Here is a 72,089-nt window from a genome sequence, read left to right on the forward strand (position 1 = left end):
TTACTTCCCGTGATCCAAAACAGCTTTCAGAGTAAAATCACTTTACTTTTGTATCACGCTACTTTCGGCCCACATAACTTTTTTATCACGTTACTTTCGGCTCCTGTTTCTTTCATACCAGCAGTATGCAGTACATATTCAATTAGTTTGTATAATGCAGTATGTTAGCATGCCATTTTGAACACAGCCTGCCTCTTTGGGAGCGTTAAGATGATTATTAAACGTGTTTACGCATACTTGGCATATTGTACAGGGTGTTTGCGGTCTTCAAAATGTTTCAGTATGAGGTTTTGCAGTTGCGTCACAATATGGCTGTCATCAGGCTGATCCGTTGGACAACTGGCTGTGCTCAAAACCAAAAACTGGGCTGTATGTAAGCTAGTGCACAAGACAAAGACAGCGATGGCTTGCTAACCACATAGCTACATTGGTTTGTTAGCTAACAAGCTGACAACATCTACTACCTAAAAAGATGGCTGCATTTTGTAATTTGGGGAACCTCCAATATGGCCACCAGAGGGCGTGTAACATCACCTGATTTCCACCCCCACATGTCATGCGTGTAGCAGCTCTATGTAAATCTTCAGAGTGTTTCTGTGCACACCTTTATGGTGTGTTCAGTGTCACCAGCAGGGTGGAGTCCTACATGCACAAATGTCACACCGGCATACAGTAAGTGTGCACCTCTTGACTGGTCAGGCAGCCAGACTCAAGCAAGCAAGTGCATCAAGACGCTATATTAATGTTGTAAACTGATACCGTTTCCCATCATGCATCAGCAAAGCCTCAGCTCCCGCTATTACACCAAAAAATGTCCAGTCTGATTTCCACCAGTCATGGCTGAAACGCATGCTATATGCATCGCAATGCATCGAACAAACAACTTCTTCTCCAATTTCATGTCCCTTTATACAATAACATTTTTTTTTTTTTTTTTTTTTTTAGAAACATACCATATAGTATTAAACAGGCATTTAAACTTCCTATAAAAAGTGGTGTGGCGACAATAGAAACTGTATCATATTATTTATCTCCTTTTAGAAAGACTAGTTTTGATTTGTTTGGTTTTTTTTAGAAAAAAAGACACTTGTTGAGGTTCCTGGGACTGACGTGGGAGCAGTAAGGTGAACGACCAATCGCCGTTCAAGGAAGGAGCACGACACAAGGACACACACGGTCAGTGTAAAGGCCAGTCAGTAGCCGCACGCTTCATTCTTATCACTTAAATGATGTGTTTGCCTTTTATACAACTGTCCCTGAAGGTAGAATCATGAATAAAAAGAATCATTCTTACATTTGGGCTTAAATAAAAGGAGGGTGTGTAAATTGGCTACATAAAACGATTCACTGTAAATAAACCCCCTGTGGGTTCAGTTCAGCGGGGAATGTCGGAGGAGAAGAGTGGAGAGGCTGGGCAATATTCAACAGTCTAAATGTAGATTGATTGTGTGTCAGTATCTTTCTGGCTTTCTAAACTGAATACCCCTGCTTATCTCTCCCCTCCAGAGTCTTCCTCTTCCATATCACTCCTCTGCTGCCTCCCTCCTCTACCTTCTGTATATCCGTTCATCCGCTGATTCATCCATCAGCTTCGCCCTCCCTTCAATCCTCTCGCAGAATTTTGTCTCTCTCTTTGTGTCTCAGATCTGTAAACTTGTCATCTTCTCTTCTCTTCCTCAATGTCTCTCTCTCCTCCATGGCAGTATTATAATCTTTTTTTCTTTAAAGCTCAAATGGTCAATCTAGGGCTCCTCCTCCCCGGTGGAGACAGCCAGTCGCATGGCCACAGACAGGTGGTCGGTGAGGCCAGCCAACTGGGTGACGAAGCTGAACTCCTCGATTTCCTGCAGGAGTAGAATTGAGTGGAGCTTTAGCGTTGAATGATAATTCTCTAGTAGCATTAAACAAAACAAATCAGATTCATTGTTAATGTCAAAGATATTGCGTCACTTTACGTTAAGTACCCCTATTTAACATTCATAAGTAGTATATAATCATTTAATAAAGGTTTATAACCCACTATAATGTAATTGTAGGCAAATATAAATCTTAATTAATGCATTTACTACCCAGAAATACAGGCTGGTGTATAAACCGATAATGAATGACAATATAGAAAAACATAGTTGTAATTACATATAATATATCTTAATAGGCGCCATTGTAATTATTGGAAAATACTGTACATAATAATACACTTAAAATGTCTTAACACCTGTTAATAACTACATTATAATGTGTTATAAACCATTTATTGAATGTTTATATGCTTTTTTTCAGATGCTTCAAGGGGTAATGTGTAAGATCTATCCTTGATTTTAGTTTAAAACATAAAAATGTTATTGATGTTATGTCAAACAAGTCTATGTGTTGTGTAGCAGAGATGTCTACTGAAATGAGCATGCCAACCAGCTAGCAGCTAGCTAGCCTGTTGCTGTTTTACATAAAGCCACAAACAGACCACCCGTGATGAAATAACAGGTTTGAGGTTTGTTTATGAGGAAGTGCAGCGGCTACATATTGGATGAGCTTCACTTTGCAGTCAGTGTGAAGTGAAGGGATGTAACAGTTACTACATTCAGACACAAGGTGGCATCCGGGGGCTGTGTTTTGAGAGAGAGACAGATGTGAATGATGTGATTTGGTTTCCCAATCCTCCCCAATCCCTCACACAGACCGGCAGCCATGACAGCGATGCCCTCATTTCTTTCCCTCCCCAGTTTGTGCTGCCGTGTTTTCATTATCCTCCTCTTTTTTGTTTTATCCCTTTAACCAGTTAATCATTCTTTTGTGGTATGAGATCACCTCACTGGCTTCCAGTTATGTTTCAAATGGGTCAGGTAATGAGCATTGACAGGTGCCTTGTTGATTTCATCATTGAGTGATTTAATGAGGGCAGAATAATGCACATCACCTCCCTGCTGACAAGAAAACGGCACAAAATACAGTTCGTGTACTAGGGAAACACAATAATGTCACTCTGTTAGCAGGTTTATTGCTTTTTAAAAGCTCTATTTTGCAGGGGACGAGTATTACCGTTGGGGCCTCATGTTATAAAGAAATTAAAGCCCGAAGACCGCGACTGTTGTTTGTGCGGCGCATTTGCATTGTATATGGGAAGTCTGTTTAACCCCTTTGCAACTGGACAAGAAAACCACCAACACCCACCAACATCTTGCTTTGTGGAAAATGTTACAAATGGAATTCATTCCAGGAACAAATTACTCTGCAATAGTCACAGGTATTTATCAGCTCCAGCTCCGGTCCGCATATGATGGAAACATTACTATGTGATGCGCATTGAAGTGAATATATAATAATTACAGAGCCAAACAAATGTATCCTCAGTCCCCGATCACACAGAGACGCGTCGCCTGCAAAACCATTGTTTTTTCTATGGTGCAGTGTGCGCTTCTCTCTTACACCGCGTCATGTTTTACTAGCATTTTTTAGACACGCATAAAAGTCTAAATATTCTCAACAGGCGGCAATTTTATCTTTACCACTGACTTCCTGTTTGGATGACGGTAGATGTGGTAGGAACGGACAAAGATGTTTTTTGGATTCGATGTTTACCCAGAGAAAAAGTTTTTTCTTCTTTTTTACACTTTTGGTCTTAATTGGAGACCATTAAAGTAAGTAGTAATCCCCTACTAGACCGTACCAGTTTCCAGTCCTGCTGCAGGCCCTCGTCGCTGTAGAGCATGTAGTCGATCCGCCGGCCGTTGCCCTTCAGAGGGATCTTCCTCCCCTTCTGACTGCTGGCGGGACACTGGCTCTTACTGGGAGGAAACACCAGGTACTCCTTCCTCCCCTCCTCATTCTCCATCACTCTGACGGAGACACACAGGGACGGGAAAGGATCAGAAGACTGAAGTTTAGACACTAGAGGTAGTTCAGGAGTTGCATTCCAGTCCAAACGCATTAAGTAAAAAGTAATAAAGCAACATGAGTTACAGGTATGATTTAGCCATCTCTGGTAAAATGAAGAGAGAGTGCACTGGACCTAAAATTCTAGAGTGTAGTGTTTAGGTCAAAGGTCAGCTTTTGGGCTGTGCTTGGTTTTGGCTGGTTTTCCATTAAAATTACCAGCTGCAGCAACCCTCTGAACCCCAGAACCACTGGCGGGATGGAAAAGCATGTTTTTCTTTAAACAATTGCCAAAACAAAACAGTTTATCCCAGCCAGAAGCTGGAAAAACCGCCATAACATCAGATTTTCATTTATCCGATGGTGCTTGTACAGATCATGTGTGACGAACGCTTCCGTCAGAATAAGCAGCCAAAACGAAAACATAAAATTGTGATGTTTCACACAAAAACATTCATATCTACATGTCTTAATTAAAGTCCATCCATCCATCCATCCATCTCCTTCCGCTTATCCGGGGCCGGGTCGCGGGGTCAGCAAGCTAAGGAGGGTCCTCCAGACGTCCTTCTCCCCAGCAACACTTTCCAGCTCCTCCTGGGGAACCCCGAGGCGTTCCCAGGCCAGACAAGATATATAATCTCTCCAGCGTGTTCTGGGTCTACCCCGGGGCCTCTTACCAGTTGGACGTGCCTGGAAAACCTCTAAAGGGAGGCGTCCAGGAGGCATCCTGATCAGATGCCCGAGCCACCTCAGCTGGCCCCTTTCGATGCGAAGGAGCAGCGGCTCTACTCCGAGCTCCCTCCGGATGTCTGAGCTCCTCACCCTATCTCTAAGGCTGAGCCCAGCCACCCTACGAAGGAAGCTCATTTCGGCCGCTTGTATTCGCGATCTCATTCTTTCGGTCACTACCCAAAGCTCATGACCATAGGTGAGGGTTGGAACGTAGATGGACTGGTAAATCGAGAGCTTTGCCTTTCGGCTCAGCTCCTTCTTCACCAAAACGGTCCGGTACAACGCCCGCATCACTGCTGACGCTGCACCGAACCCACCTGTCCATCTCCCGCTCCATTTTACCCTCACTCGTGAATAAGATCCCGAGAAACTTTAACTCCCTCGCTTGGGGCAGTGACTCACTCCCAACCCAGAGGGTGCAATCCACCGTTTTCCGGAAGAGAACCATGGCCTCAGACTTGGAGGTACTGACTCTCATCCCGACCGCTTCACACTCGGCTGTGAACCGCCCCAGTGCGTGCTGAAGGTCACGTTCTGAAGAAGCCAACAGAACCACATCATCTGCAAAAAGCAGGGATGTGATTCTGAGGTCCCCAAACCGGAAACTCTCCTCCCCCCCGGCTGCGCCTTGAAATCCTGTCCATGAAAATCACAAACAGGATTGGTGACAATGGGCAGCCCTGGCGGAGGCCAACACGCACTGGGAACAAGCTCGACTTTGTGCCGAGTATCCGGACACAGCTCTCACTTTGGTCATACAAGGACCGAATGGCTCGTAGTAACGAACCAGGTACCCCATATTCCCGCAGTACCCCCCACAGGACTCCCCGAGGGACACGGTCGAAGGCCTTCTCCAAGTCCACAAAACATGTAGACTGGATGAGCAAACTCCCATGCACCCTCCAACAGACCTGCAAGGTTAATTAAAGTCTTGACCCAAATAAAGTTTTTGCTCAAACCTGATCCGTAAAAAAAACACAAATTCTGCAATTTTCAGCGCAACTAGGAAGACATGATTGACTTGGCTGAAACCAAGTCACGTGACTAAAAGATCTTTAGAAATTGGACCGAACTGCAGGCTGCTAAACACAGAGCAGAGAGGAGAGGAGAGGCTGCATGTAGAGGTTGTATAAATGTAAATAGTTTAATGTATATAGCACGTGGAGCCTCTATTCTTTTCCCTAACATTGGTAACACTTGTTGACACAAAATGTTGTGTATATAAATCCAATTTTTTTCTGCATTGTAACTGTCTTTTACTGCAAAAACGAAATGTTTTAGTTGTATCTACTTCTAGCCATGGTTGTGTTTCCATAGAGGGACAGGACTTATATATTGCAGTGATAATCAATGCCACACAGAGAAAAAATAACAGGAGCAAAAAAGGGTTAAGGAATGAATGATGAACACACACTAACTCTAGATTTATGATGAAGATACCAGTTGGTCTGAAACATGTGGTGGTTGCGGTAAAGGTTTGGGAAAGTCAACCTAATGTCATCTAAACTGAAGAAAACAAGTGAGTGTGTGTGACTTACTTTTGTAAACTTTCAGGTGAACTGACCTCGTCGTCATAAAGGCCACTGGGATCCAGTAAAGTACCTGTTGAAAGACATGAAAATGCATCACTGTGCAGTCAGAATCACGTTTCTGTTCTTTATTGACTTTATATTGTTAATACAGAGTGGACAAAGTAGCAGTTATAGTTATATGCACTAAGACAGAAGTGCTGTTTTAACAGTGTTCTGTGGTGGTTGAGGGTCTGGGGAGCCTCATTTTTGTACTTTTAACAAATATTCAGGTAGATGAGCTGACACTTCATATGCTCTAGATTTTTTTCATTCACAGCAGCATACATGCAATATGGCCACCATTAATGTTTATTGATCTTTGTTACGCTTTGCAGTTGTCCCCCACCATAACGACCAGCAGTTTCTTCCTTTGAAAACAGCGGATCTAAAAGGGACAACTTGGCTTTTTTTCCGTTGCGGATACAGAGGCGTCAGCGGACTTTTCTCTGAGAGCATTATACATCTCTGACTTTATGGTCCTCAGACCACAGCCTGCTGTCGTCAGACAGTGAAACATAAGAGCCAGAGTGAGATGGAGCACTCAGAGATCCTTTTGACAAAGAGGATGTGAGGCTGGATAATGTGTTTAGAACGTCCCATATGAGGAGAGCAGCACTCTGAAGTTACTCCGTCAGTTCACAAGTGTTTTTCAAAGTAGGCGTCTGACGACAGACTCAACAGACTGCTGTGCTACTTTCAGCTCCTCTGGTAAAGTCTAGATAAACACGAGGATCCCTCTTTCAGATGGTCAACGTGACCTTAGTTTCTCTGTCCTCATAACGTCTGGCATCACCAACAAGCTGTCTTATATGTGCATGGACTGATTATGAGAGAATGGGCCCCTGGGCAAAGACCAGAAACGGCCCCAACACCACATAGACGTGCCTTTTTTTAATGAGTTTGTGTTTTGTTTGGGCACATTGTGCGTCTTTGTAGTCGTTTTGTGTCTCTTTAAAGTAGATTTGTTTCTCTATGTAGTCGTTTGTGTCTCTTTGTACTAATTTGTGAGTATTTGTTGTCATGTTTGTCTCTATAGTCATTTTGTGTCCCTTTGTAGTTACTTTCTGTCTCTATGTAGACATTTGTGTTTCTCTCTGTAGTCATTTGTGTGTCTTTGTGGTCCTTTTGTGTCTCTGTAGTTATTTGTGTCTTTTTGTAGTCGTGTCTTTGAGGTCATTTTGTCTGGTTTCTAGTTGTTTTGTGTCACTTTGTGGTCATTTTGTGTTTCTTTGTGGTTATTTTGCATCTCCTCGTGGTCGGTACATGTGTGTTTGAGTGACATTTTGCAAGTGAAGGGCAGGGGGCCCCTGACACTTTGGTTCCCTGGGCCTGTACCCAGCAGGCTGTTCAGTAATCCATTCATGTACATTTGTGGTGAGAAAATACATATTTTGTCTCCTAAAATACACAAGAAGCCACAGTTGATGTACTTGTTGGGTTTTTGGTTTGTGTTTGACGTGTTTCATCTGCCATCAAACATGAACTCACCAAAGAGCCCTGTCAGTTATGAGCGCAGTTGATTTTTGTTGAAGCCTTTCATTTTCACAGCTTCAAACGTGTGATTTTTTTACTTACATGTTGCTTCTTTTTTAATTATGAAGTGGTTCCAGGCTGGCCAGAATTCCCATGTGATCTGAATGCAGCACATGCCCTGCAGGTGGTCTGTGTGTTTGTCTGGCTGGGGGGTCCACGTTAGAAGAGTTAGGCACATTTCATGAAGTCTATGGACACACCGTCAGCTGGCAGCCTGGCTCTCTGTTGTGTTCATTCAGGTCTAATCTTTGGATGAGCTTTTTTTCCACTCTTTCCGTTCATCTATTCATTCTTCCTTTTCTCGCCTCCGTCCCCTCCTTCTGTCTAATAGCAACCTAAAACGAAAGACGCAGATCTGCTCCCCTGGCATCGCCGCGCAACCGTCCCTGCCCAAATAAATAAGCCCTTGTTCAGACGAGCCCTTTCACTTCGTCCTGCCCACACTGTCACCGAAATACCTCTGGCCTAAATAACGCTCCACATCCAGACCAAAACCCTCCAGTCTCTACGTCACTAATGCCCATGTGTCAGCACGCTGTGCTGGGCGCATTTGAATTCACACATCCTGATTCAGCCGGACAGAGCCAGATTAGAGTCCTCTCTGCTCTGAATGGATCACCAGATTTCCTGAGCCACTCAGGTTATGTGCATATAGCAACATTTGCCTTTCATAATGTAATGTAATATCACTTTTTGGAGGATTAGTTTATGGTGTTGATGTATATATATCTGTATAAATTAGATTAGGACTACAGTATACAGTATATGTGATGTTCCATGGTGTCCCTATAGAGGAACATGTGACTGTGCTGGTGTGTGTGTTCTTACCCAGAGCCCATGGTTTGTCCTCCCCTGGCCCCAGGCGACACGGGTCCTTATATTGAGTAAAAAGTGCATGCTGCTGCTCCAGCTTGTCCTCTGAAAAAAAACAAAAAAAACACAAGAGCACCCACTTTTACTCACATTCACAGATTTAGACTAAATAATAGAAAGGAGTAACACATCCCTGACTCTTCTTTCTCTGCAATTACTGCCTGGGAACGGGGAGTAATAAGTAAGTATTCAGTCATGAGCTAAAATACCTCATTAGAAAGTGATTATTTTTTCTTAATGATGTGATCATGTTTTTTTTTTTTTACCTCTCTAAGATGTAAAATCAAATAAACAGTGAAATGCATGATACATTTATCTGAATGTGGAATTTTATGACAATCAATTATTAAGCATTCTCTTTTAGATTGAATTGGAAATACACTCTACATCTGTCATATCAATTTGTAACTGAAACAGAAATTACTAGCTCTTATTTTGGAGAAAGCAATAATCTTACTTTAAAGGGTATTTTTCAACCGGGACCCTATTTTCCTATATTTCTGTGTCCAAAGGACTCATTGGGACAGGCTTAGATTGTTATTAGTAGTGTCTGAAAATATTATGTAATAATAAGTCTGTTTGTTATTGTGTTAAATACAAGTCTTGTTAAAGGGGAAGTCCCGTTCTGCAATCTCATGTTGCATCAACATTGTCAAAATCAGCTAATTATCGAGCTGTGACATTGAAAACCTTTGAGATTACACTAACACAACACAACACATTCTGAAAACACTGAAATTTCTCCACTGTTGTCTTCTGGAAAGAAGTCACATTCCACAATAAGCCACCATATTTGGACTGCTGAGGAGTGACGTAGAGATGCCTAATACGGCTCTGGTAGCAAAAATGACCTGTCAATTGCAAGGTAGCCCCGCCCTAAAGCATACCCCTGCTTTATGGTCTATTTCACTGTAAATGGACCATAATTTACTAAATGAACATCATGCTGTATTGAAGAAGACTTGAAACTAGAGATTGAGACCATAAACTCATGTTTACAATGTTTACTGAGGGAATAAATCAAGAGAGAAGTAGAGTCATTTTCTCATAGACTTCTATACAATCAGAGGAGTCGCCCCCTGATGGACAGTAAGGAGAATGCAGGTTAAAGACACTTACGCATTGACTTCACCTTTCAGAAATGAAGGTTGCCGCCTGACAAGAACAACCCTTTTAGTGGGCGTACATTGACAATGAGTAGTTGCCCCTTAGCGATTTTATTACAGACGTTTAGCCGCTGCCAGCTGCAGTCTTCTCCTTCAATACTGGACACAATTTTGAAAATTGTTGTCCCCATTAGTCACTTACACAAAAGAAAACATTGGAATATAGGGACCAGGGTAAAAAAAAAGAAACCCTTTAATGTTTTACTGATGAGTCCACTTGAAGCTTTTACCATTAATGATACAGTTATTAATATTGCATTAGTTTCCATTGTAAAAGCTTTGGCACCATGCAACCATCCTGTCAAAGCTATAAGAGGTTGTACATGTACCTTTTTTAAACTATACATTATGGACTCAGCATTCATGTTATTGGGTTTTATACATTATCCGGGCGGAAGAGATATTGAGAGTAGAACCCTCCTCCATGTTGGTGTGGGCATAAAACAAATGTAACGTTCAGAATATATTGAAGTAGGCCTGACATATTCATACCTGAAGAGCAGTTATCGAAGTTGAGGTCTCCCAAGACGACATCAAAGGCCACCAGGTCTTCCAGTACCTTCTCTCCTTCAGGGGGCTGGGAGGAGGATTGGCGAAACTCTGCCCCCCACTGGAGCAACATGTCCAGCTGCTCGCAGCGTACGGATGCATCACCTGGTAAACGGAGCAGTGTGTGTGTAGCAGAGGGAGGGAGGAAGAAAAATGAATGAATTTTAAAATGTTTCCCAGAAAGTCACCCACTGATATCTGAATGACCTGAACTGAGAGGGGACGGAGAGCAACGAAGCTAAGGTTTGTCACAGAGAGCTTTACAATTTGTACAACATACACAGTCAGGATAGGACCTGATATATTAATACAATGGATAATGATGATACTCTGAGTAACTGTAATACATCAATGTAATTCCACAAGGGTCGCTTGTTGTTACAGACCCTGCGAGATAATTCACAAACTCTGCTGGATTTATGGCCCTCAACTTTACAGCTTGGATTCATTATCACTCTGCTCATCATTCTTGTTTCTAGCAGCAGCAGACAGCTGTTTTCAGTGAAAAAGTTATAATGGTGAACATAGTGGAGCTTTTAACAGCTATGGAGAAAGATATTCCCCCTACAGGTTGGTGAAGAGCTAAAATGAGAGCGAATATCAGACTTGCATTCGCTTGGTTCAAGAAATCAGATTTTGCTTTGTGTCTGCCGGATGTGTAAAAAGGTAACTGTTCGCTATCATAATATAACAAACAACAATGTCTCCTACAAAATAACATTCCCATACAACCGACCTGCACTCAATAACAATTCAAGGGAAACATATTTTTTCACGGATTAAAGTGGCAGTTTTGAAGAGTTTGAAACAATTGTGGTTTACATTGTAAATCGAAATAAATTGAAACAAAAAAAACTACAAAATTACTTTGTTAGGTTTAGAAAGGTTTAAAGTGACTATGATCAAAACAAAATTTAATTTAACTAACAAAGGAAACAAGGGACACAAACTGCAGTCTCCAACGTGAAAGCCCTCGGTTTTTAAACCTATCCAAAACCTCGACCTCCGACCTCCTCCTCATTTGAATCTAATTTGTGATTTGTCAAAAGCAAACTATGTTTCCCTCGAAACCAAATTCAGAGCGCAGTTTGGTTGTATGGGAACTTAACTTAAGGAGAGAGGGCTGATAGTAATACATTAGAAAAGTGCACTCAGCAGAGTGCAGATATACACCAGATGTGTCTCCGGCTCATCTCCCAATCAAAGAATAGTTGAATCTCAACTAATTGTCCCTCCCTGCTCCACTATTGTCAAGATGGTGGTGACGATAAAAAAACAGGGATTTATTCATCTCATATTGTGCCTAACTTTATTGGATCATCACATACGCGTACAGTCATAAATGAGCACAAAATAACAAGAGGCTGATGGGCCCAGCAGTATGCGAGATTAGCTGTGGACAGACATATATACACGCACACACATGAACAAACGTATGATCTCCCCAAAGACTTACGCCTTGCTAAGTTCATAACAACTTTATAAAGAGAAAATTTAAAGGTTGTGTATACAGGGCCTTGGCATCAAGTGGCCAAAAAACAACAACAATAAGGTAGGTTTACTATGCATTACAGTGACATCACTAAAAAGATTGGGGATCTTCTGTGAAATGAGGATCAGTGTTAATTTATCAGTTGAGATATATTGCTTTAGGATGTCTTTTTCACCCACAACTAATTGCTAAGTTTCACAATATGCTGCCGTTTACTACACATAATTTGCATGTATAAATGGTGTACTGTCACATGTTATTTATTAACCTTATTATTAAGCACAAACTGCACAATTTTTTGTGTCTTTTCTTTACTTAATGACATCTCTTTACTAAGCCATTAGGCTCATCTTTTATGTTACTAATATTAGTGGGATTATATCAAGTCACTCGTTGTGCCATTTTGCTTTGGCAGTGTCCTCTTATGTCCAGCCCTGCCAGTAAATCTGATAAATTAGAGAGCTGGAGAGAGAAGGGAGGAGGTGAACAGAGGGAGGCGGTGGGTGAGAGCGTGTGAGGGAGAAATAACAGCTGAATAGAGGAGAGTGTAAGAAACAAAGAGGTGTCAAGATATTGCTTGGTGAGTAGGTGGCTTTGGCTTTGATTACTCTCGGCTCCGGCTCGAGTACATGTGAAATGAAATGTGTCTTTTTTATCATTTTTTCTGTTACTTGATCACTTAGAGATAGATGAAGCCGGGGTTGTGGGGGCGTGTTCGCTGTGCATTCGCCTGTGTATGTTTGTGTGTTTGTTTCAGTGAAAACTTATGTGTGAGGAAAACTTGCATTGTAAACTTGGATGAGGGTTATTTAAAGCTGAATGATATAATAAAGTATATATTTGTAACTCAACAAAATCCCTTTCTAGTAAAGAACAGAAGTGATAAGCATGATTCATTGTATAGTCCAACCCCCAACTATCAAATATGGCATAACAGTCCATTCCAAAGGCTCCACCGAATTCAGACGAGCAATGCTGCCTTCTTTTGTCTGACTTTGGAGGATGCTACATGTCTTATGACAATCAGGATGTCATCCCTAAATGACAGACAAAGTGTTAAATACTGATGGGTTTAATCAAATTGTGAGGTTACACCTCAACACAAGCTGGAACTTTATACTAGAGCATAGTATATAGTTGGTAAATGTATGTGTTCTAATCGGGGGTTGAGGAGCTATTCTGTCTTTTTCTGTTGGTATCAGGTGATCCGTGGTTACGCTTTTTACTATAAAAGGAACGTTACCAACTTTTTTTGACATTTGTATACAAAGGAAGCTGTTGTGAAGGCAATTTTTTTTTTGATCTGTGAAGAAGTATTTAAATATCTGTCCATAAAATATTAATAAATATTCAAGTTGTGATGTGGGCATTTGGGTAACTGTTACATTTGTTAAAATGATTTGGTATTTGTGTGCAGATCGGAACGCGCATACCTGAATACCCACTATTCTGCACAAACCTTTGTCCACATTTGTAAATCTTACTCTTCATTTGTAGATCATCGTTTACATTTTGAGATCAATTTCACTCCATAATCATCTTAGATTCACTGTAAATATGAACAATATCATCAACAATGTCATGTACAGTTTTATGTAGATGACACTACTTTATATGCCACTGTCTCTTCTGTTGATCTGGCCATTTCAAATATAAAGTCTGCTTTTGGTTTTAAAGCCTCGAGTTCGGCATCTTGGTCGTTGCCATCTTGTTTTTTTGCAACCAGTGAGTGGAAGTGCCCATATTTGGACTGTGGAGGAGTGACACCGTTAGCTTCCTGTCAACCACATGGTAGCCCCGCCCTAAATCTTACCCTGCTTTATGCTGATACTGATGGACATTCATAATATCTTCTGCTGTGCAGGAACTTGTTATTGAAAGTATATAATAATAAATACATTTTTACATTTTTTATTATTAATTATAAAAAAACTTTAACGGGGAAAAAAAAGAAGAAACCAGTCTTTTCACTTTTCTGAATCTGTGTAGAATGCACGTCGATGAAAGACTCACTACTGCAAATGCTACTGCCGGTTCTCTCAGTGGAGCAAGCTTTTAAACACCTGAGAAGCTGTCATCATAACAGGCGCGTGGGAGAAGAACAGCACACAAAAGATATCTATATAGAAAAGTCTGACATGCTGCTCTTGCAAATCAAACAAAGGGTTTACAATTGCACTCAGTGTAGTATTAAGCTCAGTATTTGTTCTGTATATCCAGTATAACACTCTGCATCATGCATCTTGGCCTTCAATACACACATCTCCTTCCTCTCAGAAAATAATCAGGGCTCTGTACTCCTCCCCCACTTTTTTCTCCCTGTTTTACCCCCCTCCCCCTGTTTTACCCAGGCTCTATGTTTGATGTATCTTTAGAAACAGCCCTGGCGCTGCTATATTTAGGCCTGAGCAGAGCGTAGGAGGAGCCCAGAATAGCAGGCCATCGGGGGGGGGGAATGAGGAAGGCATCGACCGGAGGCTTTAAATAGGGCTGTGATGCCGTAAACAGCTTGAGCCGGTCGCCATGGGAACAGCGAGAGAAGGCACATGGACGTTTTGATGTTCCCATTTATCTAGCTATCTGGACATACAAACAAACGTGCGTGCGCACACACACACACACACACACACACACACACACACACACACACACACACACACACACACACACACACACACACACACACACACACACACACACACACACACACACAGGGCTTTGTCTGGAGCTGGATGGTTGTATTATCTAGAGAGGGACAATCACAAAGACACACAGAGCTGAGATATTCTCTGAGTGCAAAGCAGCCTTGAAAAGAGAAAGGGCACTGTCATCAAAATCACATAAATACATTCATGTGTGTGTGTGTTTGGGAGACAGAAAGAGACGGAGAGAGAGGGGGTTAGGACAACATGCAACTGTACCTTCTATGGCGTGGAGGTGCGTACACGTGAGGTATCCCACAACCCTCTGCTCCTGATGGGAGGTGCCCACGTGAACCTGCAAGAGGGAACCAGAGGCAAACGTGACACAGTGTTACTCTGCTGAGGTTCAAATGGGCGACATCAAAAGCCCGGTGAGCAAGTGTGTCTGAGTGCGTGAAGCCCGCCAGGTAGCAACGGCAACAATTAGATCACACAAGGCCAAGGTGGGACTTCATTGATCCTCCCTGGGGAGATCATAGTCATTAGAGCGGTCATTAAACTGCAGCTGTTGGGGTGCATTACATAACAGTTTCAAAGGGGCAAGAACATGAATGAAAGACTATGCAGTGTGTGAGAATTGATAAAAACAAATAGCATTCAGAGAAGTAATTATGTAATATTATTATGACTTCACATCAGTTTATTATTACCAGATGACATGTCACTGTAATAATTATGTTAGATTACGTTACCTCATAAACAGTGGTGGAAAGTAACTAAGCACATTTACTACAGTTCTATACTTTAACAATTAATTAATTCACAATTTTTAAGGTTTTGTTAAATGCCCTGATGAAGAGACAAAGAGGTAACATGTTGGCTTTTTAAAATTATTTAGCTTTATAGTATTTCCTTTGTTGTTATTTTTTTTATACTTTCGATAGCACTCCCGCTACTCCTTTTTTTCCTGCCGTTTTCCAAGAGTACAAGTTAAAGCGGCAAACTCCATGGCCAAGAAATAAAGCCAACGTGGTTTTGCTGAAGGAAAACGCAGTTTCTCAAATGGCTGTCTTGAGGCTGGCTCCGAAAGCGAGTCAATACCTGTGGACCTTCATGTTAAAATGCCCATGTTGACAGCATGGTACAAAAAAACGGTTTTGGTCTCCATAGCTAAATTCTAAAATTAGGCATAATTGAGGGCGTGGCCACTTTGAGTGACATGTGTCATATTATTAGATCATTTAAATGATTATTAGATCTCATATGACAAAGATCAGATATCAGAACCTTTTCTTTGGATTACAAAATCCCCTTAAAATTCCGAGATAGAAACCTTGTAATTATGTGAGCTTTTGTCATACTTGGGACAATTGTGAGATACTGTCTCCGATTTATTTTTCTTTGCTGGCTCCAGAGTGCTTCTGTAAAGCATACACATTATCATATCTGAAAAAAACATATCATATGGGATAAGAGGATCATGGAAAAAGTCCAGCAAAACAAAACAAATCTATACAAGTCATTTTAAATTGCAGATCTAAACATGACTAGGAACAAAAATTGGATTTCCAATTTTTGGAATGTAGCCTGTGTAAAAAAAATCTTGTGACACCTTGTACATATTTAAAATGTATGAAATAAAAAAAAGTCTCCTCTTCCTCTGCACTGATTGTGCTCCGATCCCTGATTGCTTGCTGCTGCAGCTCTGTCATTAGCATGTATTTCACCAAAGGTTGACTGGCGTTGCTAAAAAAAGGCATGACGCAGCGAGCATTGCCGGAAAACCCGCTGTCTTCTGTGAGCCCTGTTGTCTCAACTGATCAGCATCCAACATCCAGATGAGTTCATTTTCACTCATATTGTAACATATAATAACTTAGAACCCAATTTGGTGTTTTCTTTGGATTTCCTGTTGATTGGGTAATCTAGATGGCAATCTTTATGTCTCTCTACCGCTGCTAATGCTAACTACCCATTGTTCCAACTGATCTCCAGCAGATAAAATTCAAGCACATCACTTTGAGGGACGGCAACGTCTGCCAGTTGTCACAAAATAAACATTTAGATCAGAAATTCATGTCCCGCTCAAGATGAATTGTGATAGAAAGGAATTGATATACTTGGTGCTAATTATCAAATGCTAGCACGCTAAGCCACTAAACTACAACGATGAAAATTGTTAACATTAAAGCTGCATTGTCCTTTGAAAGCATGTCAGCTTGCTACTTAGGTTAGCATTTAGCTTAAAGCACCACTGTATGTTGTGCAGCCTTAAAGAGCTGCTAGCATAGTTGGCTTTGACTCTTGGCTTAGGCTACTTAGTTTTGTTGTAGGACACAGTATGTTAGATAGTAAGGAGCTAGGCCATCCACATGATCGGAGGTAAAAACCGCCCTGTGCCGGCTGAGCGTTAACCCTACTGCACGAAATTGTTCAAATTATTTCAACTTTGGTTGCTGCTGACCTTTCAAAGCTCAGCAGCAGAATGTGACGTTGCCCCTTTTTTGATAACGTGAATCAGGGGATCAGTGAGGCTGCAAGTTTATGCACCAATGTGATATCACGTCATCATATAATAATAGTATTACATTCAAACTATATTATTAATAATATCAATATGAATGTTATTAATAAAATATAAACATTATTAGCTAATTTGCGCTACACAGGAACAACACCTGTCACTCGTTACCCGATACGCTCATCTTGCTTGATCACTACTGCATGTGTGCCAACTAGTGCTACAGACCTGTGGTTAAACACTCTCGTGAACCCTTTTTTTTGCCGCTAATGCTACATTGTGAACATAAAATTGTCAGGAGGAGAGCTAGTTAGCGTTAGCTGTAAGAAGCACAGTCCTGCTTGGCTTAAAAAACAGAGCTAGCAGCTAACATTGACGGAGGTTGTATTGAGTTGTAGTTCACGCTCTATTGAGAAAAAAGGAGCATTGTACAAATGTGTATTATAACGTACTTGTGATGTGTTTAAATGAAAACTTGTAAAATGTAGTGTTAACGAGAAACTTGAATAAATCAAGTTGTTTTAAGGAGATGTGTTTACAGGAAAAAAAATGATATTAGAGAGGGAATTATGACCTTTTGAAAGTTTTTTGTTTTTAATGCATTGATATCAGATCAGTACTCCGTATTAGCCAATACACAAGTTCAGGTATCAGAATCGGTATTGGGAAGGAAACAATTGTACATCTCTGTGGTATTTCCCATATATAAGTGATGTGAATCTTATTTGAAAACAGAAAAGATAATTAAGTTACCCTGTGACATTTGCAGTGTTGATATTTCATGCTGCATTATAAATGCTCCTTCACGGTCCCAGGGGCATGGAATGCTTTTTTATCAGCAGGAAAAATTGTCAGCTATTGATCAATGTAAATAAAAGGCAAAACGGAGGTACAAGTCTCAAGCCATCTGCAACGACGTCTGGTATTTATCCATCATTGCCAGTTTTTTTAAACGACGCTGCACTGAAGGAATTAAATGAAGATGTATTGGAATGAGTTTACACTGGCAGGGAAAAGTTGTCCTGTCAACAAGACCAAGTGAAGTGAAGGGAGAGTAGATGAAATACATGCCATTTATTTTGGATTGTACATTCTGAAATTATGTGCGTGAGCTAAATACGGAGCTGAATATTTTACCCGTCTGTGTCCTAGTAAGCTTTATGCATTTTTCAGTACTTCTTCACAACCTCCATTTCCATGTTCCCTGAGCCGCAGAGAGCGAGCAAAGCTGTGGTGAATTGAACGCCACTTGACATTTAATCAGACAGCTTTATATCATCGGTGTTGAGTGAAGTCCTTCAAGTCACACAGAAACGAGATGCGGGGAAACGGTAGAGGCCGGCAGCTATGAAGGGCTGGTGGGTGGACACAGACTGAGGACGAGGAGGCGGCGGAGGAGGAATAAAGGGTTGCGAAAGAAAAGGGAGACTGATTGTGGGGTGGTTAGTTTGAAGTGGGAAGGCGTCTGGGTGGAGTGGATATATAACAAGACAGAATACACCCTGTTAGAGGGCCAGCTATAGAGGACAAGAGTGTTGGACGTTCCTAATGTAGCTCCTTCTCACAATCAAGGAGGGTTATTTTTTTTAAGCCAGAGAATAAGCATGACTTAGTAACAATCCACACTGCAACGAGTTTCACAAAAAAAATATTGCTGTTTATCCAGTCAATGGAAAAAACTGTTCTAAAAAAGCTTGCGGTCTGGTGATGTGTTTGCCAGGAATAAACCTCTGACAAACATTCACCCTTTCAGTTTTATTCATTATTTATTTGAATTTAACAAGAGAACAGCTGCCTGCTTGAATGTTCCAGTTTGCTCCCAGAGTCTAAAGCCACGCAGGTTAAATGATCCACTGAATGATTGTCTGTGTTGGTCCTGTAAAAGAGGGACGACCTCGTCTATGTAGCCTGGGAGCTGAAATATACACCCCAGGACCCAGCGACCCAGACCAGAATAAGACGGTACAGATGGTGGATGGACAGATGGATGAAGGTGCAATACCACAAGTTAGGCAAAATGAGTGGTCGGATAACCAGACAGGTATATAACAGCAACCTATTTAACGGGAAAGCAAAGCGGAAGTACCCGAAATTTCCATTGTTTTCAAATATTTAATTCTTAAAACTGTGTGTTACTGAATGCAAGATTCAATAGGTTGAAAAGTGACCCGCAAAGTAGCAAGATGAGACTGTGGGCCTCTCCTCAGAATAAACTGTGTACTTGCTTGGTTCTGCTCAATTCCTGGATGCCTATGGGATCATAATGATGTTATTGGTTATTTATTAGTTTCTGATGTGAATAAAAGACATTTAGGTTGACTAAAATAGGCTCTCTGGGCCTCCAATTAGCCCCCCGGTCCGGGTGGAGGCCAGCCTCCCCTTTTGAAAGCCTCCGATTGAGCGGATGATTGCGGCACACTTTTAAGGTTGTTACTTCAAAGCAGCGTTTTGATTTAAAGAGCTGTGAACACAATGACATATAATTACCTTATTAAGCTGTAATGGCAAGCAGTTGCCTATTTAAAAGTTCAGCAGACATGGGGCAACATCTCTACTAACTCCTGGGGGAAATATATAGCAATATTATCTAATCGCTCCACTGTGATCACCAGCCAGTGGCTATCTCTGTTTTTCACTGAAAACAGCTGCCTGCTGCTTTTGGAAACAAGGTTGATGACACCGGTGGGCAGTGCTTGGAATGGGCCGGTATACTCGCCAGTACTGATGCCAGCCCTTCTGATTTTTGTCCTCATGAGGACCCTTACTTCTTATTGCCTACCGGCACAATGCTGAGAAAACAGCGCTGAAAATGCCATATGTGGATAAATACCTCATGTATGTACTAAAATGCACACAATAATACTTTTGAAGTGGGATATACTACCAAGATATGTGCATATATATGAATATATTCAAGACACTGCTGAATTACGGTACTGACATCTTTGTTGGTCAAATTCAGGCACTGCTAGTGAGACTAGACCAGAACAATAGTTTTTCGGGTCTAAGCCGAATCAATTGATAAAAGAGGCTAAAATGATTGTTAGTGACTTGATCCACTAGTTTAGTTAGTTAAGCTATAAAGTAAGATAAGATAATCCTTTATTAGTCCCGCAGTCAGGGCTTGTTTACTGTTTTGTTCCATCTGCCAACTAATGTTACCCTTTAGTTACTTAGCACTATAGTACCCCCTTAGTAGGATCTGGTAGCATGTAACAGTGAGGTTGCAGGTTGCAACAAAGTATGAAGGAAAACCGACGCATAACAAGTGAAAACACAAAAATTAGAATGGCCCTATAAAAAGCCAGTGTTGTCCATTCTGGGCTACTGTAGAAATATGGCGGCGGGCTCCGTGAAGAGGACTTGCTATGTATTTAGATATAAACAGCCCAATCTATGTTAACAAAAAACACAACAATTCTTAGTTTCAGGTGATTATACACTATAGAAAACAAACTTAATAATGTTACATTGCATTTTTGCCACTACATCCCCCTAAATTGTACACTGTTCCTTTGAGGGTTAAGTCATTCATCTTACTTGCTTTTTGGCTGCTCACTTATCCTTAACTTGGCTGTTACATAATGAATGGATTACCAGACACAGGCACATAGTGTCATGAGACCCCTGGCCTTCACCGGCAAAATGTCACTCAAACACACGTACCAACCAGGAAAAGACTCAAAATGACCACGAGGAAACATGAAAGGACTACAAAGAGACACACATTACTACAAAGAGACCAAAACAACCACAAAGAGACCACCATGAGACAACAGAAAGGGGGCAAACAACCTCAAAGAGATACAAAGCAGCTACAAAGAGACACAAAACAACCTCAGAGAGACACAAAGCAGTTACAAAGAGACACAAAACAACCTCAGAGAGACACAAAGCAGTTACAAAGAGACACAAAACAACCTCAGAGAGACACAAAGCAGTTACAAAGAGACACAAAACAACCTCAGAGAGACACAAAGTAGCTACATAGAGACACAAAACAACTACAGAGAGACACATAATGACCACAAACAGACAAAAAACTGTTACAGAAAAAAGCTAAACAACTATTAAGTGTCTTGGTGGTGGGGCCTTTTGTATGTCTTTGCCCAGGGGCCAATTGTCTCACAGTCCGCCCATGTGTTACCTCAACTGACTTCTTTCACAGTGACTTGAGAAACATGCTTTCTGTGCGACGCTCGCATTCAGTGAAATAGATGTGCGCAATTTACGACCAGTTCATGTCTACTGTAATGAAGAGAGAAGTCAGCATTATTCTCTCTGGTGAATTAGCCAAGCAGCCCCACAGAGGAGAGGTTTTTTATTTAGACATATGGAGAGTGACTGCCAATAATGGGGATTGCTGTTTTGGCATGGAGTCTGGGCGGGGCTTGTAATAAAAAAAATCCTAAAAGCTGCAATAAAGCATTAGTCTAATTAGATTGACTATGATACCAAATACAAAGCTCACATTGTGGAAAGAAATACATTAAATACACCTTAGAGCAAAGGTTGGGGCACTAATTTAGTTTCACCTAATGGAATGAGTGTTTCGGGAGAATGGGTGGACTAGGAAAGCAGAAAAAGGACTGGTCCAATTTGATTAAATGCACTCATCAGATGGTACATTAACTTCTCTAATGATGTTGCATAAGATGTGAGTAACGAAAGTGTGTGAGGCTGTGTTGGTTTGTAGAGAACAGCTGACCCAGTCAGAGACCAGAAACCTGAAATTAATACTTTATGTTCCATACTTCCATTCATAATGAAGATTGCCGTTTTAGTAATCCACCAGAGGTTGCCGCCTGGTTTACAGAGTTAGATGGGAAGATTGCTACAACTCTCTTGTCTATGTGCTAAATATGTAGCATCCGATCAGGACAGGGTTAGCTTAGCTTAGCATAGAGAAACGTCCAATCCATAAATGTGTTAATTGTAAATGTAATATTTAAATATATACATAATATTTACCCCCCCCCCCCCTCTCTCTTGAAAGCTGTCCTCACTCTTTCCTGTTCTGTTGCTCCCTCTCTCCTTCCTTCTCCTCTGCTCTACTCTCTTTATTAATATTTCAGGGGCTTATCTATGCTTCAATAGGTGTGTGTGCACCCTGAAACTGACAAGAGACCTGAGGGGATTCTTATGTCTGTATATATGTGTGTGTGTGTGTGTGTGTGTGTGTGTGTGTGTGTGTGTGTGTGTGTGTGTGTGTGTGTGTGTGTGTGTGTGTGTGTGTGTGCGTATGCATTCACGCATACATAAAACAAGTGGACTTTCAATGTGTGTTTATATTGTCTGTGGTCTGTGCAGAGGATGAAGTTTAGATGAAGACTAATTGGAGTTCTGTGTAGTGACGGAGGACATCTTGACATCTTGAATTTATTCTCAAATGAATAGAGAGTGTCCCCCCCCTTCTGCTCTGTATAGTAAAAATAATATGAAATGAAATTAATTGCATTTCCTTGGAAATAAAACAGCAAATGAGTCAGAATGCAGGATATGAGACGCTGAAACTTCCAAAGACTTCCTCTCATTACAGGGCATTGAGACAGAACTGAGCGGAACTCAAATTAGCCACGGGGCGATTTCACACTGGAAGCCAACCAAACCGGGCCGAGTTATAAAAGCCTGATTATGAAAGCTCTGAGGCTGCTGTTACTAATTACCTTAACTTTACCATCAGATTAGGAGTGAGCAGAGATTTCACCACGCATTACTTGCATGGGTTTGATCGCTTCACTTGAAAACCAAGCAGCGAAAATTGTTGTGATGATAGATGGACGGCAGAAAGCGTCAGGGTGACAGTATTTCAGTCTTTTCAATCTTTGCTGCTGTAAATCTTATGTAATTTTTTTTTACATTCTTCTATCTGGTGTCTAGATTGAATATTGCCTGTGGCTGACTGGCTTTCCCCTTTACTTTGACAGATAAGTCTTGGCTTAACTTGAAGAACGTCAAAGTCCAATGAACAATCAGTCGTTCCTTATAGTTGCATCCATTTCCCATTCGTTACACACTGTATATGACAGAACTATTTTGAAAAGTCAGCTGGACAGTTAAAGGCTTGAGTAAAATGACACATCCATGTCAAGTCTGGAGTCAAACAAGAAAATCCATGTAAAGTCTTGAGTCAGTTGAGACAAGGATTGAGACATATTTATGTCAAGTCTCAAGTCAAACAAGAATGTTCAAGTCAGGTCTCGTGTCTATTTAGACAAGTTCAAGTCAACACTTGAGTTAGTTGAGTCCAACTTAAAAGCTTGAGTATATTGAGACATATCCCTGTGAAGTATCATGTCAAACAAGAAATTTCAAATCAGGTCTCGAGTCAGTTAAAAAAAGTTCTAATCAACTTTTTAGTCACTTGAGAAAAGTCAAAGTCAGGTCTCAAGTCAATCAAGACCAGTTCAATCCGAGACTCATAATTTAAGACAAGCTCAAGCCAGCTCAGTTGAGATATGTTCATTTTATTTCTTAGATCAGTTGACAGGCTCAAGTCAAATAAGACATTTGACACAAGTTCTGAGAAGGTTGAGACAAGTCCAAGTAAAGGCGGGAGTAATCTGAGACGTATCTATATTAAGTCTCAAGTGAATTAAATTCAACAAGTTTAAGTGGAGTCACTCAAGTCAATCAAAACAAGTCAAACTTTCTCCAATTCTTGAGCCAATCAACAGGAGTCCAAGCCAAGTCCTAAGTCCTTGAGGGTGAATCCAAGTCAATGGTCCAGCTGTCTGGACTAAGTCAATGATTCAGCCGTCGGGACTAACAAGTTCAACTGAAAGACTGACAAGTTGCAAGCCTTTCAGGTCTCTGAACGCTGTAAACAAGGCCGTCAATTCCAGTGAGCAGTCAAGTTCATACCTCTGGAGTCCCATGTTATTAGTGTTAAAAAAGTGGGCAGAAATTGGACCCACAAACAAGCATGAAAAACACAAACAAACTGTATGAGCACAACAAACCATGAATTGCCTTTATCATCAAAAAGACAAACACATCTTGAGTAAATATGAAAGAAGAACAGATGGTCTGACAGTGATAAGCTGTGATGATTAGAAGGAACATGAGACATGTGTCGTACTGTTACGTTGGTCAGTGTTTGATTAAGTTTTGCTTTGGGGGTTAGGCTGCTGAAATCCCTTTGGCCCTAAATAAATTTCTGTCAATATATTGCGATGACCTCGAAAGTGAATAGAGGTCCTTTTGGTCGTTAAAGGAGTGTGTCCCTGTTTTGAAGCCTAATATGTAGTAATGCATTCAAACTGTGTATTCACACACACACACACACACACACACACACACACACACACACACACACACACACACACACACACACACACACACACACACACACACACACACACACACACAACTCTTCAACTATGCACTTAGTAGTTTGAAATAATTATAAGAGGGGATAAATGTTGAGACTGAAAAGCTTTAATTACAGAGACAGCGCCGGTTCACCCTTTAGGGAAACATTTTTTAATTAATATCCTATCTCTGCCTCTCTCTTTCTCCATCTCTCTCTCTATTTCTAGTGCGTCACTTCCCCACAAGAGACAATTCAGATTTATGTCACTGACCTGCTGCTGCTCTCCAGGTAAATGCATCCATGGGGAAATAATGAGAAAGTCTGTATGTGTGTGTGTGTGTGTGTGTGTGTGTGTGTGTGTGTGTGTGTGTGTGTGTGTGTGTGTGTGTGTGTGTGTGTGTGTGTGTGTGTGTGTGTTCCCCTGAGTTTGATTGGCTAAAGGCTGAATTCATATAAGAAGAACAGCATAATCTAAATGTACTATAGTCTGGGAGCAATAGCAGAGGATGGCTGGAGGGAGACTTTTGACACCATGGGTTTATTTGGTATTAATTTCAGTTCATTGTTGTAATAAACATACATCATGGTGCTACTAGATAGTATAGCCCTAAGTAACCCAAACTGAAAGAAAGTGATAAAGATAGAAAAAGTGACCCTGATGATGTCTTACATTGCCAGAGAAATTAGAACATTATTGGGTCAACCTACTGCCAGACAAAAACATCAATATGAATTGATTCTTGATTGTAATAGTTAACAATTCTCCTGTAGGAGAGTCACATATGCTACTTGCCCATCCACCAACCTGATCTCCCTTTCGCCTTGCTCCCCAAAGATACACTTACTTTACGCGTTGGCACCAAACGATGGCATTGGACCCAATATGGACATAATTCCGGGGGATATTACGCTGTTAGATTGATGTTTTAATTATAATAATGAATAGTTGATCCCATGGGACAAAATAATTTCCCTTCATAACACTAAATGTATGACACAATCAAATGACAATCTATATATTAAAAAATGTTTTTGATTCAGTTAAACAAACATTTTGTAACACCTTTACAAGTCACCACAGTCTTTGGTTCCAAGACAACTTTTTAATCATTTAAAAGTCTTCCGTGTGGGATTTTCACATAACAATGTGCATTTGAACCACAAGACTGATATGAGTTAAGTTTTTAAGATTGTGGCAAGAGGTATAAAACTGTGTGTAGGTCTTTGTTTTGAAAAAGAAAACCACATACGCACTCTCTTCTTTGGATGTGTAAAGCCGTGCATACGCATTGTTCCACTTTATAAATGCTTTTATTTGAGACAGTGTTGAGCTTGTATATATACCCACACCTAATCAACTGTTTGCATGTTATCCGGCCCCTGGTGTCTGCTGGCTTTTTACTGTTCCAACAAGAAGTTTTATAATTAGAGTGTGTTAAAAGTAAACAGAAGAACTGAGTTAGTTATCATGAACATGGAAAGCTGAAGTTGCTGAACAGACAAAAGAAAATTCATGGAAGATGATTACAGTGCTGCCCACAATGTCTGCGAAAGTGCAAAAGCACCGCATTGACGTGTGTGCACAGCAATAAAAACAGAAAAAATTATTTAAAAACGACTTCTGACTGAGCATCCTTGTTTGCGTTTGATATGAAAGAACACACACGGAACCTGGTGGCTGTGAAGACGAACGCAGCGTGAACATCAGGTACATCAAAGAAGTACATCTAATGAGATGCGTCCCAGCTGGCGGCGAAGCGAGCTGCAGTGCCGAGTAGTAATGAGCGTGAATGACCAAAGGGTCAGGGAGAGGAAGCGAGGGTTCACAACAAAATGCCGCCTTGGAAGGCTGCCAAGACGTCTGTTGGATGGAAAGGGGCAAGCAGTGAACAGCGGGCACATCAAAGCCTGCAGCTGTAATAATTATATATATATATATTTATTTATTTTTACTTTTGGGGATGCATAGTGCACTTGTGATTATGCTTATCATTATGAAATAATTACTTGGATATGCTACATAACAGTGCCTTGAAAATTCTGAATTGTCTTACTGATTTTGCTGTTTTATAATAAAAGATTTTGAATAACAAAATAAAATAGGACTTAGGACTTTTATTGTGAAAAATTATGGGAAAGTGTCTTTAGCAGCCATTAGCAGAGATTTAAAAGCTCCTATCCTTAAATTAAAACAGCTCTATTAATGCTGCAGGGAGGAAGAGTTAGCATAAAAAAAAATACGGATATGGAAAAATGTTTTAATCATTGCAGCGAAAATAACACAGGACTTTTATTGGGAAGAATTTATAGGAAATGAAATGCATTTCTAAGCCATTTTACAGCTGATCCTTTGACCAGCAAATATATCCGATCACCATCCAATCAGGCAGGACGCATTGAAGTGCGGACAAACACATTTGATTTCAAAAGTTGCATTCACCACAGCCAATCATGCCAGATTGGGAGACTTGTGGTTCTAGCTGCAGTCTCAATAAGCATTTTCTGACAGTAAAGAGAATCATTTTTGCTTAACATTGTTTGCTTCCCTTCTTCGTCAGTTAGCAGAGTCAGCAGTTTGCATTGAGACATGTACCGTCCAGCTGGCTGACAGCCAGCTTGTCAGGGGGACCCGGAATGACCTCATACACGAGGAGGTGGTGAAACGTGGATGTGAGGCTGGCTCGTAAGCTGCAGTGACAGTCAGCGGGCAGCAGGGCAGACGGAGGGAGACTGTCAGCATGCAAGCTGTGGTGATGGAGTGTGTCTTTATTAGACCTGGTACTGTATAATGCAAGAGCACGTATGGACACAGACGAAATAGATTCACACACACATACAGGTGCCCGTCATCAGGTCGCACAGGGCAGGTCTGTCTCATGCGGAACTGGATCTGATCCAGACTTGCATTCCTGACAGCCACAGTACGCGGCTGATTAATGAACTCACAGACTGTCAACACTCATCACGGGCTACACACACAAACAACAGGACATACGCTCACACAAATGCTTCATTGCTGATTCAATGCGTGTTGTGTTTGTAAGCTTTACTCTGTGCACTATTGCTTTTTCTCTCCAAGGAGAACGCTGCGTGTTGTCTTATTATACAAAAAGGGCTGCATTTCAAAAGGAGCATGACTTAAAAGAGGAAAAAGTACAAAGCCAATCACTCTGCATGTAGCCCACATTAGTTCACTCTTAACTATGTCATAAACCAATCCTGCCTCTCAGGCTTGCGGAGTAAAACCAATGTGGACATACCTCCATTATGCATTAAGACTACATCCTGTCCTGTCATATCTACAGTACATGGGATCTCATCTGCTGAAAGTCCCTAATGGACTCCATACTGTATAAGTTATGCAGCATAACAGGATGTTCCTCTGCAACTCTTAAGTCTCCACAGATGATATGTTTGTGTGCAAGATCTTTTCTTAACCCATGGTCAGCTAATATAAAGTCAAAAGATATAGTGACAGATTTCAAATAAATAGAGACTTTTTAAGATGTAAAGTGGTTCATATAAGATTTGGGATTATATCAAGAAATATCTTGATGTGCTAAAAAAAATTGAGCAGTGACATCGGTTCGAAACATAACAATGTTTTCAAGGTATTGAACATTACGTTTGTTAGGAAATAAGATTATTTCCTTGTTTTTAGCCATGCTGGTTCTATGAAAGGCAGTTTTGGTCTATCGGTTCTACATCAAATGTCTCAACAACTGTTGGATTGAGTGCCATTCAATTTAATTTGGTATGAATATCATGATCCCCAGAGGATGAATCTAACTGGCTCTTCCACTACTGCCATCAACAGGTCAAAAAAACAATGACATCTCTATCACACACACCTCCACTTCAGTTTTTTGTGCTAATTAGCAATTGTTAGTATGCTAACACGCTTAATTTAAGAGTGTTAACCCATTTGTGCCTGCAACTGAATTTTTTTATTTCTGTGATCTGAAGAAATCTTCAAAATGGTTAAAACCTTTGGCTGAAAATCATCATACTACATTTATTATATGGGCACATGATGGAACTACTGCTTATTGCAATATAATCCATTATATTTTAGGAACAAACAGTAGTTCCATGTGCTCAAGGACTAAATAGAGGATGATTGATATATGAAACATATGCACAAATATGCAATTAAAAAAATATTTTCAAATGGAAAACATTTAATAAACACAATGTTAGTGTTTTAGTATTGTTGTTGTGAGCATTGCCATGCTGATGATAGCATGTGCCCTAACATTGCTGCTGCTAAACAGTTATACTTGTTTAGGCCGTTTATCAAACAAAAAGGCAAACTTTCTGACAGTCAGAAAATAAAAGGACAATATGAAGGCATCACCTTGGATAATGGAATAGCGATCGGCATTTATCACAATTTCTTGACGTTTAATCAGCTGAAATATTAATCAATTAGTTTAAAAGAATCAAAAGATTCATCAATATTGAAAATGATCATTAGAGGGATCACAGCATACGTTATCTGATTTAATTATTGGTCGACCAATCCCCTTTGGGGACGTTTTTTATGATTATCTAATGAAGAGTTACCCCGAAAGCCATGTGCATATGGCTTAAAAAAAATAAACCTTCTTCTCCCTAGGAATTAACTCAGTTGCCTTTAGGCATCTTAACTACTTGGTCAGATTTAGGAAAAGAATAGTGAAAAGGAATAGTGAAATACTTCGTTAGGTTAAGGAAAAGATCATCGTTTGGGTTTAAATACCTACAGAAGTGCTGTAACAGAAGTACCCAAGTAGGGCGACAAATACAACAACGTTGACTTCTTGTTTAACAAGGGGAACGAACGGAGGCCTCCTGAGTGAAAGATTGCTGTATGTTGGACTCATCCACCTCCCCTGACCTCCCGCCCTGTGTGGGCTTTTTGCGGTCTTATGTATACCTTGGTCATGCATACGTGCACAACATACGCATTGATTTTCGAGGGATGCCTACGATTTACAGCGCACCTTGCTTCCCGTTTGTATACCTACGAATGCTGGAGGAGACCAGCCTGCTAGCTGTAAAACTGTAAAAATCCAAAAGGGAATGGAGAATCTGGGGGACAGTTAATCGATGGGAATATATAGACTCATACAAGTCTTGTCCATCCCCAACGGTCTTTTCGTATCTGTTATGCATCCAATTGTCACAGTTTTAAAAATGATATATATAATTACGTTTCAATAAATATAAACTTGAAGATTTTCATTTAAATAAATGTCCTTTAAGTCACTATCTTTGCGAAATGAGGTAACACAATAGTGATTAAGCCTAAAAATGGAACTATGGACACAATTCTGATAAAAAGCATGTAAGTATGGAATTTGGGTATCAGCTAAAGACTCCAGACTGCTGAACTCAGAGCACAATTATTTAATTTAAATTTATATTGAGATATTGAGAAAATGAACCAAGATTAAAATCTTGGATTTGCATATTGTCCTACAAGCCATTTTATTGTGTTTAGCATCAATGTGTTTTTAATACCATATATTCACACGGATGTAGCATTATGCTTATATCTTCACAAAAGTGTAAAGCTGAGACCTTGAAAATGACAACTTGTGGGAGCAGTGGGTGATGTGGAAAGCTTGTGTGTGTTCTGTAATTACTGTGGTGCATTCAATCGCCACGGGTAATGTGTGAATGGATGTGGGTGTAAATAATTGTGTATTTACAAAGTACTGTCTGCAATGGGCGGATTCTCCGTCAATGCAACATTGTGGCGATAGTGCTCAAACGTGTACTGAGTGGCATTTTTAAACTTGAGGGCATCAAAGGGGTTAGGAAGTAGAGTAGATAAGATAGTGGTGCACCGAAGTTCTCAGAGCAGGAAGAAGATGTTTTTGCATGATGATGTCTTTGCCTTACTACAAAGATCTACGGTTATTTATGCAGACAGCTGGCAGGTCATTTTAACTCTCTGTCCCTCTTTCAGACTCACATCATCCTTCACAAATGTACAATGAGTTAATTTAGTATAAATAGACTTAATGGGCAGATTCAATTACCGCCTGGCCAACGTTACGAATCGCGGTCGTCAGAGATGACAAGATTAGCTTTCGGCTGAAACGGCACCAAGCAGTGATCAGAGCTCAGACACATTTCTGCGGCGGGGAAAGCATAAAATTAGGTACACTGTGACATTAAGTTCTAATTCAGCTCAGTTTGAAATGAAATGAGACAAGGATTTACAAGTTCCGCAATGAACGGTGAGGAGAAAATTGGAGTTGTCTAATTCTTTTGACTCATTGTCCCGCGATCTTGTCAGACCCTACAAAAAGCAGCCCTGTCTAAATATAGACCGGGATATTAGTTAGGACATTTCTCAAAGAGGTCTTTGCGCTGACCTTTCAACGACTACGACACTGAAAGTACATTGTGAAACAACAGTAAAATGACAAAAAGGTTGTACTGTCTCGAAACTGTAAATGGAAGTTGTTGGAGCAGTAATCTTTTATTTGATTTAAAATGTTACAGAGCTTTAGGGCGCCTTTATGTTCTAAAATATTTAATATATTTAATAACTACTTTTAATGTGTGATTAATATTGTGTGTTGTATCATTTCAGTGTGTTGTTTACATGATCATTTCAACATGTGTAAAGTGTCTTTGAGTACTATGAAAAGTGCTCTATGAAAAAATCGATTTGATTGGCTTCCTCTTTGCTTGATGGTCAATCATTTTTGGAAATGCATCAATTGGCTTTCTTGCAAGAGTGGATCCAGAGAAGGTTAGCTTAGCATAAAGACAGATACAGGAAGCAGGGGGAAACTGCTAGTCTGGCTCTGTCCAAAGGCAAAAAAAAGAATCACTGCTGAACTCGTTACATCTGGTTTGTTAAATTTGTACAAAAAGGACTGTTCTTTTAGTGTAACGTGTTGCTCTATTTCTTGGCCAGGTACAGTGACTTCCTGGAGTTTTTCCGTCACTGTGAAGTTGCCTCAACAAGTTCTATGGGACAGATCCAGGGTTGCTGTTTGCTCGTTCCCAATTTTTATGCTAAGCTTAGATTCTGGCTCTAGTTTCAGAGTAGTGGGACAAATATAAGATGTGAATCAATACTCAGACCAACTCTTGGCAAGAATGCAAGCAAGCAATTTCCTAAAATGTCAAATTACTTATTTATGAAGGACTGGAAAAAAAACAAGAAGAAGAGGAGGGAGGGAAAGTAAAGCAAAATTCCTGACCTTGGCGAATAGTGCGCCCTTGGCTGCCAATGCATCCTCCCCTCTCCCGTTGGGGTAACACTCGAACCGTGCATCCAGGATTGGGTAGCGGCTGGCCAGCATCAGCCCGCTGTTAAGGAATTTGAACCTTGAGCAGCATCCTTTCCAGCCGTACCGGCCAACGTCGCTCAGCACGTAGGGGAAGTAGCGATGCAGCTGCCGCCGCAGTCTGGTCGTCGACCCATGGTCAAACACTTCCTGTAGAGCAAGGAAATCCAAGTTGGCAGGGAAAAAGGCAGAGATCTCATGGTCGAACGTCTCGTCTCCGTGGCGGCGTTTTCTCCCTGGGCGCTTGAAGATTGACGTGCGAGGGACGTGAGAGAGAGTATTGTTGGAGGATATGCCAATGCCACCGTCGCCACCATGGTAACGGGCGAGGGATTCCCTGGAGGCAGTCATGCTGCCCGTGTCTCCCCCTGCCTGCTCCCCAGGCCGATGGTTCCCTTTTTCAGCCTCCTCCTCCTGTGGGTCTGGCTCTGGGGCGCTGATACTGATTTGAACCCCTGAGGCATGAAGTGGGCAGTCTGGGGATGGTTTTGTCTGAGTCCCTTCCCCATGCACAGGACATTCATGATGGCCTTGGCCACCTTGCGGCCCCGTGGAATGCAAGGGGCAGTCGGGAGCCTCCCCTGAGGTGTGAACGGGACAGTCTGGGCTGCCGTTAGTCCCCGCGGGATGGAGGGGACAGTCTGCTGTCGTGTCTGGGTGAAGGGGGCATTCAGAGGTACCCTGGCATTCAGAGGTACCCTGGTCTCCAGCGGAGGGGTGAACGGGGCAGTCGGCGGCACCTGAGGGGTGAATTGGGCACTCAGTGAGGGGTTCGGTCTCGGTGTCGGCTGGGCCGTTGGTGGTGTGTGTTTGGTCTGGACGCTGGTCCAGAGAGGAGGTGCGCCGGAAACCTGTGGCAAGGCTGCTGAAGGACGCTGCGCTGATGAATGTAACAGAAAAAAATAAGTATTAAAAATGCATTTGTTTGACTGATATTCGAGACAAGAGTACATGCTTTCACTACTGCTAAAACGTAAGCAGAAGGATCCCAAGAACAAGCTCTACTCACCTGATGGAAGTGTTGGTAGGTGAGTCGATGTAGATCTTAATCTGAGGCCGACTGGCACCGTTGCGGATCCTCTTACCAACTTCCCGGGCTCTCCTGTGCGTGTCGGACAGGTTGTTGAACCTGGCTAGGGAGTCGGGCAGCAGGCACACGTTGGCACTGCAGAAACAGAAGCTTCTGCCCTGTGGCCTCCATTCCCCAAGGCCAACCCCCCCTGGCCCGGCCTGGCCCTGCTCGGCCTGGTGTTTGTCTGGCCTGCAGAAGGTAAGCAACATAACACTATATCAAGTCAAACAGAAGCTCAGAAGCACACAAATATCCCTCCATAATGTATGCAAAGAATGGTCGGAAACACGGTTATTCACTTTCATGTTAGCTTAGCTTAGCATAAAGCCTGGTAGCAGGGAGAAACCGCTACCGGGCTAATTATGTATGGTTAGGTTGAGGGGCAGACACCTTCTGATAACTTTGAAACAAAAGATGCAGCCTCATTCGAATAAACTTTATACACATCTAGCTTGTACCGTGGGAAATTGTCTGCTTTAAATGCAATTATCTTGATAGAAGTAATTATTTTCCCACATTGTTTCATTCTTATGTTCATATTCTTTTCTGTTAAGGTATGCTGTCCATACAACCAACATTTTATTTTCATTTCATTATATTTTTCTACCCTAATCTATCTTCCTCTACTGACTCAGTAAGTATTGCTGCTTTTTGATCATATAAACCATACAACATTCGATAAACCATTACCACATTTTGAAGCAGCAGTATAATTACTGGAAACAAACACTGATAACAAAAGGGAATGTCTAACATTGTGTGCCTCTTAGAAATATTTGTAACAGGGAGAGAGAGTGCTGCTCGTCCACAGCAAACAGAGCTAAATACAGCATTTCAAATGTCGTGGTTATGGTGGGTAGCCACTTGGCTGTGTGTTTGGATAACCAAACACTCGCTGGGAACTGATTGAGCCTGGCAGCTGGAGGCCAGACCAATGAGCAGACTCTTTACAGTAGATAATGACTCCATTTTCTGCTTCTCGAAATCTCCAAACTCAGGGAACAACTGGTGCTGTAGATATAAAATGAAGCATGACTCTGCAACTGAATTGCTTATTTCTCACCTCAGATAAGTTCAGGAACCCATTTGATGAATAGTTCAGGAGAAAATCGACAGTGAAACTGGCGGTTTCCAGAACAGTTTAAAAATCAGCGGCGAAGCCCAACTGGAGAACATTTTCAATGGGATAACACTAGCTGCTACGCTAGGGCTGGGAAATATTCTATCCCACTATAGGCCATTTCATATCTCAACTATGTTATGTATGATGAAATACCATGTTTTCTGCTAGTTCAATAAATACAAAGTCTATATGAAATAACCACATGGTAAAGCCACCGTAAACTTCTGTGTATTTAAAACTTGACTATTTTCTCATTTAATAAGAAAATTTAGTGCAAAATGAGCATTACGGCCTAAAGTGAAATTATAAAGAAAAAATCATCAATATATACACACGTGTTAAACATATACAACTGTGTGGTAATGTAAAGATGTAAAAGACCAAACTGCAATCTTCAAAATGATATTCACTTAAAATAGTAAACATCAGATTTTCTGTTGCCTCATTATTATCAATTCAGATGATGTAATTGTTTATCACGATATCTCTCTATATAAATTCATCATGATATGATTCTATTGAAATACGATAAATTATTTTATTGAATTATCGCCAAGCACTTAAACGACAACAATGCTCGTGTGGCAAAAATGTGGTGCTGGAGACATCTACTGTACCAGTGCACACAACTTATTTTATTGACATTTAATTGAAACTTCAATCTTTCCCTAACCTTAACCAAGTGTTATTGTTGCCTGAAGACAACCAAGTGCATGAGTCACGATAAAAGCCTGGGTTCCGGCGTCTAAAGCTCATTCTTACCGCAATCAAGTAGTCGCAGTGTTCCCTGTGAAATAAATTCTATCATGCTCTGACTGTACATCCCCTTGAAAAGAAGAATGCACAACTGTTTTGATTTAACTATTCATTTTAACAACACCAATATGTGTGCAGATACTGTATTGCATGTAAAGATGCCGCTGACCGTGTGCGAGGCTGCAGCTGTCTGTGTCCATATGGTGCAACATTGTATTGTCCTTTGCATAAAGATTGAATAAAAACCCATAATCAACATTTTAGTAATCCTGGCAACAGTTACATTTTGGGAAAACAAATTGGTAGTATATAAAATGACAATAACATTTCATTTTGAGGCTTCAGTAAGATTTACACTTTCTGAGGTCTTTAAGAGGATGTTTGAGGATTTTCAGAGGACCTTCTGAGGACTTTCAGAAGACTTTCTAAGGGGCTTTAAGGAGGATGTGAAAGGAGTAGATAAAATTTTCTTTTCAAATGTTATTTCTGTTCACTTTGGGTTTAATGGTTTTGTTGTTTTAATTTTGAGAAATTTAGCACAAGCAACACCACAGGCAGGAGATAGAGATTTGACAACAGATAGTAAAAATGTCACTAAAGTCCAAACTAACCTGTGGTAGGTGTACAGGTACGGCTGGCGGACGGCCTGCAGGGGAGCCCAGATGAGGAATCCCAGCAGGGCGAAGGGCAGGGAGGCGAGGAGGAGGAGCAGGTAAAGGGGCGCGGAGATCAGCACGCACAGGGTGAGAAAGGAGCAGGGGTCCTGAGAGCGTTGGCGCTTCTCCAGTGACGTGGCCACGCAGGAGGCCAGCAGCTGGTCCAGGAGCCAGTAGCAGGGGAACACCAGGCTCCAAGACAAGCCATCCAGGAAGTGCAGACAGGCACCGGAGTAAGGGGTGGTGTGGAGGACCATCTCTTTTTTTCTTTCTCCCTTTTTCTTCCTCTATCTGTCGCTTTCTACTAACCTTGCACGCTACCTCCACACCCACATGCACTATTTGAACAAGCAAACACGAAAATGATCCAGAGATGACATGAGCATGAATAAATAAAAAAGAAATCAGACTCAAATGTAGACCCTCCCCCCTCCTCGGAGAGAGGTACACTACATGGTTTGGGGTGATTTATTTATTTTATCTTCACAGACAAGCTTGTCTGAGTATCACTGCCCCTCACTCAGCAATTAGAACCTCTACAGGGGGGGTCAAGGAGGGCAGTCTGAAGGTAGGAGGTTTCCATGACGAGAGCGTTTCCGTTGATAAAGGATCTACGATTGTGAGGGCTCCAACGACCTCGGGAGGCAGCTGCCGTTAAACATCACCCGGCCATCAAACATCACCGTTTCCTTAGGACCTGGAGAAGTGAGCCGATCGATAGAACAAAAGAGCAAGGAAAAAGGGAGGGCAAGAGAGAGAGGTGGGGAGGAACAAGAAACAGGAGATTAGTGATGGACTTGCTGTGATTTGAGCATGCTGCGAGCAAAAATTAACCTTGTGTATTTCCGAATGTTTGTGAATGGATATAGTTCCCGCAGGTGCTTTTAAGTCCACAGGAAAAAATTAAGAAATTTCTGTTAGTGTGTTTTGTTTCAACCCAGCTACCGTCAATCCAAACTTTAGTGTGCTGAATAAAATCGTATCCAAATGAAGATAAATAATGTATAACACTGGATCTATCGACTGAAAGAAGCATTAATATTCAATAGCATGTAGCCTAGCTCACTGAGATACAATGCCTAACAGCTGAATTACATAGCTAAATCTGCCGGCTAACTACCCTTATATAAAATGTCCTTCCTTTGGTATGTTTTCTGCCATTTGGACTTCAAGCAGCGACAGATTGAAATATGTTAACATAATCAATTATTTTTTGTGGCTACAGCTTCAAATTAATTAATTCAGGTCTGGAAGGAGGGCCTAAAGTACTATAACCTTGCCTTGACTTTACTGGAAAAAGAATTTACTCTTGAGCAACCAAGCTAATGTTATGGTCATTTCAAATAGGTTAAGCCAGAGCAGCTAGCTTAGGTTATCTCTACACACCATTCTAGCTCACTTTTCATATTTAGTGAACAAAAATGTGTTGACTAGCAAACCAGCTAGCCGACACAGATGCTAACTGTTGCCTGTCTCGGTGGAAGAATTGATTGATAATAAAAAACTAAGCAACTGTAACAGAGTAAAGAATTTATTGTTAAATAAGGTCAACTGAATTTCTTAATACAAAGTTTGGAATTTAATGGTTGTAATTAAAATATTATTTTAATAACATAATAGAGAAATGGAGAGATGAGCTATAACATTAGCCTTATATTGAAGTCCTGCTGACTTAGTACTTATACAAGTTATTCAACTACATTAACAGCTGAAAACATTCTTCCGCCACATTTGAATAATTTAGGTCCCTAAGTAGGAAATGGACTGCGGTAGTATTTCCTAGAGGAAACCATCATAAATGGTCCAGAATGGCAAACAATATGATATTAACCACGACTATTTAAAAGATATTCCTGCCCACAGCGGACTCAACCAGAAACGACTGTCAGTGATTGCTTTTTCAACCGACTATAATACCAACACAGGCCACAATGGGAAGAATCAATTCCACCAGCATGAATAAATAATGAATAGATTAATTCATTCATGACAACAGCTAAAGGTTTAGGAAGATACAAAGATAGCGTAACTTCATATACCCCACAGGGACCACCAGAGCAACACAGCTAACACAGTGTCCCATCTCCACCACGACAAAATGACTCCAGAATCCATCAAACCACACTCAGACTCACTGTAAGCTGTACACACATTGCTAACACGCGTTACATGCTCAGCCTATATTAAAACACGTAGTAGGTGAAGGCGATGTCACTAATTACACCGCTAAGCAACTGTTCTGGTTTACATCCGTCACATAATATTATTGTTCTATTTCTGTTACATTTCCTCAATTTAATACTGTACGCCACATGCTCTGTCCTATTGTAATTTTGCATTCACGGTCTGTTCTTTTATTTATCTTTTCAAGGTGTAACACAAAATATCACTATGTGAGCCATTTGTCAAAAACAACCCTACTATTTTCTCCCAAAATGAGACTCTTTTGTTTGGCAGAATCATCCTCTAAATAGCACAACAATAATCACTGTCTCCTCCATCCTAGTAATCTTCTGCGCAGTCAAAAACCTTTGTGTACAGCATTGATTCATGTTATTGCGGTGGAACATGTTCCCTGTTTTGTAAGATGACTGAGTTGCTGCCCGCTACTGATCGACTTCCTCTCTATGCTGGTTGACTGGTTGACCGGGGCGGCTGAGAGTTAAAGAGATGACCTGCTGACTCCCCGGTAGGCCCAACTGACACGATCGCTGTGCTTCAGGCTGACTGACTGACTGTTTAACTGTCTGGGCAGTTTACTGGATTGACGTGTGATTGTCTGGCAGATTAGCAGCACAACAAACAGCACTTTCAAATTCAGCCAGCCGGCAGTCTGTGACGCTGTGCTTAGGATTTTGACTCAGGTTATGAATCCATGGTGGCTGTATATTTAAGATAGTGAATATGACCGTGGTGGTTATTGGTTAAAGCAATGTTCAACCTACTTATCAATGAAAAGCTGCTGTCCATTTAGCTTAAACAGAGGTCGAAGCAGGCAGGGAGAAAAGGTAATTCAACGTAAAGTACAGCTCAAAAAAATGCTTCCATTAATAGAAAATGAAGAGAAATGGAAAAAGGAAACCACAGAGAGTTGCTCATTACACAGAGGATCAGTCTCGACGTAATAAACAAAAAAAAATGAGAAGGTGAAAACAAGTACATGCTTGCATAAATTACATTTTATCCAATGTTCATTGATTGGAAATCATCACAATAAATCTAGATAAAAAATTTTTTAAATGGAAAATAAGAATTAAAGATGTATTAAATTACGTCATATGGTCTTCATCAGCTGATGTTTACGCAAATGAGAACTGTGAAATACAGTTAAAAGACCCAGAAAAAGCTCAAGGTCCTTGAGTTTAGGGACTTATCTGACATTTTGGGGAAATACACTAATTGTTATGTTGGTTTGTAAAACATTTCTACAATGACCTACTTTATAAGTGTTAGTAGGTTGATTTTGCAGCCATGTCTAATTCAAAATGATGTTACCACTCAACCAAAGAGAGAAATGCATTTTAAATTCTCAGTTTTAATAACGTGATTAACATTGTAAATTTAAACAAAAGAAAAAAGAAATCAAAACTGTTGGTAGGGTTTAGTGAAACACCATGGTTTGGCTTAAATTAAGTATGTTTTCAAATAGAAATTTGTCAAAGTTGACTGTTGGTTTCACACGTATTTGTGATATGTCAATGTAAAAAATTGCAGGAGAAAAAACGTTATCATCGAAACATAATTTACAATGCAGTTTCTTTGTATAGGAACATGTGTTTTAGGAGGCTGTTTTTGTTAAAGTTTTTTTCTCTTTTACACTTAAAATAAACTAAATTAATCTAATCTAATTACCTACTGGCTCAAGGTTTACAGTTACCCAATAGACATGAGAGTGGTATCGACCTTCTCATCTAACTATTGGCAAGAAAGGGGAGAGCGGTATTTGTCAAGCTATATTTCTTGAAGAACTATTATCTCAAATGTCAAGAGTCAACTTTCACGCTGAGGTTATTTTCTCCAGATATATTTATCAGTGTCATATATCCAGCAGTGAGCAGGTTGTAACTATCACAGTAAATCTTGAAGAAACAGCGTGACAGTGGAAAGAATGAGAAAGGCAGGGAAAAAAAGAGAAAACATATTAGTTAATTAAAGTATCTGCGCTGCTGCATTTCCCCGTCTTCCATGGTTGCCATTACGAGGCAGACTGCTCACCGAGATGACTGACAAGTGGAAAGCGTCAAACTGAGAGGAGAGAGAAGCTTTCCTTGCATGACTAGCTCTGCTAATTCTATGTTTCTTTTATCGTGCTATGTTAAACCCCATGACCCGCGGTATATAAAGGCTTCCACGTTTCAACCAGACCATTTTCCGGCAGATTCTGTGAAGAGTTTCCTCTTTGGAATTGCAGACGTCATCAGCAACCAAACCCAGAAAAACACCCATCAGTCACAGCTGATACATCAGTGAGCGCAAACTGTCACACTTAGTGTTATCAGGGGAAACGGAGCAGTGCATAATTCATACCCAAACACACAGGCTTATAGGGAGAGACGGAAATACACTGTGGAGGCAAAAGATCCAAGAGAATGCCAGCAGACACTGTAGTGGCAAAAACCCACATTCAGGCACAGACACACAAATCATATAACAGTCCAACGACATGCAGACTTAACATGTACATGTATAGAGGGAGTCAGTTTTTGTGCCACAGAGAAATCCTTTGTTGGTCTGCACTATGCTAGGGAGATGAAGTCTGTTAATTAGATTCACTAACACAAAGGACAAAAATGTGGTAACAACCTGTCAATCACAAGATAGCCCCGCCCTAAAGCATGCCCTGCTTTTAGGTCTATTTGACTCTTAACAGAACATAATTTACAAATTGAACATCATGGATAGAAGACGAATTGAAAATAGAGATAGAGACAATAAACTCTATGTTTACAATGTTTACTGAGGGAATAAATAAAGAGAGAAGTAGAGTCATTTTCCTGATGGACATTTTCCTGGATGAAAGTAAGTAGCACGTTTAAGGCACTTCCACATTAGCTTCCCTTTCTGAACCGGATGTTGCCACCTAAGATAAACACTGCGTCTGTATTTCTTTCTCCTGTTGGGGAATACTAGATTTCAAATTGTCTCCCCTACTACTGAAACTACTGATTAGACTGTAGAGGTCTGCCACTTGGCTTGAATCAAATGGAGCACGAGGGGGTTATTGTATCAGGCCAGATTCAGGGCGATTGATTTTGTGTGCATATTCTGGGTTCAGGTTTAAAATATATATATATATAATAGCTAAACACTAAATGTTCTAATTTGACTTAGTTAATTGACTTAATACATTTAAGGGCATTCATTAAATACGTTTTAATTTATTAAGCTTAATTGAAGATTTTTAACCTGGTTCGGTCACTTGGGGGCAGCAAAACAAGCAAAGAACCCATCATTGACATGTTACACCTTGCATACAAGTAAATGTGTTGCCAAACAGATGCCTTTTTACACTTCCAGCTGATACAGAGCAGCATTTATTTGTAGTCATATCTCTGGCCACCCAATCTCGGAACATATTGTCTATCAGTCTGACGACAGTTAAGCATCGGGGCATGTGGCTATATTTCTGGGATACGGTGTAGCCAGCGAACGATTAGCAAATTGAGATGTGAGACTAGAGTTGGAGTTTCCAGTTTTTTAAGTCTATTTTAAACCAAAAGCTAAATCATTGTCATATAATAGCCGGTTGGTTCCCAGATTGCATTTCAGCTATTGCCTGCATCCTCTTTTGTTCTCCTTACGTGGTTGGGCAACACTACTCAGACGCTTCAGATTCTGTATTCATTCATATGGAGAATCTGTTTATATAGCTTAGCGTCTACCAGACAAAAGACTGTTTTGGTCTCCAGCAATTAGGAAAACATATGTTTGTTTAGCTGCTAAAGGCTTATGTCTTTTCAACAGCAATTTTGTCTGTCATTTAGTACTGAGCAGGTTTGCAACAATTTATCAGAACTTTTTTATTAAAAACACCTGCTTGCTGCTGCTGAGAGAGAGACAGAGCTGAGTTTGTGGGTCGAAAAAGCCAAAACACTGAGCTGTCAGCGCTGCAAAACTGAGAGGAACTGCAGAGTTAGTTGATAATTCTCTGTAGATCGTTTAATACAAGGTTTATGTTTATAAAAGAATAAGTGCAGCTTTAAGGGTTGAAAGAAATAAAATATTTAATTTGTGTGCAAGTATGGCAAACTAATAATGCTTGATCTGCCTCAGGCTAAATAAATGTGGTAGCTGTAAACTCAGGCACCACCACTAACTTGTCTAATATAAACACTATCAACAGCGGTGTTCCAGTAGACCTTTAACCAAAACGACTCTATTAAGTTCTTAGAGCTGCAAAAGGACAAATTAAGTCACTGTGATTATTTTTTCCCTGAAGTGGCTTTTTAAAACAGTTAATATTTTGATAGCTATGTGGGTCCTGCTATTAATGAATCCCAAGAGAGTGCCTTGTTTTACATTACAGAGAGATGAAATCTCGAAGCTAGTATCCAATAAGGATACATTGTGATGAGTGGTGCTTTAATTAAAGAGCATGTGGGAGTTTGTCTCCCCATTAGCCAAAAACAATGACACTTCAAAATGGCCTTTCCCTCATTTACATACATAATGACTAATGTGAATAGAATGAAACAAAATGACACAAAGGGGATAGAAGCTGCTGGTAGAAACAACAGAGGCCACATTTTCTTCTTGCCTTTGTTTTGCTTCGACTTTTATAGAAATCGAGCACAGTCAATACATATCTCCAATGTGGGCTGGTACTTTATGAAGCAGCTACACACTAACAGTCTATAGGGAGGGAAACAGCAGCGTAGCATTGAAGCACATGGACTAACAAGAACACTTTCACATCTCTAATTAGACACCTCGACACATTGCTTAATACGATGCACACCTCACTGTACGGAGGAGTGAGTGATAAATGACCGCGTCAGCTTGGGAAATGTGGTTTGTTCAAGTTTCCCCCACAGATCTGCGTCAGACAGTTTACTCCTCAGCCCCAATCGATACCGTCTGTCTGGTAAAAAGGAGGAAAAAACTGTGTGAGCACTCACACCTTCGGAGTGAGTACACGTGTGAGTATGGAAACACGAAAGGGTCGTATTCACCTGCTCTTGTGCGAGCCCATCAATAGCTTGTGTGTTTACTCTGTAAGCCTATTTGAGTGTGTATGACGTCTGTGCACGCTGCGTGGGGCGTAAATCATTGTGTATGTGTGTGTGTAATGCTCATGTACTGTATGTGAGTGTGTTTGGCAGTACAATGTAGCGATTGCATGTGGCTGAGTCGAGAATAACAGGGACAGATGCCCCCACTTTGTTATACAGGAGAGAGAAGAGAGCATTGAGCGACACACACACAGATGTGTTTTCATCACCTTAGAGGACATCACATTGACTTACATTCATTTTCTTGAGACTAAACCCAAACCCTAACCATAACCGCACTTTCATCCTCCTAACCCTTACACTAACCTTAACGTAAGTCTAAACCTAAATCTGAACCTAAATCTGAACCTAAATCTGAACCTAACCCTAAAACAAGTCTCCAATGTAAGATGTAATGAATAACATTGCGGGGACGTGCAAGGAAGGTGGGTCCCCACGATGTGACTGTATAAACAGTCCCGGCAACATGCTCGAACACACCCAGACACAAACGAATGGAGTAAACAGGCCTTTGATGGTCTGTCCAAAAGTGAGGAAGGGCCAAAATGTTTTCACTTTCCAAATGGGTCCTCACTCTGAAGATCTAAAGACTCCAACTGGTCCCCAAAAAGATAGCTGTACAAGCCCAGTCTCCGACACACACTGGCACACAAACACACACACACACACACACACACACACACACACACACACACACACACACACACACACACACACACACACACACACACACGCTTTCTGTTTCTCACACACAGTGTACTCCAGCAGCTTCTGCAGGACCAGCAGTCAATTCAGCAATTGCCACATGAACACGCACATAAGCACATAAGCACACAAACAATAGGCAAAGACCAGTGACGTCACTCTGCTCTCAGCATGCTCCAGGGAGCTCTGTTGTCATGGCGACCTAGTCACATGCACTTAGGAACTGTACTAGTGTGGCCGCCTGTCAGTGTACAGCGAACACACAGACACAGCTCAGGCTCTCACATACAATGTGTTGTGATACTCACAAGCAACGCATGTATGCTGCTACAATGAAGCATGTCGGACGTTTAGTTCAGGTTATACCCATATGTCACATGTTTTCCCATGGACGGATATTTCCCAATCAATTAGGAATTGTGGCTATGTCAATAACTACTCATTTCCATCAACAACAAAGTGAAATCAGGCCTGGGGGAACAGTGGGGCGGAACAACAACTCCCATGAGCGCTCTGGCTTCTCAACTGGACTGGATAAATTGTCAAATTATTCATCATCAGCCAGAGGAGAGCCTGCAGCTAATTACCCTCAATATTTCACAGCCATCTTAGAGCTTGTCTCAGGAGGGTGTCTATACGTGTGTGTGTGTTTGTGTCCTGTGCATATACAGTATTTGTTTATGTGTGGTTAGGCTGGAAACCACCAGCAAATACAATGAATTACAGTTGGAAAAATACGTTTGTGTGTATTTGTCTAGGCTACACATGTTGCTACGTCTTGGTGTGTGTTCAGGGTGTGTGTTTTCTGGTTGTGTCCAGATCTTTTCTTGATTAGAGAGTATGCATACATTAACAGACACAATGCAACTCCAAAGTTGCACAAAAATGCAGTTAGGATGTCATTTTCATCAGGCACAACACCATCTTACGCTGATGATCCGCCCTTTTATTAACTGACTGGCTACAAAGTTTTGGTAGTTGTTTTGCCATAAATTTCGCACTATCTTTTGATTTGTAAAGATGTAAACATAGTGTAAATCTTTAATGTGGTATATTGTGATTCTGGTCTGGAGTCTGTACTTATATCATATTTGAGACTAACCAAACACAATCTCTTTGGACTAAAGGCAAACAAAACAAATTCTACTATCATGCTAGCAGATTGAAATTACTATGAAACTGAAACAAAACAAATAACGCTACAAATCTATTTGGTTAGTTAGGTTTAGGCAACAAAAGTACTCGGTTAAGATAAATCAACAAAAGGCTACAAAAGTACTACTTGGTTAACATATTTCACTGCAACCTATACAAAAAATGTCAAGATATTTAACCCTGAACCACATCTATCAACACGTTGCTGGCTTCTGCGGAGAAGGATGGGGGGGTCACCACATGCCCTTGGATTCATCTTCTGGTGACCGTGAATGTCTGTATAAATTGTCATAAAAATCCATCTAATAGCTGCTGAGAATCCAAAATTGTGGACTAATCGACATTTCCAAAAACATAGAAAAGAGACAGTAACAACAGAAACACGTAAGTGAATGTTATTATAGTGTAATTGCACAGATATCATTAGAATAATAATGGGAACATCTGCTCCTGGAATCATAGGTTGTTGTTTATTAATACTTGAGCTGTCTGCTGTGTTAAAGGAGGATAAGTTTAGCTCCTATGATTTTAGACTCCACCAGCTCATACTTTATTCCTACCATCATACATTTTTTTGCTAATTTGCCCTGCTTTGTCGGGATTACACGAGGGCCTCTGGTTAGTAATATATAAAAATATTACTCAATTATATTACTTTACAGTATCGTACCTTAAATATCCATGAGTATCTTGAGCTGAACAAGGGTTCACACTGTCCTCTGTCTCCGTCTCTCTGTCTCCTTTGCCAGTGTAATTATGTTTGTGGAACATGGTTATTGGGAGCGTACAATACCATCACTATGAGGCACAATGTAATCAGTGTGTTAATTCGATTAGGACCTGCTGCTTCTGCGTTTGGGCAACATCGCTGCTCTCAAGGCAACAAATTAACTGGGGTTCTGGTAAACTGGTGATAAGGAATGAGAAAACAGAGATGCGGTGGAAATTATTTGACTCTGCTGGACTAAAGCTTTAGCTTCTTGTGTTTAGAACGGCTACAAAAAGTCATAAGGGGAGAAAAGTCATTGTACCTATTCATACAAAAGCCTGAAGGCACCAGTCCTCCCTATTAAACGGAGAAAAGCTCTTCTGACAATAAACACTTTCAACTGTGTTAACTTGAAAACTAGCTTTGACATCAAATCCGGAACTATGGTTTTGGAAAATAAGATGGTGGATTGGGGCCGTTGTAGGAACAAAATACAATTTCGTAGTGGGGGGAGGGGGGTAATATTCAGAGAAAAGACTTGGAATTTTACCAGATTAAAGATGGAAATTTATGAGAAAAGAACTTTGACATTCTCTGAGATTAAAGTGGCAAAAAAAAGAGAAAAAAAAATCTAAAGTTACTTGGGCACAGTCATGGTGTGTAACTATGGTAACGTTGAGAACACACTGCGTGTTCTCAACGGCTGGTTTTTAGTTTTAACTGTGCTGAAATAAAATACTTAAGACTTCTTGTAGTCAAAGACAGAAGTTGTTTGTCTCTACTTTACTCTAACAACTACAATATTTAATAGTTTATAATAATATTAATAATAATTTAGCATTTTATATTTCATATTTCAATAGTTTAATATGTATCCTTTGTTTTTCTTTGATCTCCTTGTTTTTTTGTTTATTTGTCTGTTTCTGTGAATATCAGTGAGCGGAAGAAAACCAAAGTCAAATTCCTTGTATGCACACGCATACATGGCCAATAAAGATAATTCTGATTTTGATCCTGAATATTACTATTTATTTATGGTAATACAAGAACAGAGAAAGAACACATGTTATGTATCTTTCAGCGCCTCGCTCAAAGCCCATATTTTCTACTTTATGAGCAATGAAATGAAACGACTGGCTACCAAGGTTTTGCACTTCAGTCATTTTCTTCTTGTAAATTTATGACTTTAATATCAGAGAATATCCAAGTTACTTTCTTGTTGATTTACAACTATAATTGTAGAAATTCTTTGTTTCTCCCCGGAAAATTATCCCTCCATAGCTCCATAATTATAATTTTTTCCCCTTCAATGGCCCTAATACGCCACTGCAGGAAACAGTCCGCAGTAACATGAAAAATCTATAATTTGGAGTAAATGGTTTAGAACATCCCCGCGATGGTCCTTTGAGTGCCATTATGGCTTTGATTCTCACCCATGACCTTTTGTTTCATGTCGTCCTCTCCTTCATGTCTCCGTCTGGCTCTCTGTCTCCTCTCCTACATTCACCGTTTCTCTCTCATGTACGTGATCTAATAAATCGCTCTGCAGAGCAGCACGGCATCACCTCTGGACTTTTACTTTAACACAAAGGTGGCTGTTAAAGCCTTTCTACCATTAACCTGCTTTTGATTTAGGGCCCGTTATGTCATTACCTGCCACCATGACTTGTTAGTTCCTAATGGACTTGGTTTTTAGTTAATGCAACCTCAATGCAGCCCAGCAATTATGTCTGTATTGGACATATCCGCATCTCACGTTTTACATCCAGTGCCAATGTTGAGTTCAAACAGGAGGGGGGAGTTTGCACACCTTGTATTAATGTTTGGCTGTTTATCAGCCATATACACACATCTTACAATAACCTACAAATTTTTTTCTAGTTGCCTAACCCTAAAGTGAAACCACCATTTCATTTGTACATCCAAGTCTGTTAACAGTTCTTGGGAATCACTACTGCATATGTGACAATTCTCTGTGTGAGTAAGGGGTTGCCAGGTTGCCATTGGCAACCGCTTTGAGAAAATGGCAACCAATGCTTGGCCTTTTGGTTGCCATCAGTGACAGCTGCCATTTGCACATAAAATATATAGGCACAGCAAACAGCAAAACCTGCACCCCAAAATAAATTAATGTTTAATATTTGTTCCTTTAGTGATATTTCAATTTACCTGTTGCAGTCAGAACCAGAGGCGGACAACACTGCAGGTGTGCTGGTGCGTTTACTTGCATGTGCATTTAATTCAATTGACATAGAACCAGATAAACCTGAACAAAAGGCAAAGTATCCCAGTATCTTTGAGCTAGACAGAAAAAGCATACTGCAAAGAACAACACCTAATATTGACACATCAAGTTCATCTGTTGAAGGTAGCACATGCTACAGAACCACAGGGCTATACAACAGAGGACCAACTACAAGGAACCTATAGTCCTATATTACTAAGTTATTTCACTGAGTTCTCTTTTAGTGAAATGCTCATCAGAATTTGAGTTCCCTCTGGTTTACAGTTCCTTAGTGTATATGTCTAGGGCTTTTATTGTGAAAGGTAGGACCAGAAGAAGTGGATCTGTTCCACGCTGCTTTTGTAAAGGTTGAAAGGAGGAATAAAGTTTTTTCTTGGACTGCGGAAACCCGCCATGTTAAGGCCTTAAAGCTCAAAATATAAGGCGATTTAAAATCTACACCATATTTTCAACCGAAAGCTGATGCCTTGTTGCCAGCTTAAGAACCATTTTTCAAAGTTATAGTGTTGAACCCTGTCCAGATGTCATACTCATTTGATCCAGTGTTAATATATAAAAATATTGATTATAGTTGCTTTAAGCATTATTTATTAGCTAAAGCCACAGCTTTGCCATTGGACGCCCAAAACGTCCAACATCATCATGGAATCCTGACATCTTTGTCTGGGCCCTGTAATGGACCATCATACACACACTTATTAGCCCACTTTTCGAGTATGTGCCAGCCACCAAACGGTTCCAGTGTTTCATGACCTTACAATCATGTATGAAGTACTGTGACATCACTAATTAGTCAGTTGGGCTCACCCACCTGTTTTAGAATGTCATGACCAGTAAGACGGTTTAGAACCTATTGTGTTAATATATCGTCTGGTTCTACAGTCGAACAAAGATCACAATTCACAGATTCTATGTTTCATTACCCCTTTTCATCTATGAGTTACTTCTTACATCCCTTCCCCTCTTTTCTCTCTTCAAAAAGAACTACAGGAGGGAAATCACAGAGCAAGAAGATGCTCCCGTCCTCCACCTGCCTTTGTTTTAATAATTTTACTTCTCCTCCACCCTGTTTCAATAAAACACCCAAAAAAGAGTTGGCTTGGTAGAAGTTTTACAAAAGACATGTGATCTTCTGAAGAATAAAAAGAAAACTTGGAAAGTAAAGCCGAATTAATACTCATCTCACCTTATTTGTGTGTTGCTCCTCCTGTTCTCCACCCACTGACTTTTCACCACTAATTGGTGTTGCAATCGAACAGAGAGCGACCTTCAAAGTACAGTAAAGCACACGATGAAGCCAATTACGTCTGCAAGAGTTACTAATGTCTTCCTTCCTTGCTTTATACAAATCTTTATCTCCCTCTCATCCATCAAGGCTGCATGACACCTGGACATCCATTATGAGTCAACCTGATCCATTCAGGCCTCCTTGCTACATTCAAATTCAGCGGATTAAAATCACGACTGGCGTTTACCCATCAGCCCCCTGGGCAGCCAGCAACATAGACCCGGAGCAAGTAGTGAATGTCTGAATGTGCTCTCGTGCACACGCCCTCTGCCTGTGTGTTTGCATTTGCACCAATGTGTGAACGTGTGCAGAGCTGCTGCTGTGTTTGCTCTGTGTAATCCATGACATCCCCGTTTGTATTAAATGGATCAATACCTCGAGCGATGGGCGTCTGTGGAGCAGCAATTTGCCATCCTCTGGCTGGTTGTCTTATGTGCGTAGACCCCTTATCTGTTGAAAACATGTGACGTATTTTTGGGATATCTGAAGAAAATACAAATTTCTCTCAATATGTAAAGTGACTGCGGGGGCGGGAAAAGGGCAGACGGGAGCTCCTGAGTGGATGACTGACTAGTTAGCTAGCTGGCTTGCCCATCTTCAGACATGGCTAGTAAGCCAGCTAGTCTGGCCATTAGCTTGCTGTTGGGCTAATTTTCTGAAACCAGTGCAACAGTAGAATGAAAGCCTGTCAGAATTAGCAATCCAGCCGTCCACTAGTTAGCCTGCTAATTCCACCACGCTTTCATGCTATGCTGGTTACAGAAAATAAACCCAACAGCAGGCCATCTCATAATAGTTTAGCATTATTACAATATTTCTCTCTATCCTTCTAATTATTAATCCTAGTGCTGTGAAGAAGCCGTGGCGGCTAAGGAGGTTAGCAAAAACAAAGTTTAACGATTATCATTTAATTTTCATCTCTTCAGCTAACAGCGTAACAAAATCACAATATCGGCTGTGAAAGGGTCAACAGTTAAAGGCATCATTCATATGCTTGTATCGTTAATAGAGCTGGAGCTGCAGGAGGGTGGATGTGGTGATGGTGCAGCAGAAGGATACGTTGTATGGACACTATTAAGTCGACACTATTAAATATTCATGTTTTAAGGACATAGAGCGGACAATTAACAGTGGTTCAGTAGTCATCCCTAGTTGTTAAGGGATCCGCTGTTAGCAGGAGAAAATGGCGAGGATACATATAGAAAATAATAATAAATAATCATGCAGTCAAAAAAACAGTAGAACATATTTTCCTCTTACCCATCCAACTGCTTCATCCTTTCTCTGTTCTCTTTTCCTCCTTCCGTTTTAAATTTCATGCATCTCTGTCCTACTGAACTCTGACCTTTGTCCCCTCCCCCATGTGAGTATAACAGCCTGTCACACACACACACACACACACACACACACACACACACACACACACACACACACACACACACACACACACACACACACACACACACACACACACACACACACACACACACACACAATAACAAGCAGGGAGAAGGCGGACAGACATGAGTTTTCACTCTCGGTACATTAAGTCATCAATACTTGACCGGGGCATTAAGCAGCACTTTATCTACACACTGTACATAAGTACAAACACACATATACATCAGTCACACACACACACACCCACACTCTCCACACTGAACTCTCTGGCCTGGCTGCAGACAGAGCGGTATAGATTGTTCAGCATTGATTTGCTCTACATTTGTCACAGATAACAGCCGCTGTGCAGATCCACTGTCAAAACATTATCGCAGGCTGAGAAAATGTACCGTGTTTTTAACATCCATTTGCCACATGGGCCAACACACTCGAGCCTTTGCGCAACACTCTCACTATCTTACCAACACGCTTGACGTTTCTGATGAGCTAGGACTTTAATTATGTTTGGCTTCCTGCCCAAACAGCCCAAAATCTGAGAAACCTCCTGTCATGTGGCCTAAATTAGAAGACACAGCACCTGTGGTCATTCCCTCAGCGTGCTCCCAGTAGCAAGGTCATATATTTGTGTTGATGTTGAGGTTCAGATGAAAACCCTCTACATCAGCTTTGCCACAGTTTAAAAAAACACGGTGGGAAATTCACATTGACAACAAAGATTTGTTTTTTTCACAACATGGTGTGAATGCTGAACTTTCATGTTAAAAACTGGGAAAAAGCTGAAAATCAGTTCCCACATGGCATCAACCACGGTGAGAGGGAAAACGTGTATTTAGTAAAAAAGCCAAACAAGCCACGAGAGAGGTTGTCTTTGAACTCAAATAAGAACGTCAGATAGACGGAAATCTGAAGTCAACTGTACTAGCAGTAAATGGAAAAGATGTGTTAAAGCTAAAATTCTGAATAATAGTTGTCCTAGAAAGTAACTTTGTATTTTAAGGTAAAAATCTATTTCAGGCAGGGTCCTATTGTCACAAATCTGACCATTGTGATTATCTGTCTATGGCTTTACGCTTATCAGAACTCACCATTTTGGGGAAAAAACAACATATACTGGTGCAAGCAGTGCTATCCTTTGGATTTATACACCTCAGGTTTAAGCAAATCATTTTAAATACTTGTCTTTGAGCCCAATCGATTACAAACACAGGAAGTAGCTCCCTGGATTAGCAGCTATAGCTAAAAGTTATTTATGTAAACTTGAAGATTTGGAGAATTATCAAATTTTTTCAAGGTAAGTGAAATATGTTGGTGATTAGAAATTAGCATTACCCACAATCAGAATGAAAACTATTATGAGAATCAGACCCGGGTTGTAAAATAGTGGTAATTTCCTTTAACTCAATTCAATTTCCTCATTTAAAATGGTCCCAAGGTCGACAATGACTCAACTTTTCTGTCTCTGCTCTTTGCGGTTTCTTCTGACAAAAGGGTGATTGAATGGTAAAACTGAGTGTCCCTGTGACATCAGAGGGCGTGAACAGACCTGATGACTGTGCAGACCTGATGACTGTGCCCCTCTAACATGTCGTTGAAGTGAGGAACTTGAGCAAAGGTGCAGTATTTCTATTCCCAAAGCTTCTATAAGCAGTGCATGGGTCACTGAGTGGGAGGATTGCCTTTTCTACACACTTCCTACACACATATGTGGACAAATATAGAACTATAGAAATTCTATTTAAAAAAAGCAGAACCGAAGCAGAGGTTAAAGCTAGGGAAGGTGATTTCTTTGTTGTTGTCCTATTGGTTGAAATCAGCAACACAGCGCTGCTTCCTCCTTACTGCTTGTGCTCATCTCTTCCTTAGCAACCAAAACCACTTCATGATCCAGTTATTATTTATCATACTTGTGACAGCATTTCCTGCCTCATGCATCATGAATGCTTCATACCTCGGTCATACAGCTCTCTCTTTCTGTCACACTTGGAGGGGATACAACTTCCTTCATCCATAAACCTTTAACACGTTTTTTTGGATCCTAAACAATCCTTACACACCCTAATCCTAACAAATGGGGCATCACTCCAGGTTGTGGTGTGAAGGCTTTCATAACTTGTCATTTTCATAGATACTCAGGTGGAGCGGTAGTGGACAGAACAAATGGAAAAGGTTTGATGGAGAGGAAAACATAATCGGTTCATATAGAGGGAAGACAGGAGCAAGTGACTGCTGGCTGGCTTATGTCGTCACAGTTGGGGGGGTGTTGCTATGGAAACGGCCCAAAGTTCAGGCCATGACAAACACAGGTAAGTGTTTGGGTGATAGTGAGGGTGAGAGCATGATAATTACATCGCCAGACAGTACCAATCATTTGGAAGTTATTATTGTTGGGTTTTTTATGGTTTAAGAGAATCATTAGTTCTTGAAAACTGAAATGTTAATGCATTCAATTATGGATCAGATATAGCAACAGAACCATCTGTGATGGAGAACATGTGAGTGTATGGAGAATGAATATATTATAATAATATGAAGAAAAAACACACGTTTAACATTGTATCCTCATACAACGGCTCATATGATATCTTATGACAGAGTTACTTTTCATTCTTTTCAAAATAAACTTTTGTCTTCACAGGAAACAAATTGGTGAGGTTCAGGAAACAAAACTACTTAGCTATGTTTAGGAAAAGATTGAGGTTTTGGTTAAAATAACTACAGAAATGATGATACTTAAATACATACGTTATGTGACAAATTAATCAACATTGACGTCTCGTTTCACATTGGGCACATCAGTGGTCTCCTGGCTCAAAGACCCTTTTTTGTTATATAGCATACTGTATAGTGACATACTTTTACTAGCTAGTAGTAGCACCCCCTAGCTCCCCATACCACAACTTTTCATTTTCATAGGAGATTTCAAGATTATAAGGAAACAAGATATTGAGCTTTATAGATGTTGGTAGCTGTATTCTTGCAGTTTGGAGAGAACCAGTCTAGCTGTGTCCCCCCGCCTGCAGTTTTCATGCTTCACTGATTGACACCTTTTTGTATCAGCACTTCACCACTGCTGTTTTAGATTAGCTCAGTCAGACAGGCAGCGCTCTGCTCTGTTCTGCCTGCTGCAGCAAGGGTCGTACTGTAACTACTGACATCAGAAAGAAAAAACATTTCAAAAACCCTATGACCCCAGGCCCGGTTAACTTGGAATGGATCGGCAGTTCATAACTTACAAAAAGCTAGTCCGCCCATGGCGACGGGAGCCGTTAAGTTCACGGTCGGACTTTTCCAAGCCGGACTAGAGCCGGTCGCAGGGAACATGGAGGAAATGCGGCCGGTGGGGGCCAGCAAGCTCTGGGAAGACTACCCTCCAACACCGAGCAGCAGTCTCTGACTAGCCGAGTTGAATGCCACAGAAGAACGTGACCCCATCCGTTGAGGAGTGTAAAAACATGTACGGTTCAATATTAAACCGTGGTCGACTAGACTGTAATTAATGCCGAACACTGGAATAGACAGAGAAAAAGAAAACCGGACAGTTTATTTTTTGAATCAAGCAGCAAAAAAAGTCGTAGCGTGACGCGTTTGAGTTCCTTTGCGGACATCGCAAGTCCTGCGATGTGACTATTGCACATGTGCACATCCAAATGTCGAGGCGTTATATCGTGCAGCCCTACTGCATACTTAGCACATAGACTTGAGAACGGTGTTGGTCTTTAACTCCAAGTCAACAAATTCTGAAAATGCTGTACTATTCTTTTGATTTTAACCACTAAATTGTTTTCATTTAAGTTCACCAGTGTAAGCCCTTGAGTTTTTTCCTCTACCTATGTGCTGGTCCTGGTACAGAGGATTACGATGTGTACAAATTTTAAAGCCCTCTGAGGTAAATTTGTAATTTGTGATTTTGGGCTGTACAAAATAAATTGAATTGAGCTGTATATCAAATACTATATATAAATGACCTGACTGCTGCAGATTCATAACGATGCCGTCGCCATGGTGACAAGCTTTATTGAATATTACAGGTTAGCTGCTGGCTGAGCTACAGATTAATGTGCTATTATCTCTTCTTGAGCAGGTTCATCTTATTCTTCAGTTCCCACAATTCAGTGATGACCCTGACATTTCTTTTTAAGCAGTGTGCAGTTTAAAAAAAAAATGACATTATGTAATACACAGACACTGCTAAAGTGATGTTAATCTGGTATGACAGCTGCTACATACAGAAGAGCTGCTCCCTTTACAAATGCTCCAGTAAATAACGTCTATAAGACACACAGTAGAGACATGAAGGTTAGATTTAAAGTCCGTCTGTATTTAGTGTAGCATGCTGTGCTCTTTACTGAACTGAGACTGTTAATTCACTAAAGCTGCTTTATTTTTATGGGTGGGCTTTATGTCCAATACTAATTCCCCTGCAGGACCAATAAAGTCATCTTGAATTATGAATCTTGGGAAGCTCTGTAATCCCTGCTTTCATTTTGAAGTCATCGAGATGTTAAGAGCAAAGGATGTGGCAGGGAAAAGCAATGGCCTTAAAGTCCCCAGACCTATTTAGGCTACTATCAAGAAATAAATGGGCTTATTTAGACAGTGATCGGTTATACTCTACATGAAAGGTCTTCAATAAGTGGTTATCTATAACAGATTAATTATTGAGAATTATTACATTTTGACAGAGCCTTTCTATCTTATTTGGCGTATCTTTTCCAGCATTTACGGCACTGGTTAAGAAGCCCAGGAAATTCTCAGTCCAATCATCTCACGCGATGCTGCTCGGCCAATCAAAATGGTGCATTCTGACAAGCATTGTGACTCGAGTCAGTGAGTGAGCTCCGGGCAAGAGAAGAGACAATCGGTTATTAAAATAAGCGGGCCAGAGAAAAGTAATTTCACATGTGGACAGCTGTCCAATCTTTTAATCAAGAATGGACGGACTTGTGCATGATTGTTCAACCCAGAGACGGTTCAAGTCTCATATGTTCTGACCAAAGACTGTATACAACAAGTGGACATAGTCATGGTGATGTCACCCATTGGTTTGTGGATTGATGATTTGAAGCCTTGAGTTCGGTGATTTCACTGTCACCTTCTTGGATTACAGCTGTCGCCATGTTTTTTTTTTGCAACTGATAAACGAAAATTACCTTTTTTTGAATGCGGAGAAGTGACGTAGAGACACCTTATATATGGCTCTGGTAGCGGCAGCAACCTGTCAATCACAGTAGCCCCGCCCTAAAGCATACCCTGCTTTATGGTCTTTTTGACTCTAAATGGACCATCATTTACTAAATGAACATCATGCTGTACTGAAGAAGACTTGAAACTAGAGATTGAGACCATAAACTCATGTTTACAATGTTTACTGAGGGAATAAATCAAGAGAGAAGTAGAGTCATTTTCTCATAGACTTCTAATCAACCAGAAGAGTCGCCCCCTGATGGACAGTAGAGAGAATGCAAGTTTTAAGACACTTCTGCGTTGGCTTTACTCGGCAGAACCAGAAGTTGATGCCTGGTTCTGAGACCATAATCTTCTCAAATGAACACCACTTTTATATTTGAAACGTAAATACAATCGGCAAAAGGAAAAAGTAAAGGAACTACACCACGGTCACATGACTTCACGTCACCACCACTAAGCTAAAGGAGGACTAGCGTTCTAGTGATGACATTTAGTTGTCTCATTTAGACACTTCTTAGCAACCATCTTTTTTAAGACGCGTAAAACCTTACTTTATATTGTAGAACAAAATGGTTAAAGCTCTCCAGCTTGTGTTAAACACAGAACTTATTTCAGACATCTAGCCAAAAACACATCAACGTTGAGACAAAGGAACAATAAGTGCACAAATGCTGACTCATTTCCTGGTTTCTGGACTCATTCCTGCAGCGCTATATTAAGGTGTCAATAATTCATTCGATGAAGACTTTCTTTCTAAAGCACATATGTTGGAGAATACTCTGTCTGGTATAGTAGCTGCAGGTACTGATGGAAACATTCTAATGTGAAAGAACTTTCCTTCTGCTGGGCTGCAACCGAATCTGACCCGACCTGATCAATGCTGCCAGCTGGGCTGGTTGTATCTGTAACTCTGCATTCTGAATCCACTCAGCCTTTACAAACACTTTGAATCCACCAGGCTGGAGGGCGAGAATAGAAAGAAAACGAGGAGGAAGTTGAAACATCAGGTTAACGTGCAGCCTCCAATGCCATCTTTAACCTCAGCACCTCGGTAATTAACCTTACAGGCTGTAGCCTCTCATCCTCCCTCCACACACACAAACACACACATACACACACATGCGCACACACACACACATCCGCTGAGGTCAGAACGTGGCCCGGAGTCCACGCAGGTAATGAGAGACCGTGTGTGGTCCTCACGTGCACTCGTTTGTTTGAGTTTTCTCCCCCTGTTATCAGTGTGCGGCCGGCTCTTTCTAAAGCCGCTTCAACCACATCTGTCACACACGTGGCTCCACCCAAAGCACCTCTTTCCGACCTCACACAAGAAGTAGATTAGGGCCTTCAGGAGGCGGAGCAGGAGGGCACCTCTAGGGCAGACAGAGCGGCAGCACAACCGCAGCTGGAGCTCACGTGGGCAAACCGTAGGAACAGATGGGTTTTAGCTGCACAAGAGACGAGACAGATATCAGTCTGAGTGGTCAGAAGTCTGCCTGATGTGGGTGTTAGATGGGTAGGTGACTGACAGCACACACACACTCATCACTGATTCCAAATATAAACCTTAGACTGGAAAAGATTAAGTGAACCAAACCCAAATCCTGCTCTCTGCGTCCTGTCAGCAGAGGTAAAGACGAGACCAGCGGTGGAAACATAATCTCTCCGTGTTCACAGTCAGTCCACACTGACCTGCCAACAGCAGCAGAAGGCAGGCGGGCGGGCTACCAACCCCGAAACACAACACACACACACACACACACACACACACACACACACACACACACACACACACACACACACACACACACACGCACATACACTATCCACTGCACAGCTGTCCACCCCTAAATGTAGCTTCAGCGAGTTGCACACATTTCAACCAAATGAGTTTAATCCAGAGTAAATATCGTTTGGCCAATCTCATTCAGATGGATTACGAAGAGGAACCCTTCCTTCTACAAATCCTCCCAAAAATGTTGATGCTATTATCTTTGGGCCTTTCAGTTAACCCAAATTAAAGTAGTCACTTACCAAAGCCAGTGGCTAAAGATTAGCATCTCTTAGGGTGAGAGAGAGGAGGAACGCACGCCAGACACAGTGGAAATACAAGAGTAAATCAAAATAGTTGCTACAAAATATAATAATTGAAATTGAGTATCTTCTTTAGGGTGATGAAGGACCTAAACAGCTCCACAGGCATTAAATAGAGTGATGAGTCACAGGTGATACAATCATGGGGAGGTGTGTCCTCGATCACACTAACACACTGTTGGAGGAGCCCTGAGCTACCTGATTCATAAGGCATTCAACAATATCAATATCAGTCTACATAACAATGTCAGAAAAGCTGCAGCCGTATAAAGACACACCATCTTAGAGGAGACACACTTGAGTGACGTCGTTCTAAGGACACAGCAGTAGAGCGGGACTGGGAGGACACCAGTTCAACCGACGGTCACACACCACATCTGCTCTACACTCTGCTCCTCAATTGGATTTGAACTGATGATAAAAGGATAAATAGTACAGGCTGACGAGGACGGACTGCGTGTGTGTCTATGTGTGTGTGTGATTGTGTGCTATTGTGTATGATGCATGACATGATGAACATTATCCTCTATACGTCACAGAGCACAAGTGAGGTTAATGTGCATCCACGGTGTAAGTGTGTGTTGTGTCTGTATATGTCATACACACAGTTGACAGCTGACCCTGGGTCTGCCATCTCCTCTTTAGATCCTGTTACCATGGCCGTAAACATACCACCATGGATGGATTACTGAAGGGGGCGATACTGGGGCACAGACCCAGGGGCCCAAAGTGTCAGAGCCCCCCCTGGCCTTCACCTGGAAAATGTCACTCAAAGAGACACATACCAACCAGGAAGAGACTCAAAATTACCACAAAAAACATAAACGACTACAAAGAGACACAAAACAACTACAAAGAGATGCAAAACAGCTGGAAGGAGACACAAAGAGACTCAAGACATCTACGAGAAGGGGAAAAACAACCTCAAAGGTTCACACAATGACTACAAACAGACACAACTACCAAGAGACTTAAAATAACCACCAAAAGACACAAAAAGACCAAAACAATAACAAAGTGTGGCAAAACAACCGCAAAGAGACAAAAAAATTACTACAAATAGACACAAAGCAACTAAAAAAAGACACAAAATGACCACAAAGACACACATAACAAATATACGACTACAGAAAGACGGAAACCATTACAAAGTGATACAACTGTAGTCTATGTGTCTTGCTCCTCTGTAGGAGAAGTGGTGGGGCCTTTTGCATGTCTGCTCCCAGGGGCCCACTGTATCATAATCTACCCATGTCCACCATTGATGTCCAGTTGTGTTTATAATAAAACGTCCTTAAATGATTGCCTAAATATAATAAATGATTCTACTTCACTGTCTTGTTTGGGTGTTGAATTCGATGATCTTGTTGTTACACTCAGCAGACTGATGAACTCAGTTGAAATGCTTTTCTATTAATTCAGTTTGTGTAAAAGGTTGAAATGAGTAGGCCAGTAACATTTACATAAATATCAGTTGACCCACCGAGACAGACGAAAATGATACACTCATCTTTTGCATCTTTTGCGTCGCGCTTCGTGTGACTTTCACATCACTACTCTGTGAGAGTTGTAATGCAGCCTCCAATCCACTGTCATCCTGGACATCTGCTGACCCCTGTCATGATTACTCTCTGAAAGACGATCTACAAACAGTGGAGACCCAGGAGAAATGGTTGAAATATGATAATATGCGTTTGAGATTTGGGGCAAACTATTTTTATGGACTTGGCTTGGCTACCTTGATACTGTACTATCAGTGATTTGGGAGGGGACTATTTTGACCATTTATAGTGTTCTTTGAAACAATAGTTTAAAAGGATGAAGGGATGATAGTAATTTTTTTCCAGAAGGCAAATTGTTTTTAGTTAATATAATCTACATAGGCATGTCTGAGTTTTTCATTATATATACTGAATTAATTGCAGAAGCAACTGTGTTCCTGGTCCTTTTGGGGTTTCAGCATTATTTAAAGCTGCATAGCAACCAATATTTTCACTTCAACAATGGGTCAAATGTGTGTAACGTAAAAGGTGTGAAAATAATCAGCCAACTTTGCAGCTTCCCTCAGAGCATGCAGTGTTATAGTGTCTTTTTTGGCTTAACTACTGGAAACTAAACCGTTTGGTTCGCCCTAAGCTGGCCAATCACCGCATTGTTTCAAGCAGCAGGAAGCTGTTTTAAGTTTTTTGAAAAAATCACAGATGCAGGTAAAGATGACATGTGGCATTTGTGAAGTCCACATTGTCATTGTTTCTCTGCATATATTATTTACTGGAGTGATGACGTGAGATAACGTTTGCATTGTCAGCTGCACAAGTGCCAGCCGGCAAACTCAATATCTTTCTCTCAATAGTAGAGTGTCCACATACACAGCAAGTCTGCCACTTTATTTTCTTAACCACCTACCGTCCACATGAATATGATAATGGTCTATTAAAATAATAGCAAAGATGCTTATAAGCAGAAATCAAGTAAATCTGCTGAGTGGAGATGTTCTATTATATTTTGTTTCTAATTAATTAACACACTCAATGATATGTAAATTAGCCACAGTAGAAAAAAATGTAACAAGCTGCTTCTCTGATAGAATGAATTGGACCAGGGTCAGCTTCAATCCTTAAAATGCTTTTTGAGGCATTCATAAAATAAAATAAATAACAAAATAACATATCATGAGAACAAAGCCCCCCCCCATCTCTCTGCGTTAGAACAGTGCTCTTCTTCGGACAATGAACGACCAAAAAGCAGTAGTTTTAGCATTCATCCGTCCACGCTCCCATGATGGCAGGTTCGCATGCCAGCGCGGCAGCATGGGTGGATGTAAGGGAACAGATGGAGGATACAGAGAAGACGGGAGGACAGGCAGACATACAAGAGCGGTGGAGGAGGAGGAGAGGGATGAGAAATGTAAAGGACAGGCGCCCACATGAAAAGATGAAGCCCATATAGCCTGAGTAGAAATGAAAGAGAGAAGGCCAGTGAAGAGGGTGGAGGAGAGACTGGTATTGAATGTTGATACATGGACTGGTCTCTAATCAGCTTTAAAGGGTCTAATTACAGCCGAAGTAGCCACATGCTATAATCATACAGTCCATCTACATGTATATATATACTGTTGTATGTATGCTGCCTGTTAAATACAGCCTATATTCTGGTTCAGGGTGGGTGCACTCCCTGACCCTGCGGTCCATTTTATTAAAGGGCCGTCCGTTATTAATATTTTGATATTAATTACTTTTTTTAGGTGTGTTATATCATTCCATAGATTTCCAGCGATGTTCGTCATGATTTCAAATACAAACGTTCACATTTTGGTTGAAGTACGTATTTTTGGGGGGTCAAGCAGCTATTTTCCCGAGCTGTTCTAAAAACGTTTTCCCCACGTGACCTGACGGTGCCACATATACATCCTTATAGTCGGTGTATTTCATACAGGAACTTAGGAGGCTAAGCAGTGTGCTGATGTGACTGCCACAATAACACAAACGACTACCGTGTTCTGTGAGGTAACATTTCTGTTTTTGTCAAAGGAGTCCTGTGGCTTTCAAGACAGCAATATGACGGCTTCAGTTCAACGTCGGATACGGCTGTCTGAAAAATGTGAAAAATGTTGCATTACCTGCTAATAGCAACCGCTAACTCTTAAACTGAATAAATGCAGTGAAATAAAGTGAAACTAGTCTTGTAAACTAGCTAACATGGAGCGGCCGGCGTGAAGAAGTTCTGCTGAAACCTTTGGTTAATGAAATGATCATTAATGTGCTGTTAATATAAGTCCTACCGACAGCAGGCCTCCCCTCGTCCACTACCACCCTCTCATCTCCGCTGACGGCCACTCGCTGCTAAAAGTGGATCTGATCCACCTTTTGCGTTTTCTACCTTTGGTTCAGACCTCTTGTGAGACCATCTAAGCAGGGAAACCCCAGCCCTCCCATGCTGCCGGTGGCTCGGACAATACACTCCATTCAAGCCCATATGAGAGCAACTAGTAAAGGAGGGGAGAGGAAATAAGAGAGAAGCACTAGAGGGTGAAGTCTCAGCACACATAGAGAAAGCAGCCTGTGTATCCCCGGTGAAGATCAGCATTAGTGAAGAGGCAGAGGAGTGGCAGTGGCTTCCCTCATCATTAAAGCTTGACTTGCTTCCACTATCTAAAGTGAGGACTCGTGAACAGAGGTTTGAAAATGGGAGGTCAGAGGTCCCTAACGAGTCCCTGAGGGGCTTAAAGAGTCCTTAAGGCCTTCAGATGAGTTCCCAGTCCATTTTAATTTGACTGAAATGCAACTTGCTAAATATTACCCAATTAGATGAATTATAAAAATTGAGGATCCTCCATATGACACCTTTTTAGACCTCAGATACGCTATTTTTTCAGAAATTGTCATAAAATTTAAATTATTATTTGCTTTTGGGGTGTTAAGAGATTTATAAAACAAATACTTCATAATATGTTTTTTAAAATACATTACCCACTGTAGCGTTAAGGGGCAGTAGAGGTTCGATGTTCACGATAAATCATCTCTAAAGCGGACATATCATGTTCATTTTATGGTTCATACAGACATTTTGGGTCTCCACTAAAACGTTTACATGCTTTAATGTTCATAAAACTCTTTCTTTTTCTTATTCCACTATCTGAATATACCTGTATTCACTCTTGCTTCGTATTATCTAGTTTCAACGGAAAAACGTTGGTGGTAGCAGCTTTGGTCCATGTTTACTTCCTGTCAGCTGATGTCATTCACATACACTGCAGGCAGAAATAAACTTGGCCACATTTAGAATGTTGACTTTAAAACTGAAATGGTCCATATATTACTCAGCTGTGACATCCCAGCCGTACAGAAATCTCATTTAAAGGTACAGTATCTGAATCGACTGTGTGTTTCTCCATAGATTGAGCGTTTTGATATTTTTTGCACTATTTATATAGCACAAATAAGAGATGTAGATCTAACATCTTACAATATGGGACCTTTAAAATGAATGGCCCAGGTTTTATGCCCTGTTGATGCTTTTCTGTATTGTTGTCTGACCCCTGACCTCCCTGTGAAGAGAAATCATCATCCCAACACGAATGGTGTCAGTACCTCCGGGGCTCATCGAATACACTAAATAAACACTGAATTTAACATTTAACCTTCTGAACAGTCAATCCATCTTATCCAGTAGTACTAGCAAGTCCTCCTGATAGCCCCCTGCCTGCAGACAGGCAGCGAAACCTGATTCTGCGCTATCATGTGTCACTGGACTCCAGGACCTGTTGGAGGGCCCCACCTGTCTGCCCCGTCGACCAGCCAGCTCCGCTCAACAACCTGCCTGCTCCATCACGAACGGAAACCCAGTCCGCTGGACCCCCGGGGGACCGGTTTCTGAGCATGTGGATGGAGAGGAGGGATGGGCGTTAACTTTTCCAGGTGCTACTTTGAAACAGGAGTCAAATTAATCCATCAATAAATACTCATCATTGGGCAAATAGAGAGACGTTATGCAGGGCAGACTCAAAAGGTTAGTCTCAAGATCATGTGTAAAGACGTCTGCTCCTTTGGAAGGCTGGTCCAAAGCCAAGAAGCATCTAAATAAGTCACAGAATCAAAGGCAAACGTGGAGTATTAGCCAGGGGGCATCCTGTTCTGCCGAGTGAAGCCGATGTGGAAGTGTCTTAAACCTGCATTCTCTCTACTGTCCATCAGGGGGCGACTCCTCTGGTTGTATAGAAGTCTATGAGAAATGATTCTACTTCTCTCTTGATTTATTCCCTCAGTAAACATTGTAAACATGAGTTTATGGTCTCACTCTAGTTTCAAGTCTTCTTCAATACAGCATGATGTTCATTTAGTAAATTATTTAGAGTCAAATAGACCATTAAGCAGGGTATGCTTTAGGGTGGGCTTACTGTGATTGACAGGTTGCTGCCATTACCGAGCCATACACGATGTCACTCCTCCGCATTCCGATAATGGTTATTAAATAAATGTGCTGAAATGTCAAGATGTGTTCACTTAAGGAAGGACGGAGATTTCATCTAAAAGACTTTGTTTGGCAGAAACTTAACCACATATCTGACAAACAAGAAACCTTTTTTCTGTCATTTTAAAAAGGTTGTAAGCTTTTGTAAACTGATGCAGTTTGTACATCTTTACAAGGTTTGCTACTCAGTCTGTGAAAACAGGTGTATTTTGTGGCCTTGAGTGGAGCTTTTTTAAGTAAAAAAAAAAGCTGCAGTGATGTAATCAAGGTTATTTTTGTTCTAATGCTTAACAGTGAGCTAAAGGGATTTATTTAACTATATTCAGTTACTTTTTGGACTTGCATGAAAGATTTAAACTAATCATAATATTTAAAATTTATTGTTAAAGTGTCATTACACATTTCTTTTAATGATTGAATGTATTGATTATGTACAGTAAATTTTACGTTCAAAAATGTAAAATAATGAGAGTTACCACAAGTTTAAATGATTTTTTCAATGACATTTAAATTCATATCCTGGGTTCTCTGTATCATTATGTTTAGAAATCTCTGCACTAATACACTGGATGGATAAAATAGGACTTAGTGATAAGAAGGGTCCAAACACAGACTAGAACTGTTTATATTTGCCACAGTTCTTGATTTATGTCCGGAGGAGACCAAATCAGAGAGACAATAAAAGTGATTGCCAGTGGCTTCACTTTTAATGGACGTATAGATGAAGGATAGAGACAGTTTAACAGCAACTACTAGACCACATGAGCCATTGCATTGATAGGAGAGGAGAGGAGTGGAGGAAACAAGAGAGGGGAGGAGAGAAGAGAGAGGAGAGAGGAGGAGAGGGGAGGAGAGGAAAGGGGAGAGGGAAGGGTAGGAGAGGAGAGGAGGTGGCAAGAAATTACAAAAAAGGGAGAGGAGCAAACAAGAAAGGGGCAGAGGAGAGATGAGGAAAGGGGAGGAGAAAAGAGGAGAGGAGGTAACAAAAAAGGAGAACAGAGGAGAGGAGTAAAACAGGAAATGAGGGGAGGATGAGGCAATGAGAAAGTAGACTAGAGAAGAGGAGGAAGGAAGAAAGGAGTGTGTAGAGGAGTGAAGGAAACAAATAAGGAAAGAGAGAGGAGGAGGAAATAAAAAAAGGAAAAGAGAGGAGGAGAAGAGAGGCCAGCCGGGCCACACCTAAATGTACTCTGGATTGAAAAAGAGCAACACCTCTCATCAGACTCCCCGGCTCCTCTACTCCCCCCACAAGCTGCGACGCTGCATCGGCTCTGAGGACGCACAGTAGCGACCGCACCACTAACCGGCCGGTCCCAGTAGCTACATGTCTCCAGCTGTAAAAACCAGTAAAACCATGAAGCCACGACATGTGGGCAGCGGGCCAGCAGAACATGGGAAATAAAAAATAAAAATCACAACTGACTGACTAGACAGCGCAGAGTGGTGCTCAGTGAATCATCTGTGTGTGTGTGTGTGTGTGTGTGTGTGTGTGTGTGTGTGTGTGTGTGTGTGTGTGTGTGTGTGTGTGTGTGTGTGAGAGAGAGAGTCTGAGGGGCACAGTGGTAGAGAGAGGTAGACAGAACACTAGAGAGAGAGAGAGGTGAGGATTGCTGTGCTTTCTGTGGCATTGAGTTGCTGCTCTGATATTAGGCATTCATGCAAAAGAGCGCGCGCCTATGTTCGTGTATCAGGGGGAGAGAGAGAGAGAGAGAGAGAGAGAGAGAGCATCTCTGACCATTAGATCATGCAAATATGAGTCAAATGTTTTACCCCCGGGCAAACGCAGGGTAAGAACGAGGCACGGCTGGGAGACATGCACAGTACACAGAGAGCAGGGTTATATGTGTACTAATACACGAACCACAGACCTGGATGGCTTATCAGCGTGTGTAACCCATAGAGGTGTGAAGTATCATCTTAGACTGAGGGGAAAAAAACAGAAAGGAGGCCACTTACTTGTATGGAATCTCTCCCGCATGTGTAAAACGCTGCTTGGTTTTATTTGCTTTGTTCCCTCCTGTACTGAGCGCTGGTACAAAAAGAAAAGGATCTATGAGGCGGTGAAATCCACGGACCAGCTGATGGACTGCGGACCGGGCCGGAGGACCGAGCGAGCGGACTGAGCGGAGAGAGGTAGAGGCGGGGAGAGTTGTCTCTTCAGCACCTCACCGCTTTGAACAGCTCCCGCTGACGTCACTCCCTCACTACGACGACGCCACGCCCACTTCCCTTGCGACCGCCTCCAGAGAGAGAGAGAGAGCGAGAGTGGGAGGAGGAGGGGATAATGTATAAGAAGACAGTGCTTTCATCATTAGGGTACTACTTTATCATTTCTAAAGTATTAACACGTGCAGTGGAAGCATCACTGGTTATATCAGGTTACTGGTTCTTTAATCAATCCTTTATTAGTCCCACAATGGGGAAATTATTTCTCTGCATTTAACCCATCCCGGAGGAGCAGTGGGCTGCAATGAAGCGCCCGGGGAGCAACTTGGTTTAGGTGTCTTGCTCAAGGACACCTCGGCATGTTGCCGGTAGAGGGGTTTGAACCACCAACCTTGTGGTTACGGGACAAGCGCTCTACCTCATGTGCCACAGCCGCCCAATGGTACTGCACCATGGTACTATCTCTCTATCTCTTGCTATCTCTCTGTTGAGTCTTGTGTCTTGATGTGTGTGTGTGTGTGTGTGTGTGTGTGTGTGTGTGTGTGTGTGTGTGTGTGTGTGTGTGTGTGTGTGTGTGTGTGTGTGTGTGTGTGAAACCCACAGTGAGCCCAGCATCAAACTGTGCACAGATGGCCACACAACTGTCCAACAAACCAACGTAGAAACCCAGAGGTTCTGCTCATTATTACTGTGCACAAAACACAATAACCAGCGTTATTTCCTAAGGTTAGCAGTGGGAAAATTTGACAAATAAAAAATGACTACAAGAAGGGGAAATGACGCTGGTTAAGCGTAAAGCGGGTCAGTTGACTCTTCCATCATAACCCCGCCCCTCGCTGATACACCCTCAAGCTGTCAGAGCTGCCAAGGAGCCCACACTGTCACTAACTGCCTGAAGGAATATGATCTCATTTTCAGAAAAAAACAAACAAAGCTGTGAGGTTCTACAATGTGTGTTTGAATGAATGAATATGAATATGAATATATAAAGAATGTCAAACTGATGCAGCAGTGAAAACAAGATAGAAAGATAAATATAATAGTTTAAGTTACAGATCACCTGGTGACCTAGAGAGAAGACAATGGAATTAAGTAACCGTTCCTGTAAAGCCAGGTAGGTCTTTATTCACTGCTGAAACAATTTAAAGGAAAAAATGTAAAGTTTTAAAAACATATATCTCCTTCCAACCCCTCTCGGTAACGAGTATCACTATTACACAACGTTTAACCATGACTAGCTCCAAATCAACTAAACCAGCCTGAATATCTGAAACAGCTGCATTAGAGTCTATAGTTGTCAGATCCTGGTCCTATGCTACGCTAAGAATGGTTGGTCTGTGTTAGAGGGCGGGACACATCGAGGGGCCAATTCACCAGTATTACCAAACATTGCACATATTTTCTGTACCAGGCCTCCGGTTCTGAAAAGTGAAGCCAATGCTGAACTGGCTTCTGCTTCCAGAAAACCAAGATGGGAACGGCAAAAATGCCTAACTGGATGCTTGAAATCAGCAGTCACAAACCAACGGATTACGTGACGGTGATTTCATCAACTTCTTGTATACAGTCTGGTCCAGATCAGCCACAGAGCCCGCTGTCAGTGGTTTTCCTTGGAACTATTGAGAAAGTAATCTCACTTAGTTCCACAGTGAGGTCCATGAGTAGCAAGGACTCTTAACAGGCTCAAGGTACATTTAGCAGTTAGAGCTTTCAGCTGTATCACATGGTGCTCATCAGTCGATTGAATTGGCTCAATCATCATGGGACTGCGGATGGTCAACACTTCAATGATTTTGAGCATATCTAGGGCTGTGTTCAAAACCAATCCTCACCTACTCATTCACTACCCCCTCTATGTTAGACACTCAATACTTTACTCTACATTCAGCTGTAGATTAGGATACTAATTCATCATCATCACAAATAGAAAACAAAACTATCTTCATGAATTGATACCACTACAGCCAAAGTTATATTTTCCGCTAGTACGCCAGGGTCCACTCGGGTTTGTATGGAGTCAAATTTACTCATTAGAGGGTGAACACATAGGCTCTGTGCAGAAGTCTGCATACCGCCAATTTGTTGTGACTACGCAGACTTCACTGGACCTGTCTGGTCTACCACAATACTACAGGTGTTAGCGTAGCGATCTGCTGTGCATGTGTGAAACACTTCCTCCAAGCGGACAGTATAGACCAAGCTGCAACCTCTGGTGCTGGGAAATAAAGCCAAAGTACCAAAAACTGCAGTTCTTCTAATATCCACTCGTGGCTCCAAAATCAAGTAAATCCCAGTAAACCTCCATGTTATCATGTCTAACTTTACAGCAGAAATAAACATGTTTGCAGCCAAGGCGACTCCACCAGTTGCAAAAAAAAGTCTGGTTGTATAGAAGTCTATGGGAAAATGACTCTACTTCTCTCTTGATTTATTCCCTCAGTAAACACTGTAAACATGAGTTTATGGTCTCAATCTCTAGTTTCAAGTCTTCTTCAATACAGCATGATGTTCATTTATTATATATAATTATAGTCCATTTAGAGTGAAATAGACCATAAGGCAGAGTATGCTTTAGGGCAGGGCTATACAGTGATTGACAGGTCTCAGCCACTACCAGAGACGTATACAGCGTCTCTACGTCACTTCTTCGCATTACAAATATGGTAACTTCAGTTCATAGGTTTCAATAAAGTGAAGACGGCGAACTAAAGGCTTTATAAGAAGAAAAAGTCCACAAACCAATGGGTGACGTCACTATGACTACGTCCACTTCTTATATACAGTCTATGTTCCAGCCCGTTTAAATAAATAGTTTTGATCTCCATATCCATGCTCAGGATGTGTCGTTGTGGCGGCAGAGGACATCCACTTTGAGCTCCACAATTGCTCTTGGGATGTAGTCTATGGATGTAGTCATCGTAGACTACAGTCATAATTTACACAGTCTATGTGTGGAACGTGTCCTACAAATACAGTATAAACAGTGTCCTTGATGTCCGTAGCTGTCCTTGTGTCCATCTGTTTGGGATTATAACCAAGGCTTAAAGGTAACATAGAAACGTTTTTTTTTTATTTGGGTGAAGTGACCCTTTAAATGTCAGTTACCTAATGTGTGAATACCAAAACAGTGCAAAAAAAACGTATTAATGAACTTCTTCTAAATATTGATCACACTGAACAAATACCAGTAATAAGATAAATTATCAGTCTTTGCTCCTCTTTGTTCTCAAGAGATGTTGTCAGTGGATGTGAAGTTATCATAATGGACTAAGAGACTTTTCAGAGCTCAGTCTTAAAGTGAATTCCCTCCCTTGTAGGCTTTTAACTGTCTAAATGAAATCCAACACAGACTATAGCAGTTGCAAAGTGAAGTTGACTCATCTAAGTGAGGTACGCCGTCTTAAAACAGACACTTCAACAGATGCATCACGCCCTCAGAGGGCGAATATCTAATTTCCTGTATGCAAAATAGCTGTTTTTGAGCCAGCGTAAATCAGGGGTAGATAAACATCTTGTCAGTCATAAACTGCCGCTTCACTTTGCTCCTCAAATGTAGTCTATTTATGTGAGTAGATTTAGAGGGTTTGGTATAAAATTATATTAAATACAGAGAATTTGTCAGGGCTTGGGATTGAAAAATCCACTACTGAATGTAGGTAAAATATTTGAATAGAAATTGTTCACTTGTTGGCTATGGAGGGAAAACTATGATGCAGCAGAACATGTTGTCTCAGCAGCAGTTTGGCTGTTAAATCAGGGATTCAAAAGGACCAGTACCTTAAAGAAAACAGAATACACCCCTGGGAAATGCGCCTTGTTAAATTACATGTTGCGTGTCACACGTCTGCAGAGCTGCATGGGGATTTTTTTCTGAGATTTATTTGTTGAGATGGTAAGAAGAAGCAGAGCTACACGGAACTACACAACCAGCCAGTTTATCATCTTTGAAAAAACACATACATTAGTAATTGTCTCAAATTACTAAGATACTCAAATGTCTTTGTTAACAAGAAATGGTACAGTTTTCTCTCATTACATGAATACAGTGTCGTTTAAAATGAAACTTCTGTGTGTACAGGAAACGCAAAGTTTCTGCTTCTTATATACATTCAGGGTCTTTTCAAAATAAACTTCTGTGTCCAGATGAAATGCACAGTTTCAAAGCGTTACATGGATACAATAAGTGGGAGTGGGTGATGGAGAACAATTTGGTTTAGCTCGTACATGTATTGAAGGAAAACACTGATACAATTCAGGCTTTTATTCATGAAAATATCATATCAGACTCCAAAAAGTTAACCGATTGTAACTGCAGCATATTTTCTGTCCAACTACAAACCTAAATGATCTAGACTGGAGCATCCTTGCACCATTAGTTTGACTAGACAGCACAGCCTCTGAACCAAGTGAGGATTTACTGTTTGGATGGAGAAGACAGAGGCTTTAAGAGTTTACCTCCATGTGATATTTGAGCCATGATCCAGAGGCTGAGTCCTCGGCAGCCCCGCCCACAGAAATAGGGGAGATTAGATGAGGTGGAGAGGAAGAGCGCAGAGAGCTGTGACAATGAATTTGGGACACCATGGATAGTGGGGGCTTACATCAGGGCGGTATCGTGATCCGTGAGTCAGATAGTGTCTGAGGTGATTTGCCGTGCAGCATGTGAGCAGCACCTGGCCTCAGTGAATGGCTGAGGGGATAATCCTTTACAACAGAACCTACTTTGTCAATGAAAATCCTGTGAATTCTATAAACTCTGACTTATGAAGAGCAGTATCACAAAGATAAACATGCAGAGATCAAGAGAGAGACGTGCGTCTCGTAATGCCATCTAAGAAGATATTTAATTTCTCAAACATCTTATTTTAATACACTGCATCAGTTTGAGATTCTTCTCAGATCACATCAGAATTTAAAAGCTATTCTCCCTCGTACAAACACAGAAATAAGCTGACCACTCATGTATTTTTTGTTTGTCATTCATGCCAACTGCATGGATGAATGCATGAATATTGAGTTAAATGAAAGGCCCTAAAGAATCACTTTTACAGGATGTACATTGATGGCGTTTGGCCTGTTTAGCTGCTGCATGCCAGAAACACAGACAACATCCCCCTCTTCTTTCCAACCCCCACTCACCCTTCCTCCAACGAGTCACATGCCACAATATTTCAAACCAAAAATAAAGAAAAAGGTTTTATTTCTCTTTTAGGTCCTTTACAGTAATGTGGCGGTTTTCCCCTAACATAATTTCTGAGCTGAGTTCAGGAACATTTGCAGCTGTCAAAGCATTTAGGAGTTCCACGTAATACAGTGGGTACGGAAAGTATTCAGACCCCTTTAAATTTTTCACCCTTTGTTTCATTGCAGCCATTTGCTAAAATGGAAAAAGTTCTTTTTTTTTTCTCATTAATGTACACTCAGCAACCCATCTTGACAGAAAAAAACAGAAATGTAGAACTTTTTGCAAATTTATAAAAAAAAACCTGAAATATCACATGGTCATAAGTATTCAGACCCTTTGCTCAGTATTGAGTAGAAGCACCCTTTTGAGCTAGTACAGCCATGAGTCTTCTTGGGAATGATGCAACAAGTTTCTCACACCTGGATTTGGGGATCCTCTGCCATTCTTCCTTGCAGATCCTCTCCAGTTCTGTCAGGTTGGATGGTGAACGTTGGTGGACAGCCATTTTCAGGTCTCTCCAGAGATGCTCAATTGGGTTTAGGTCAGGGCTCTGGCTGGGCCAGTCAAGAATGGTCACAGACTTGTTCCGAAGCCACTCCTTTGTTATTTTAGCTGTGTGCTTCGGGTCATTGTCTTGTTGGAAGGTGAACCTTCGGCCCAGTCTGAGGTCCTGAGCACTCTGGAGGAGGTTTTCTTCCAGGATATCTCTGTACTTGGCCGCATTCATCTTTCCTTCAATTGCAACCAGTCGTCCTGTCCCTGCAGCTGAAAAACACCCCCATAGCATGATGCTGCCACCACCATGTTTCACTGTTGGGATTGTATTGGGCAGGTGATGAGCAGTGCCTGGTTTTCTCCACACATACCGCTTAGAATTAACGCCAAAAAGTTCAATCTTGGTCTCATCAGACCAGAGAATCTTATTTCTCATAGTTTGGGAGTCCTCCATGTGTTTTTTGGCAAACTCTTTGCGGGCTTTCATATGTCTTGCACTGAGGAGAGGCTTCCGTCGGGCCACTCTGCCATAAAGCCCCGACTGGTGGAGGGCTGCAGTGATAGTTGACTTTGTGGAACTTTCTCCCATCTCCCTACTGCATCTCTGGAGCTCAGCCACAGTGATCTTTGGGTTCTTCTTTACCTCTCTCACCAAGGCTCTTCTCCCACGATTGCTCAGTTTGGCTGGAAGGCCAGGTCTAGGAAGAGTTCTGGTCATCCCATACTTCTTCCATTTAAGGATTATGGAGGCCACTGTGCTCTTAGGAACCTTGAGTGCTGCAGAAATTCTTTTGTAACCTTGGCCAGATCTGTGCCTTGCCACAATTCTGTCTCTGAGCTCCTTGGGCAGTTCCTTCGACCTCATGATTCTCATTTGTTCTGACATGCACTGTGATGCTGTAAGGTCTTATATAGACAGGTGTGTGCCTTTCCTAATCAAGTCCAATCAGTTTAATTAAACACAGCTGGACTCCAATGAAGGAGTAGAACCATCTCAAGGAGGATCAGAAGAAATGGACAGCATGTGAGTTAAATATGAGTGTCACAGCAAAGGGTCTGAATACTTATGACCATGTGATATTTCAGTTTTT

The 72,089-nt window shown here is 41.2% G+C and overlaps 1 protein-coding gene across 1 annotated transcript; it reads right to left on the bottom strand.

Moving 5' to 3' along the window:
- Nucleotides 1–1,742: 1,742 nt before the first annotated feature.
- Nucleotides 1,743–35,423, bottom strand: smpd3 (sphingomyelin phosphodiesterase 3). Its single transcript, XM_054620752.1, has 9 exons — nt 35,122–35,423; nt 32,569–32,820; nt 31,473–32,439; nt 14,708–14,783; nt 10,238–10,399; nt 8,535–8,624; nt 6,141–6,204; nt 3,665–3,833; nt 1,743–1,844 (listed from the first exon to the last, which is right to left on the bottom strand). Exons 1-9 carry the CDS (start codon nt 35,421–35,423, stop codon nt 1,743–1,745), a joined length of 2,184 nt encoding a protein of 727 aa, XP_054476727.1.
- Nucleotides 35,424–72,089: the final 36,666 nt, after the last annotated feature.

Source organism: Anoplopoma fimbria, chromosome 19, assembly GCF_027596085.1.
Source record: "Anoplopoma fimbria isolate UVic2021 breed Golden Eagle Sablefish chromosome 19, Afim_UVic_2022, whole genome shotgun sequence".
In the NCBI taxonomy this organism is placed as follows: Eukaryota; Metazoa; Chordata; class Actinopteri; order Perciformes; family Anoplopomatidae; genus Anoplopoma; species Anoplopoma fimbria.

Excerpts from the sequence above, each read along its gene's own strand:
- smpd3 (XM_054620752.1), bottom strand. The coding sequence starts at position 35,423 with ATGGTCCTCCACACCACCCCTTACTCCGGTGCCTGTCTGCACTTCCTG. Across the intron at positions 10,400-14,707 it reads GCACCTCCACGCCATAGAAG|GTGATGCATCCGTACGCTGC; the intron begins GTACAGTTGCAT and ends TCCGTTTACCAG. Across the intron at positions 6,205-8,534 it reads GGACAAACCATGGGCTCTGG|GTACTTTACTGGATCCCAGT; the intron begins GTAAGAACACAC and ends GTCTTTCAACAG.